Raw genomic sequence first — 72,089 nt, 5'->3', positions numbered from 1 at the left:
ATTAGTTATTTCAAAGCTGTTCAATTAGAAGTCTAAATAGATTCAAATTGCAGAAAAACTGGTTTGGATATTTTCATAAATAGATTTAATATATATCTTACATAATCTTCACAAAATTCTATGACAAAAATATTATTTCACAAGTAAGCGAACTAAAGCTCTCATGTTAAAACCTTGTCCAAGAATGTGTGTGTGTGCATGTGTATGTGTGTGCGTGTGTGTGTGTGTGTATAGGAATAGTAGTAGTAGCAGTAACGCTAAAATTTGAATATTTGTGAACCAACTACATATATTGTTCTTTCTATTACATTGTGGTATGGCCAGAATTAAATGCAAGATTTTCTCTTCATACTGGACAGCTACATAGATAGAAAAATGGGTCTGCAAGGTAGGGTGTTTGTGTGTTTGAGGGAAAGGGAATATGCATTGAATTTGACTGGAGTGATTATAGTTCTCTTGAAAATATTTTGGAGTAGGAAAATAAGGACAGCAGAAATTCAGGAAGTCAGATTAATCGATCTGGTGGGAGATCCCACTGTAAAAGGAAGCAAAGGGCACATGAGAACAGAATGATAAAGATCAAAAATTTCTCCAGTGTTCTAAATGATAACTCTAAAGTGTCTACCAATGTAACCACCCTTCATTTTAGAACCAGAACACTTCTGATAATTTAGAAAAACCCTTCATCACCAATTACTTCCTCCTCCTTTTCTTTCAGAGGTTACCATTATCCTCACTTTTTGATAATAAATCTTTTTGTTTTCTTTCATAATTTTACCAGATACAAATTCATCACTAGACCAATGTAGCTCAATTTTACTTGTTTTTACATCTTTTAGAAGCTATTTAGGAAGAGTCTGCTTTTGTAGATACCCTTTACCAGGTTAAATAAGTTCCCTTGAATCTTAGTAGTCTATTTTTTTTTTTCTCAAATCATGAATAGATGTTGAATTTTACTAATGGCTTTTTCTACATCTATAAAAATTACCCTATTACTGTTCCTCCTTTAATCTGTTAATGTTGTGGATTAACATTTAATTAACAATTAAATTAAATCAATTTTATTAATGGATTTTTGAATGTTAAATTTGAGTTCCTGGAATAATCCTGACTTGTACTTGAAGATTATTACACATAATTGAAAAAGTTTTGCTAATTTTTGTGTTAATTGCCTTATCAGTGTGATTTTCCTGTCACTTCTCTTTTGGTATCATGGTTACCTACCCTCAAGCGGAGGGAGGGGGTGGAATTTAAAATGACCTGTTCTTTGAGTATTTGGTAAAACTTGCTCAGAAATCCAGTCTGGAACTGGAATGTTTTTGTGGGAATTTATTTAATTACTGATTGAATTTCGTATATGGTTCTTGGAACAAATTGATTTATTCTTCCTTATTACATCAGTTTTGGTTAACTTATTTCTTCATTTTTTTATTTAACTTTCTTATTAAATTTATCAATGCATAACATTAATCAGCATTTTCATTTTTCTCTTGAACAATGTATTATCTTATGGCACTTTAACTCCATTTACCCCTCATGACTCACATGCTATTAGTCATTAAATATTTTATTTTTCTCTTTTATGTTTTTCAATTTCATGAGGGTTTTTCTAATGTTTTATTCAATTAATGATTAGATCTAGCCATATTAATATATATAAAACATATGTATGCATATATGCACACATATAACAAAAGAAACAATATTTTTATAAAGATTTTAAAAATATAAAAGAATACTTGGTTATTTAATAATAATAATAAAAATAATAATAGTACAAAGAAATTTAAAAGAATGCAAAGAACTGGAGGAGCAAGATGGCAGAGGAGTAGGAGACCTAAATTTCGTCTGGTCCCAGGAATTCAGCTAGATAAGGATCAAACCATTCTGAACACCTACGAACTCAACAGGAGATCGAAGAAAAGAAGAGCAACAACTCTCTCATCAGAAAAGCGACCACTTTCTGGAAGGTAGGACGTGCGGAGAAGTGAATCCGAGGCGATATTCGGGAGGATAGATGGCGGGGGAGGGGCCTCCCTCGGCCGCTTCTGGCAAGTGATAGAGCCGCGGAGCACAAAATCGGAACTTTTAGAAGTCTGCTCCGCTGAGGGACGTCACTCTGGTGGCTAAGCGGGGGGTGGAACCCTCCGGGACAGTGTGGTCTCAGGACCCTCGGGGTCACAGAAAGACCGGGGGTGCCTGAGTGTGCCAGAGCTCCCAGGTATCGGAGCAGGGAAGCCGGCTGCAGAGGCGGAGCCCAGGCGCGGGCTCTCAGCTCGGGGTTGCCATAAACCGTGATCCGCGGCACAGTCAGGCCACTGCTCCTCCAGCAGGGACCCAACAAGCGGCAGATCTGGGGAGACTCACCTTCCTCCCCCGGGAGGAGCCGCGCGGGAGGGCACCGCAGGGATCTGCTGGGTTTGGAGACTCCACCCGGGGTCGGGTGCCAGAGGTAGAAACGCGCGGTCACAGGCCGGGCGAGCACGGGGTGCGGCCGGAGACCGGGGAGACGGGAGTGACTGACGGCTTTTCCCTGGGGGCTCACTGAGGAGCGGGGCCCCGAGTTCTCAGCTCCTCTGGGGCAGAGATTGGGAGGCTGCCATTTTCACTCTCCTCCTGCAAAGCTGTAGGGAAAGCTTGCAGGGAACAAAACCTCCTGAGAGCAAACCCAAGCAGGTTACTAGCCCCACCTGGCAAGGGCAGGGCAAAGACATTTGGGAACCACGGCAACAGGCCCCTCCCCCAGAAGATCAGCAAGAACAACCAGCCAAGACCAAGTTTACCAATCAATGAGAACGGCAGAACTCCAGCACTAGGTGAATACTGCACATAGAATTCATGGCTTTTTCCCCATGATTCTTTAGTCTTTCAAAGTTAATTTTTTTAATTTTCTCTTGTTTCTTTTTCTTTTTTTTCTTTTTCTTTTTCCCATTTTCAACCAACATCTTATGAATCCCTTTTTTAAAAATATTTTTTATTTTTCATTTTTAGAGTCATATTCTATCCATTCATAGTAGTTAACCTTATTTTTGGTATATATATAAAGTGTTCTCTCTTTAAAATTTTGGGATACAGTTTCTTCTAACAGACCAAAATATACCCTAAATCTCTAGTGTATGGCTTTGTTTTAGTCTCCTGCCTGATCACATTCTCTACCCCTTTTTTTTTAAATTCCTCTTCTTTTTTTTTTAACCAACTTCTTATCTTATTAATTCCTTTTATAAAATCTTTTATAATTTTCATCTTTACAGTCATATTCCATGCCTTCATCGTATTTACCCTTATTTTTGTACATATATAAGTTTTTCTTTCTTTAAAACTTTGGGAGGCAGTGTCTTCTAACAGACCAAAATATGCCCAAAATCAAGTGTGTGTCATTGATCTATGCACCAGCCTGATCATGTTTGATCGTAGTCTTTTTTTTTCTTTTTTCTTTCTTTCCCTTTCTTTCTTTTCCCCCGGTTTCAGATCTCTTCTGATTTGCTTAGTGTATATTTTTCTGGGGTCATTGTTACCCTGTTAGCATTTTGTTCTCTCATTCATCTATTGTCCTCTGGACAAAATGACAAGATGGAAAAAATCACCTCAAAAAAAGAACAAGAGGCAGTATTGACTGCCAGGGACCTAATCAATACAGACATTAGTAAGATGTTAGAACTAGAGTTCAGAATGATGATTTTAAAGATACTAGCTGGGCTTGAGAAAAGCATGGAAGATATTAGAGACACCCTTTCTGGAGAAATAAAAGAACTAAAATCTAACCAAGTCAAAATCAAAAAGGCTATTAATAAGGTGCTATAAAAAATGGAGGCTCTAACTGCTAGGATAAATGAGGCAGAAGAGAGAATCAGTAATATAGAAGACCAAATGATGGAAAATAAAGAAGCTGAGAAAAAGAGAGATAAACAGCTACTGGATCACGAGGGCAGAATTCGAGATATAGGTGATACCATAAGAAGAAACAACATTAGAATAATTGGGATCCCAGAAGAAGAAGAAAGAGAGAGAGGGGAAAAAGATATATTGGAGCAAATTATAGCAGAGAACTTCCCTAATTTGGGGAAGGAAATGGGCATCAAAATCCAGGAGGCATAGAGAACCCCCTTCAATATTAATAAAAATTGGTCAACACCCTGACATCTAATAGTAAAACTTATGAGTCTCAGAGACAAAGAGAAAATCCTGAAAGCAGCTCGGGACAAGATATCTGTAACCTACAATGGTAGAAACATTAGATTGGCAACAGACCTATCCATGGAGACCGTGCAGGCCAGAAAGGACTGGTATCATATATTCAGAGCACTAAATGAGAAAAATATGCAGCCAAGAATACTATATCCAGCTAGGCTGTCACTGAAAATAGAAGGAGAGATAAAAAACTTCTCGGACAAACAAAAACTAAAGGAATTTGCAAACATGAAACCAGCCCCACAAGAATTATTGAAAGGGGTCCTCTAAGCAAAGAGAGAGCCTAAAAGTAACATAGACCGGAAGGAACAGAGACAATATACAGTAACAGTCACCTTACAGGCAATACAATGGCACTAAATTCATATCTTTCAATAGTTACCCAAATGTAAATGGGCTAAATGCCCCAATCAAAAGACACAGGCTATCAGACTGGATAAAAAAATAAGACCGTTGATATGCTATCTGCAAGAGACTCATTTTAGACCCAAAGTCACCTCCAGATTGAAAGTGAGGGGGTGAAAAACCATTTACCATGCTAATGGACACTAAAAGAAAGCTGGTGTGGCAATCCTCATATCAGACAAATTAGATTTTAAACCAAAGACTATAATAAGAGAGGAGGAAGGACACTATATCATACTTAAAGGGTTTATCCAACAAGAAGATCTAACAATTGTAAATATCTATACCCCTAACATGGGAGCAGCCAATTATATAAGCCAATTAATAACAAAAGCAAAGAAACACATCGACAACAGTACAATAATAGTAGGGGCCTTTAACACCCCCCTCACTGAAATGGACAGATCATCTAAGCAAAAGATCAACAAGGAAATAAAGACTTTAAATGACACACTGGACCAGATGGACTTCACAGATATATTCAGAACATTCCATCCCAAAGCAACAAAATACACATTTTTCTCTAGTGCCCATGGAGCATTCTCCAGAATAGATCACATCCTAGGTCACAAATCAGGTCTCAACTGGTACCAAAAGATTGGGATTATTCCCTGCATATTTTCAGACCACAGTGCTTTGAAACTAGAACTCAATCACAAGAGGAAAGTCGGAAAGAACTCAAATACATGGAGGCTAAAGAGCATCCTACTAAAGAATGAATGGGTCAAACAGGAAATTAAAGAAGAATTAAAAAAAGAGAGCTCGATGGCTTGGATAATGGAAAATCAAAGTGTGGATGATCATAAAAAAACCTTTGTGGGGAAAAAATGTGTGAAAAGACATTTTGGTCTGTCTGCAAGAGCCTGAGGCAGCCCTCACAGTTTTTCCCCATCCCAGCTCAGAAGGCACTGACAATCAGGAAGCTGATGCCTTAGCTCAGGTACAAGTCTTAGCTACTGGCCCTCTAGTAGATAGAGCAGATTGGGCTCATCAGAGTGCCTGAGTAGGATGGCATATTGCCAGGGAAGTCAGACTGTTCTTGAGGTACAATGACTTAGTTAATGCAGTAGAGTATGTCCTGTGTGTTCTGAACAACAGCAAAGGCGACTACCAAGTGAATCTAGACCATCCATTTTAGTTCCCATCTGGTAAGGGATTGGCAAATTCATCATAATCGCCCTCTCCCTTGGAGTGCATGTTCTAAATTTGCCTTGGTTTGCATCTGGCCTAACCCAAAATTTCCCCTGCCACCATGCAAACCAGGCTGCCACCACTAGTTATAGGAGAAACTGACTACCATATATGGATAGTGATCGGTGGTTACATTTCAAAGGTCATGATTTGCAAGGATGGGCAATAGCACATGACATTAAATGGAGGGTCCATCTCCCCTATAACCCACACTCAGCAGGGTTGATGGGAAAGGAAAATGAAATATTAAAGCAGCAAATTAAATTGATAACTGGTAAAACCACCTCAGCTGGTTTACCAGCTGGGTGGACTAAAATACTGTTCCAAGCTTTAATACCTTTGAACAATCAACCACTAGAGCCTATTGCTGTATATGCCAGACCAGGGACCCCTGCCAAAGTGCCAGATACTGTAAAGTTATGGAAATCATGGGAAACAGACACTGCCCCAACTCTCACTGTGGATCAATATGGTATGCTACTTGGAAAAGGTGTTGTCTACTGGAATTTACAGTGGAATATCCCACCAAGATGGATGTGTTACTTCCCACTCCTAGGAGAGGGGGAAATAATCTCCACTGAGATCCTATCGTCCTGCTGCAAACTGCACCTGCTAAAATGCACAATGCCTGGAATGAAACATGCACCATCAAAAGAGAGGAGAAGATGTGGGGCTTGATCTGGATTATCGACCCCCCAGTCCATTTTCTCATGCCTGACAGTGCTGTATCCCCTGCCCAACATGTATTGTATGTTCAACCAATTCAAGTTTCTAAAGCTGCCAACTTCTCTGTCTTCAGGACCAGTAGGAAACATTCTGTTTCTACTGCTATGATAATTTGACTGTTTTCTTCCCTCCATTGGCCTGGAAGACTTTTTTTTTAAAGATTTTATCTATTTATTTGTCAGAGAGAGAGAGAGAGAGAGCACACAAGCAGGGGGGTGGAAAGCAGAGGGAGAAGCAGGCTCCCCGATGAGCAAGGAGTCCAATGCGATCATGACCTAAGCCAAAGGCAGACGCTTAACCGACTGAGCCACCCAGCGTCCCGGCATTTTAACACATCATAGGACATTTTAACACACATAGAAGCCCTTACTAAATTCATGCAGTAAGCCTTAAATGATAACCAACAAAGACTATCCTTGCCGAACACTGAAATATCTGATGAGAAAAGCTGTTCTCCAAAATAAAATGAACTTAGACATTATCACTGTCTCACAAGGAAGCATCTGTGCCATTATCCAAACAGAATGTTGTTTGCTCCTACCTGATGAATGAGCCTACTAATGTATCATATTTATCAAATCACATGAGGACACAAGTGAATGCCCTGAGTGATCTGACCCACAGCTTAGGGGAACTGATAAATCAGTGGTTCAGATCATGGGCTCTTGTAGAAAAAGTTGTCACTGATTTTGGAAATTACTGTCCTAATCTGTGTTTTCTCTTACATGTGCCTATATTGTTGCTGTGATATTTCCTTCCACTGCAGCCAAATGGCTGCCAAACAAGCCACCCCATGCTAGTGAAATCCTTGGCTGCCTGTTCAGGGCCCATCGCACAAGAGGAGGGCATGTGAGGTTGTAAGATCCGGTCATGAGGGGTGGAATGCTTAGGGAAGGTCATTTTTTTTTTTTTTTCCTTTCAGCAGGGAGCCTCAGCACCATGTGGAGAAGAGGAAAAGGGAAGGGCTCAGTTTCTGAGTGCTTTTGGCTGGCCAGAGGGGGGCCGCCGTGGGCAGAGGGGCTCCCTCTGCTGGGACATGACCTACCCTTGGTAAGTGAGGGGGGGCAGCAAGAGTGCTCCCCACAGCAGTGCTGCTGCAGCCTGCCCTCCTGCAGGGAAGAGCTCAGGACTGGCCATCCTCCGTCTGGCTGAGGAAACCAGCACCCCTGCCCCTGGGGTATCTTCTCGGCCTATTCTCAGCTGACCTGTGAGCTGGACCCCGACACTCAGAGGATCCTTACCTCTCCCCTGTCTTTGGACTGTGGGTTCCACTTGCTGTTCCAAGGACGTTGCCTTGAGATAATTATGTGGTGTTGGGAAAACCTACAGGGTATATGTGATTGAACTCAGTTAAGACCTCTTTATAAACTTTTAAGATTTTGCAGGTGGGTGCAAGGATCCATTCATCTTGCTGCCACCCAAGAGAAGCTTCATGTGTAAATTCCTTTTGCTTATTAAAACTGCCACCTGCTAATCTGGAGTGAACTGCCTCTTTCTTTGGTCTCTCCCTGCCCTCTGAATACAGGGGCCAATTTCAGATTATGCCAGGGAAGCTCCTGGGAGGGTTATGAACCAACATAAAGCAGTACCTTTGAAAAAAAAATAAATACAAAGATAGAAACACCGGAATTTTTCTGAGATGTTTCTTCCATATGCAGAGCAATTCAGTTCTGCTGTAGCTCCTACTGTGTAAACTAACATAATCCCCTCTGATCATTACACAAATCAGGAAAAAAAGAAATCAATTAAAAAATTCTTTTCATAATTAGTAGTGATAATAATAATTTTATGTTGCATGGGTGTGGGAGATATTTGCCATACTTCTTAATAATAATCAATGATTATTAATTATTACCAGTCATTATTTCAGATATATCCAGACAGTTGGGGGTTGGGAGGAGGGAAGGTGAAGGGCTGCGGAGACCATAATAGCAAAGGCAATATTTAATGCAAATAGTTGCCAGAAAACCAATAGAAGGGAACACCTTTAACACAAGGTTAATCTGCTTAATAATGGAATGGAAGTGGAATACCTTAGGAGTAAACAAATCTGTACAATCTCTTCTTTATTTAAGATCATATTTCTCACCATATTATGTTTACCGAAGTAGCATCTATTTAAATTCAACTTTCAAATAGCAAATGAGTACTATTGAAGTTCTGGCTGAAAACTTCAGGTAAGAAATTTAAAAATCTTATGACAAGCAATATATAAGTAATGTATGATGTATATTTGGATTTATATTTTCTTCTAAAAGAAATATCAATCATCACAAGGTTGTGGGTTAACTTTTAGCATGGTTCATTACTTTAAAAAAGTTTCCATTTCTATTTTTAAAGATTTGGATTTTTTTTCCCCCAGGTATTATACTTCAGAATAATTTGATAGATATTGAGGGAACTGTTTTATAGAGCAGTAAAGTGAAAGTTTTATCCCAGTGTGAGCTCATTGGCCTCTTTAAAGGTTTATCTATTAGCTCTAGTTCCTACAGTGGACAGTTCATTTGGTCCTTCAGTAAGTAACACATAAAGTGAATATATAAAGGCAAAAATGATTCTCACAAGTGACTACTGCAGTCTTTAAGATAGCATGTGTATAAGAATCAAGATGTCATCCTTTGGTGGTTATTTTATTTTCTTAATGTTGTGCAATGGATTTTTTTATATGTATATATATATTTTTTTATATTTATATATTTTAAATTTATATATATCAAATAAGTTTTATGAAAAGTCAAATTTATTTATTAAAAAAGGGATATTTAAAGTTTCTGTAAAGAAAATCCTGTTGTAAAAGCTAGAACCAATTTTGGTAATGTAAATACTATATGTGCTCCCTTTTTTTTTTTTTAAGATTTTATTTATTTATTTGACAGAGAGAGACACAGCGATAGAGGGAACACAAGCAGGGGGAGTGGAAGAGGGAGAAGCAGGCCCCCCGTGGAGCAGGGAGCCCGATGCGGGGCTCGATCCCAGGACGCTGGGGCCATGACCCGGGCCGAAGGCAGACGCTTAACGACTGAGCCACCCAGGCGCCCCTATGTGCTCCCTTTTTATGCAATTAATTGAAGCACATCTTTTATTATCATGACCTATGATTTAAAAATTTGTATATAGTAACTTCTTTTTAATTACATTAGCTTTTCCTTTGAACTCATCTGATTTCGTGAATATATTAGTCATATTTTTAGCTGTAGTCTCCAAAAATTTTTCTGGAGAGAGTAGATTAGCTTTTCAGTGATCTTAAGATCAGAATAATTACAATCACATTTTTCATTTTCAAAAAAACCTTAATTTACCACCTCTTAAGTCTTTATGGCCAATGTAATTTCTTCATTTAGCTTTCTATCAAATTTAAGAACACAAATCTAAAATGAAAATTCAAAAGTTGGAGAAGCTTCTTAATACTGTTCCATTATTGAGATGCTTTTTCAAAAATTGAAGTTTGTTTGTGACATAACACTGGTTTCCTTTATGCACATTGCTCATCACTCATGTCCAGATACTTCAAACTCCAAGATGAGCATCAAATACCACATCTTTAATAAAACTTCCCTATCTTTAGCCCCCACCTCCAACTCCCAAACAACAGAAAGCAATCTCTATATAGAGCTCTGATGCATTTTATCTGTGTCATTTTATCTGAAGGCACTTGTCTCTTTCTCTAGTGAGGAGAAACAATTAAATGAGAAAGATAAGAGATTTTATATATGTCTTTTACTCCAGGCACTGTGATTATAGCTTAATCAATATTATTTTATTTATTTAAATATAACTTTTATCTCATATATTGTTCATATTACATAATTTATAGTAGTTATTGAATAGTTATACATTTATTATATATTAATAAACATTTTATTATTTCTCTTGTATTATTTAATACTCATAAAAGCCTCAAATTGTTTTTAATTTCTATTTTATAGATGAGAAAAGTGGGTCTCATCAATATGAAGCAGCATAATGTTAAACTAGAATTCTTTGTTTTTGATTCTAAGGTCTAAATTCTTATGCTATCATGCTGACTTTAATATACTATACTGATTTTTATTATAGTTATATATGCAATTGCCTCCACTGAGAGCATAAAATGGATATGAGAATTATCTCTTTGATTCATCTTTCACTTAGCAGGGAGTTCTCTGTTTAGTAGGCACCCAATAAACACAAATAAACTGAATATTTTATTTGTTGACTATATTTTATATACTGACTATATTTTAATTGTTTAAAACTGAATCTGATTCCATGATAGTGAATAAAATGAATATATTACAGGGAATTGTTACAAATTGTTCGTTCTAGTGAATCATGACAACTACTTTAAAGTAACCTGGCAAATAACTATGGATCAGGTTGACACTAGCAGGCAGAAATTTTGTACATACCATAAAATCTTAGTATATGGAGACTTGAATTGAAATACACACCACAAACTATATGATTAGTCTGCCAAACTCTGAATAGTACTTTGTAAAAGTTAGTAACTGTTTTAAAGAAGCAATCAGTGTTTCCCTATAGATTACCTTTGGTGATAGGGGAGCTCAGGAAAGACATAACTAAAAAATATAAGATTTTTAATTTCAACAGGTTTATTAAAACAAAAAAGTCATTTCTGCTTATTCATGGACATATGCATACACATGCACAATTTTCATAGAGATTATTTTACCAGATTATTTGTCCTACTTTATCCAGTTTGGGTTACACAAATTTATATTGTGCATTTTATACTGTGTCATCATGTTTGGGGCACTTTATGGTTTATATGGATAGGTTTCTTACAGCTGATAAGGGGACATGATACACTCTGATAGGACAATGTATTCTAGTGGTTAATACAGTAGGATCTGGGAGCCAAAGAGCCTGAAGGCTACTCCCACCAGTTTTTTCTTATTCTACTATATGAACTTGGCAAATTACTAAACTTCTCTGTTCCTTCTCTGATGTGAGAATGTAAGATCTACTTCATTGAATCTTTTTCTAGTGAGAAATAAATGAGATTAACGTATGTAAAACACTTTGCACAGTGTCTGACACACAGCAAGTGCTTAATTAATACTAGCAATTATGAAAGGTTTGGTTTAAATGTATAGTAGTTATTCCTCACACAGACCAGCTAGCTTTTGAGCAGCACTTTCCACAGAAGCAAAGTTGAATTAGCAATTCTCTTCAAAGAACTCCTATTGACTAGTAACATTACCCATCATCTCTTGCATGTATACTTATACACAGTTTAGTCATTTACTTATAATTTTTTCTCGGTGATTACTAACACAAAACATTTTCCTAAACATGGGGCATCTGGGTGGCTCAGTAGGTTAAGCATCTGCCTTCTGCTCAGGTCATGATCTCGGGGTCCTGGGATGGAGCCTTAAGTAGGGTTCCCTGCTCAGCGGGGAGTCTGCTTCTCCCTCTCCTTCTACCCCTCCCCCATGCTTGTCCTCTTTCTCTCCCCACCACTCAAATAAATAAAATTTTAAAAAATTTAAAAAATATTTTTCTAAACATATTATTAAAGTAGTAATAAACACTACACTTACTCTATTTGCTTGTACATCACATTCTTGTAAGTATTCTCTTTGTAATAATCTTATCTATTAAGAACCAGTAACTAGGGGTGCTTGGGTGACTCAGTTCATTAAGCACCTGTCTTGGCTCAGGTCATGATCCCAGGGTCCTGGGATTGAGCCCTGTACTGGGGTCCCTGATCAGGGGGGAGCCTGCTTCTCCCTCTCCTCCCGGCTCCCTCTCCTCCCTGCACCTACTCTCTCTACCTCTGTCTCTATCTCTGTGTGTCTCTCTCTCAAATAAATAAATAAAATCTTTAAAAAAAAAGAACCAGTTACTACTATAATAATATTTAATTGTTGCTAATGATATTTTATTAAATTTATTAAATATTGGAAAATTTATAGCCTTGGCATGTCTACATTTCTGAGTAAGTTCTGACCCAATTTGATATTTCAGTACCCAGGCCTGAGTGTAGAGTTGAGATATATAGTGGCTTCATGGAATTTAATAGTAAGAATTTCACAATTATGAGATGTAATGAAAGGTTTGAAGGATCAAGTTTAAGAAAATGATCAGAGAGTAAGAATCATAACCCAGCTAAAGGAACAGGTTGAGAAGTAAGACACATGTTACCCCAAGCCTGTAATTATCATAAAATATTGTGCTACCATGAGTAGTATCATTTGGTCAAGGGAAGACTCTTAAGGGTATCAATTGTTTTGAATCAAAACTGAAAAATAATTTGCCTTTCCTTTTTGCTCAAAAAGCAGAGAAATTCATTTATGTCACATCTCATCAAGTCTTCTACATCAAGCTACATCATGTTAAACAAGAACATTCTGCTGTTATCTCTTACGATTAGTCTTTTAGGAATCACTCTTGGTGGGAATGTTCTGATTTGGCCAATGGAAGGGAGTCATTGGCTGAACATTAAGATACTTATAGATGAGTTGATTAAAAAGGAGCATAACGTGACTGTCTTAGTTGCCTCTGGTGCACTTTTCATCTCGCCGACCTCTAACCCATCTCTAATATTTGAAATATATAAGGTGCCCTTTGGCAAAGAAAGAATAGAAGGAGTCATCAAGGACTTTGTTTTGACATGGATGGAAAATAGGCCATCTCCTTCAACCATTTGGAGATTCTATCAGGAGATAGCCAGAGTCATCAAGAACTTTCACATACTGTCTAGAGAAATCTGTGATGGTGTTCTCAAAAACCAAAAGCTGATGGACAAGCTGAAGAAAAGCAAATTTGACATCCTGATATCAGATCCAGTATTTCCTTGTGGTGATATAGTAGCTTTAAAATTGGGAATTCCATTTATGTACTCCTTGAGGTTTTCTCCAGCTTCAACAGTGGAAAAGCATTGTGGGAAGGTACCATTCCCTCCTTCCTATGTTCCTGCTATATTATCAGAACTCACCGACCAGATGTCTTTCACTGACAGAGTAAGAAATTTCATCTCCTACCATCTGCAGGACTACATGTTTGACACTCTTTGGAAATCATGGGATTCCTACTATAGTGAAGCTTTGGGTATGTAATTTTTTTTTAATATCTGAATTTGAACAGAGTTTTGTATCACCTCTTTATTTCCCTGTAGCTGTTATTTTTCAATCCTACATATTGATAACTATCTATTAGTATCATTTGAGAGCAGGAAGGAAGATTAAAAAAATATGCTTTGTAACTATAGTGTGTTGTTTTCTAATTTTATGGACTCAAAGATACCAGCTAAGTTCTTTTATGGATAACATGTAGCAAGAGTTTAAAATCAGGACTGAATTCCCATTTAGATATTGCATTGACAATAGAAATTGCCTAGAAATTTCAGTGGTGGGCGCCTGGGTGGCTCAGTTGGTTAAGCGACTGCCTTCGGCTCAGGTCATGATCCTGGAGTCCCGGGATCGAGTCCCGCATCGGGCTCCCTGCTCGGCGGGGAGTCTGCTTCTCCCTCTGACCCTCCTCCCTCTCATGCTCTATGTATCTCATTCTCTCTGTCTCAAGTAAATAAATAAAAAATCTTTAAAAAAAAAAAAAAAGAAAGAAATTTCAGTGGTAAGTAGAGAAAACTGGAAGAGATTAAGTTTCCTATAAGTCCATTACTAATATAGGCATTTGTGTGTGTGTGTGTGTGTGTTTAAAAACATACATGCGTATGGACAATCTCTGATCATTGTTCATATATTTCCTACTGTTTACTAGCCACCCCCCCCTCCCCCCAGGTAGGGAGTTTACAACAAGGACTAAGATCAAGTTCCTGGCTTCAAGAATTTCAGTCAAGCAGAGAAGTCATACAAGAAAGTGAATACTTGCAGTATGAACAACGTGGGTAATGAAAATATGTATAAAGAACAAAGATAGTATAAAGGAGATGGGCAGTATGTAACAGGAGAGAGTGACATTCTGAGAAACTAGAGTTGAGGTGATACACAGAAAAAAATTTAAACAGTTAATATGAATTTTCCTGCAAAACAAGTGTGGGAAAAGAAACTATGTCCAATGTTATGAAATCTGAAAGTAGCATATGTGTGCTGGGTATTACTGATGATTATTTATGAAGGTCACAGGGTAAGGGGGGGAGGCGTGAGAAAGAAACATGGAGATGTCAGGATTGCAAAAATGAATTAATTTAAATAAATATTTTCAAAGTCTCTTGTATGTCATGCTAAGCATTTTGGGTTTTGTCTACTAAATAACTGAGAACAGTTTAAAGGGCTGTATTATGACTAGATTGCATCTTACATAAAATATCTGGACAGATGTGGACCTAGAGTGAAAAGATGTTAGACTATAAGCTTCTGCATAACTCCAGGAAAGATGTGGTAAGAGCATGTACTAGTGAAGTAGCTTATAAATGGAAAACAATAATGCAGATGAGACTACGTCGTAAGGCAATTAGGAGTGTAGGCTCTTGATAAACAATTTCCACTTACAAGTGTGTGACCATGGTGAAGTAATTAATTCTCTTTACACCTGCACTTATTCACACAATCTCTAACAGAGCTATTGTAAGGACTAAATTAATTAACATAGAAAAGGATTTTACAATAGTGTCTAGGAGCTAGAAACCATTCAATTTGTGTTAGCTGTTTATCATGTGAAACTAATAAAAGCTAATGGCTAATTGGTTAAGTCATGTTAAGAGGCATGAGGAAGAGATTAAGATGGTTTCTTTTTTGGGGGGTATAATTGATATATAACATATTAGCTTCAGGTGTAAAACATAATGATTCTATGTATGTATATATTCAAAAAATGATCACCACAGTGAGTCTAGTTAACACTTGTGACCATACATAGTTAAATTATGTTTTCTGTGGTGAGAATCTTTATGAGCTACCCTTTTAGCAACTTTCGAATATACAATACAGTATTAACTGTAGTCACCAAGCTATATATTATATCCCCAGTATTTATTTATTTTGTAACTGGAAGTTTGTGCCTTTGACCCTCTTCACCCATTTCCTCCATACCTATCCCCCACCTTTAGCAACCACCAATCTGTTCTCTGTATCTATGAGTTGGGGTGGGTTTTTTTTATATATATATATATCCCACATATAAATGAGATTATACAGTGTTTGTCTTTCTCTGACTATTTCCCTTAGCATAATGCCCTCAGGGTCCATCCACATTAGCAGAAATAGCAGGATTCTCTTTTTATGGCTAAATGATATTCCACTGTAGATATATATGCCAGAGCTTCTTTATTTATTCATCCACCAGTGGATACCTACATGGTTTCCATGCCTCGGCTATTGTAAATAATGCTGTAATGAACATGGGGATGTAGCTATCTCTTAGAAATAGTGATTTTGTTTCCTAGAAGTAGAATTACTGGATCATATGGTAGTTCTATTTTTAATTTTTTTAGGAATCTCTATACTGTTTTCCATAGTGACTGTACCGATTTATACTCCCATCAATAGTGCACCAGCGTTCCCTTTTTTCTACATCCTTGCCAACACTTGCTATACCTTGTCTTTTTGATAATAACCATTCTAATAGGTGTGAGGTGATTAACAACACAGGAAACAATAGATGTTGGCGAGGATGCAGAGAACGGGGAACTTTCTTACACTGTTGGTGGGAATGCAAACCTACAGCCACTCTGGAAAACAGTATGGATTTCCTCAAAATGTTAAAAATAGAATTACCCTATGACCCAGCAAATGCGCTACTAGGTATTTACCCAAAGGATTCAAAAATACTGATTCAAAGGGTCACATGTACTCTGATGTTTTTAGCAGCATTACCAACAATAGCTAAATTATGGAAAGAGCCCAAATGTCCACTGACACGATATATATATATATTACTCAGCCACCAAAAAGAATGGAATCTTGCCATTTGCAGCAACGTGGATGGAGCTGGAGTGTATTACGGTAAGCGAAATAAGTCAGTCAGAGAAAGACAAATACCATATGATTTCACTCATATGTGGAATTTAAGAAACAAAACAGATGAACATAGGCAAAGGGAAAAAAAGAGAAGGAAGCAACCCATAAGAGAATCTTAACTACAGAGTACAAACTAAGGGTTGTTGGAGAGGAGGCAGGGAAAGGATGGGCTAAATGGGTGATGGGTATTAAGGAGGGCACTTGTGATGAGCACTGTGTTATATGTAAGTGATGAATCACTAAACTCTACTCCTGAAACCAATATTACATTGTATGTTAACTAACTAGAATTTAAATAAAAACTTAAAAAATCAATCAATAAATAACAGGTATGAGATGATATCTCATTGTGGTTTTGATTTGCATTTCCCTGATGATGAGTGATGTTGAGCCCCTATTCATGTACCTGTTGGCCATTTGTATGTTTTCTTTGGAAAAATATCTATTCATGTCCTCTAGCCATTTTTTTTTTTTGCTATTGAGATATATGAGTTTTTATATATTTTGGATATTAATCTCTTATAAGATGTCTGGTTTGCAAATATTTTCTCGCATTAGGTAAGTTGTTTTTTCATTTGTTGATGGTTTCCTTTGCAGTGCAGAAGCTTTTTAGTTTCATGTAGTTGCACTTGTTTAATTTTCTTTTGTTACCTTTGGTGTCAAATCAAAAAAATCATGGCCAAGACTGATGTCAAGGAGCTGACCACCTATATTTTATTCTAGGAGTCTTATGGTTTCAGGTCTTATTGATCAAGTCTTTAAATCATTTTCAGTTAGTTTTTGTGTATGGTGTAAGAAAGTGATCCAGTTTCATTCTTCTGCATGTAGCTGCCCAGTTTTCCACTTATTAAAGAGGCTGTCCTTTCCCCATTGTGTGTTCTCAGCTTCTTCGTAATGAATTAATTGACCATATAAGTGTAGGTTCTTTGGCAAGGATTGTTAAGAGAAGCGTTAATTACAATTGGTTCATCATCTCCTCTGGGTATGCTAAATAGTTGTCCCCAAATTCAAAAATAGATGTTTGTCTCCTGGGATATAAATGAAAACTGAGCTATTCTGTTATTCAGAGAAAATAAGCATATCTACTATGTTGATTATAAACTACCCTATGAAGATAGAAGTGAATGGTCAATATTGTAGGGCTAAAACTGGATCTTTAAAAATGAAGAAAAAAGGGGGCACCTGGGTGGCTCAGTCGGTTAAGCAGCTGCCTTTGGCTCAGGTCATGATCCCAGAGTCCTGGGATCGAGCCCCATGTCGGGCTCCCTGCTCAGGGGAGAGCCTGCTTCTCCCTCTCCCTCTGCCTGCCTCTCTGCCTACTTGTGCTTTCTCTCTCTCTGTGTCAAATAAATAAATAAAATCTTAAAAAAAATGAAGAAAAAGGATGAAGAAATGGCAATTTTATGAGGCAACCAAGCTGTCAGGATCTGCAAAATCTCTTTAATCTGCTCATGCATGTAGTAAACAAACACATCTGAATATGTGCAGAATCTCAGTTAATGAAATAGAGGAGTGTGTACATAGTACCTTAGTCACGATATAGGTTTACGTTTTTATCTCATTACTTATGTTTTTATCAACGACTTGTTCTCAGTCTTGGAATAACAATTATGATCACAATGCTTCTTATTCATATTGGTGAGATTATTAGCCAGATAAACTTTCCTCATGCTGGCAGTCTCGGAATCACGTATTCCATTGTATTGTGCTTGTAAGTGAATACTGGTAATAAAACCACACAATTTTCCCAGTCATAAGGCGTGAAACTAATCTTTCTTAACAATTTGTTCGTGGGAATGTAATGAAGATTTATAAAAATGTTCTTATCCTCTGATTTTGATACTATCATGTTTCTAATCAAATTACACTCTTTTGACTTAAAATGACTATTTAAGTTTGTCTTTATGAACGATATTCTTATTGATGTCCAGGGACATGAACACTCATATTCAAAAGACCAGGTAAGAAATAAAAGTACTTAAATGACAGAGTAATTCATTTTTGTGCAAGCCTTTGTACATGTAGAATGACAAATGGGAATGATAAATGGAACTGACTTATAAAAATCACTTCTTTCCAATGTGTAATTTGATTTTTTTTTTTACTTTAATTTAAGTGCTCTAAACAAAGTCATTGCAATGAGCCCATATCCACAGGTCTCAAATTATCACACCTGAGTAAATAAATGGGACATCTTTCTGTAAGATTACTTTTCTGCTCTGCAGTGGAATGCAATAACCTCAGAGTGAGTCCTTAATCTCTGCTAATTGCTAGGTCAGATATTATAATGTTTAAATAACTTCTTTTATTTCAGCATATGGGTATTTGGTTCAAACTCATGGTTCAAAATCATGATAGCAATAATAGTTAATATTTGTTGATTTCTTCCTGTGTACTAGACACTATAATAAGTCTTTCACATGTTATATCTCTTAATCTTTGCAGTGTATTTGTGAAGAAAAAACTACTATCACAGATGAGATTATTGCGGCTGAGAAATATCAGTTGCTAAAAAAAATTATATAGTGACTAGTAGGAGAAAATAGTTTTCAAATGAAAGTCTGACACCAAAACTGCTAGAAAAAATTTCTCTGTTTTTAAAACTTCAGGTGCAAATCTATCAATTATTCAGAATATTTTAAGTTTAAACTTACTCCAGTACTTTTCCTCTTCCTTTCAGTGGATTTAGCTTATGAAGTCTGCTGTTCTATTTCTTATTTATATTAAGTTTGCTAACTGGAGTTTAATTGGCTTATGTTATCACTAGGTAACTTGCTGTTTCTTTAGGCAAAGGTTTCCATATGACTGTTGCCTGCGCAAGTTGCCTGAGGATAGGTATCTGGTCCTAAGAGAACTTAAAATGCCATGTTTAACTGAAAGAAAAGGCTTCTACAGATTTCAAATGTATTTATTTAAAGTTGAGCCAGGTAAATTTTGTTTTTATGTACGTATTAACAACAAAAAACCCCACCAAAATTGGGGGAATGTTTAAGAAAAAAATAATGTAGCATTTTAATGCCAGTAAAAATATTTATAATCCATAAACATTACCTATTGCTACCAACAGTTATACCTTTCGGCCTGTATAGAAACAAATAGCTTTTTTGTGTGAATAATCTTTATATGTTAGATTTATATGAATACATAATGTATTATTATACATGAATAATTAGGTGATTAATCTCTAAGAACTAATGCCATCTATAACAGCAGACTTTCCTGTAAGTATAATAGAAAAAACAACAGATCTTCAAAAAAAATTATGACTATAATATTCAGATCTTTACATGAACTAAACACCGAGCACAGGTAATTAATGTAAAATGAAGTGTTAGAAATGTAACAAATGTGAGCGTGTATATCTCCAAAGTGCTTGATTTCCAATAGTCATTTTAAAGGAGAGAAAAATGTATCAGGGTTCTTTCCCTGAAGAGTACTACATGTTGGTTTGGAACTTTTTTTTTTCCTCTCTTTCTTCCCAGTCTTTTTCTTGCTTCCCTCTATCCTTTCTTCCTCCTTTCTTCCTCTATTTTTTAATGTAAATTAATTTTGTTTGGTTAGAATCTTTCAAATGACTTCTATTAGCATCCCCTTTTTCATAATGACCCATGAATGGAATGACAGCCATAAGCAAGACATCCAAGATGGAATTTGCTATGGGACATGCACAATTTCAAGGGCACTGTCACTCTTTGCTCCCACTCAATGAAAGGGAATGGAGATGATCATTTTTATGGATATAATCTTGAGTTTTCTATGTGTGTACTCCTTAAAATAAGTCACTTGTGAACTCTGGTACTGAATATATTGTTAGTAACATATCATTCGTGATGTGCCTCAAGACTGAGCATGACTGACACCTGTAAAGGAACTTGTGGTGTTTGGGAAGACCTGCCCCAAAGCTCAGACACTCCAGAGGACCATTATCTGGGAAGTGGAAGACGTGGGTCTAGGTGATGAGATCTGGTTAAACTGGTAGTTTTTAAAGTAAGATTCTCTCCCTACGTTATCAAATATAGCTAACATTTATTGAGCGTGGATGCTGTTCCGAATAATGTGCACGCATTTTTTTCATTCAGTCCTCACAACTATAAGAAATAAGCACCAGGATTCTCCACCATTTTGTAATGAGGAGGGTGAGTAACTCACCTGAGGTTACAATGAAGAAAGTGGTGACGCATTTGATGCGAGACCCTGAGCTAAAAGAAAAGTTCTAGAAAGATACTCAGTTTATATACAATAAAACAAAGGGGAAGAAAAAGTACATCGAATTTTAAGCTTTCAAGAATGCATTAACTAAATGAATTCAAGGAACTAAAAAAAAAGTTGAAGCTCTAATGTGAAGTTAAAACTCTAAGGTTACTAAGGAGTTGATTACTCAGTTTTTAAAAATAGTATGAAAGATGGTTTCCAAGCCATCTTTGGGACATCTTTATGGCCTTTGGGACCACCTCCAATCCAAGAAACAATGAGAAATGGATTAGCACAATTAAATTCTAGCCATTCATTGAAATGCTCACAGGAAGGGAGACCTTTAATTCAGGGTATGTAGTTGGGGGAAAAATTGTAAGAAAGAACTTGCATACAAAAATATTGTTTCAAGGATTCTCAATTCAAACTAATAGCATTATGCATATTTTAAAGAACTTTAATCTTAATTTAATTTTATACAGATGAACTACACATTCTCAAGCAAGTGTTATATACACTGTTAAACAACACAAATTCAACTGAGTGAATTTGAATATCTAATTGGCTTTATTAAATGGTTCAGAGATAGGACACATCTCATCTAGCAAGTAGAGGGGAACTCTGTAGAGCTGTAGAAAAGAAAGGTTTAAACAGTGTGGATTGAAGGGAATTACTAGCAAAGAATGCAATGTTTTAGGCAAAGTTTCCTTCCTAAGGGGAAGAGAAAAGTCAGCAGATTACCTCCTAGTGTTTGACCAGGAAATTCCAGTTGGCAGGTTAAAGGTTACATGCCTGGGGGAGAGTGGGGTGCAGTTAGATTAAGTCTTGGTTTACTGACGTGGGGCATTAACAAGACTTCATTTGGGCCTGTGCCTCTCTTTTTAACAACACAAATCTTATTAAATATGATTCTGAGAACTTTATATCTATTTTATTACCATTTGGAGTACTTCCTTTCAAAGCAAGCAGAGTAAGAATGAGAACTTGATTCATAGTATAAGGACAATATTCTAATTGGTGCAAACTTTCTCTGGCTGACTTATTTTTCACCCATGCTACTCATATATTGATGTTTCATAGACATATTTAAAAATATTATTTTCTGGGCTCTTTAATTATGTTTGAGATGTCATATTATCAAATAGTCATAATTATAAAATGTAGTGGTTTTCTAATTTTTGCTGTTATAAACTGTATCTCACATTTTAAAAAATAGAAGAAAGAAGAAAGAACATTGGGCTGGGAACTGGAATACTTAGGCATTCATCTCATCTGCCACTTACTAGTAATACAACTTTGAGATTATTTAAAACTTTCTCGATCTGTGTTCTTACATATAAAATGATGGAGTTGGCCAAACTGAACTCATGCTTTCTCCAGAATGCCAACCCCACTATGCTCTTACTCACTTCTTATTCAGAAAAGCTATTAGTGAACTCATGAAGCAAGTAAACATGTGATCATTTTAAATCACTGAACTTCATTTTTGTCATTTGGAATATTTGTCAGGAGTTATTATTTTTTCCCATTGATGGAAATTTAAATCTATGATTATACCTACATATATATATCCCCAAACATAATTTATTTTTTATCTTCTTAAAATGTTTGAATTTGCAATGATATATTGCAGGCATACAGGGAACTGGGGAATAAATATAACAGACATCTACATTGACACTGGTGAAATTAAACAACACTGTAACATCGGAGTATACTTTGAAAACAAAAAACAGATATGTTAGTTATTAATAAATTCTATTATCTGCAATTGCTCTTCAGTAAATTAGATAATTATGTTACTGTCCTGAAAAGGCCACTTAACAGTGGCAAATGGACTCCTTGAACTCTTCTTTTTTCTTTTATTCAGGGTAAGTCGTGTATTTGATTTGGGGATATATTTTGATAAGTTTTAAGTGCTAATATAACTGTTGCTAATGAACGATCCCTAATTAATTATTATATTCTACTTACATGGACCTCAGTAACTGGACAAATCTAAGTATTTTATAGATAAGCTTTTGGTTATGCTTTATATGTTGTTGTGTTTTGTCCCCTCTGTATTGGAAGGTCATGACAGCAACAGAATTATGAAGATACATCACATTCTTTTCACTAGGCCTATTTTAGGGGTCATTGGGGTTACTGATACTCTTCTCTTGCTGTTGTGCTTCAAAATCTAATTAACTTTAAAAGTACAGACATTATATTCAAATTGAGGCTGACTCTTGAAAGGACACAAATACAGTAATTCTAAAAGCGTCGCTTCTCTCTCTCTTCTTCCCCTTTCTCTGTCTTTCTGGTCTTTTTGTTACTCCAAGTCCTGTAATTAGTCAGTTTAAAGGCAACAGAGCATGAAAAGAAAACAAGCCACTTAATTTCCATTCTCAATTCCTGGTTTCTATCCTTTTAATCACATTATTTGTTCTTATTTTCTCTTTTTAATGGCAACTTCTAATGATTTTAGCTTTTAAAATAGCATCAATATATGGTTACCCTTGTAGAGTTTGGCATTTACTGAGAATCTCAACGGACAGATGTCATTATATCTACGTCTAGCTGGTCATTCTGTAGCTAGCCCAGTGGTTTACCGATCAATCTTCAGGCAAATTTATTAACAAACATTTCCAAATTTTTGCTTTGAACCAAGCAGTTTACAAAGCAACTTTGCAGATATTATTGCTAATCCACAAAGTAATATAACAAATTAACATCACTATCTCTCATTTATGCATGAGAAAACCAAGGCTGAAAGGGTCTAGGTAGTTTTCCAGGGTCACAAAGCTTGTAAAAGAACAGTTTTTGAATCTGGGGCTATTGAACTCTAGTGTCCACCCAATTTAAGCTACTATACAATTCTGAGTGAAAAAGCGTGTGACTTATTGAGGTGCTAGGCCCTATCTTCTTGATTTGTATATGAAGATGTCATATGAAAGAAAGTGAAAAATTCTGTGCAACAAGGAGATGATTATCAGTATGCTTTATCAGAGAAGAAAACTCTCCTCTGACAAATGTGTAATAATTTACTCTATAACCCAATTAATCTAAAACATGTTGAAATCTTTGAGAAAACCTTTTCTAAGTGAAGGTTGTTTTTAGTTTTTCTTCCTAAATATGAGCCATAGGGAAGTAATAATAATGCTGGTCATTGTGCATTGCCAAAGTCTCTAAAACTTACAAAGATGAGGCATAATACCGTGGAAATCCAGCAATTTCTCAAATGATGTTATGATAATAGTCCCAGTTGCCCTACTTTGTCATATGTTTTTAGGTATGCAACTCAACAGTAATTTCATTATCTATGAAATGTAGCAAGTAATTTATGCCACACGACTCTGGAAGGGACTGAATTAGACAATGTATGTAAAAATGCCTCGTAATAGATATCTAACTTGAAGTTACTGTAAGTTTTGAGAAAGTGGCTTTAGCAGTAAGAATTATTATTTTTTGTTTAACCTAATTTTAGGAAAGATAAATTAAAGACACATTTTGTAATTATTATCACAGAGTACACAGACCCAAGGCTTATAATTTGACTTCTTCTTTTACTTTCAAATAGGACTTGATTTATTTCTGTTGCTAGAATAATAATATTATTACATATAATGGTTTGAATTATATCATTTTCCTTTTAATCTATAGATCAATTGACCTATGAATGAGTATGCCTATCACATTAAACATTATTTGAGAAAATAATCTACCTAAATATACTTTGAAAATTTCTTTTTATCTTAAAAGATCTACAGTAGGATGGTTTTCAGAATGGATATCACAATGCCCAAGAAGTTTGTCCAGCTGCTGGTTTTTAATTTGACTTTGACTGAAATTGTTCTAAGTGGAAATGTGCTCATTTGGCCAACGGACGGTAGCCATTGGTTAAATATTAAGATCATTCTAGAGGAGCTGATTCAAAGAAATCACAATGTGACTGTCCTGGCTTCATCAACAGCTCTATTCATCAACTCTAATCCTGATTCTTCCGTGAATTTTGAGGTGATACCTGTCTCCTATTTGAACAGCAATATAGAATCCTTAATTGAACACATGATAAAGGTGTGGCTAGACCACAGACCAACTCTTCTCACACTCTGGACTTTCTATAAAGAACTAGGAAAACTTCTAGATACTTTTTTTCGAATCAATATACAAATCTGTGATGGAGTATTAAACAACCCCAAGTTAATGGCAAGACTTCAGAAAGGTGGTTTTGATGTGTTAGTAGCAGACCCAGTAACTATCTGTGGGGACCTCGTTGCTCTGAAATTAGGAATTCCATTTGTGTACACATTGAGGTTCTCTCCAGCCTTCACAGTTGAGAGACACTGTGGGAAAATCCCAGCACCTGCCTCCTATGTACCTGCAGCTTTGTCAGAGCTCACTGACAAGATGACCTTTGGTGAGAGGGTTAAAAATACTATCTCTTATCCTCTGCAAGACTACATATTTCAGTCCTACTGGGGAGAATGGAATTCTTACTACAGCAAAGTTCTAGGTAAGTCTCTAAAATATTATCTTATTAATGTCTTCAGATATCCCATTTATTCTTGTTGGTAAAACAGCAAATGGTTTCTGTCCCACTGCACATGCCAGGCTGAAGTAAATATACTCATTATATATAATACCCTCATACAAGATCATTCTTTTTGGATAAAGTCCTTAAAAATGTAATGGTGGTATTATTATGCATGCTAGTGCTTCAGAGCAAATAATCTTGTGCCTATTTAGGCAATGGGTTTTCAATGAGTAAATCAACCTTCAAATATAAATGAAAGTGCCTTTACTAGGATGAATTGTGGCGCTGCCAAAAAATACCTGGCAAACATTTTGAAGTGATACATGATTTCCTTTCCCTCCTTCATTCCTCATTCTTTTCTTTGTCTGCAGAAAACTTTAAAAAGCCTAGGACTGGGCACTGGAAACCTGAGTTTACACCCTCCCCATCTCTATCTCTCCATCTTAGGCTCCTCTGGGTGCTTAGACTAGCACATCTCATCTCCAGCTTAATTTCTCTGTATCCTTCGGCAATCCTCAAGTTTCCTTGCCTCACATATTCCTACGAGGATCAAATAAAACAATACAAACAGCTCTGTATGGTTGTTTATCTTTATGATCCTCATGAACCTTCCTTCATTTTTCTATTTTCTTCTCTCCTGAAGGTTTTTTTTCCTCTAGATTTATCAGTAGTAAGTACCAGGGATATTAATTAACAGCAAAAATTAACCGTTGATATTACCAGTGATACTTTCTCACAAAGATAATATGCAAAATATTGTCCTTTTACATACCTTTCAGCCTTCCTCCCTCCCACTCTTTATTTTCCTTTCTTTCTCCTTCCCCTCTTCTCTCCCTCCCTCCCTTCCTCTCTCCCCTCCTTCCTTTCTTCTACTATGCTTTCTTTGTGTAAAAAAAAAAAAGTATTTATTGAACACCAACCCGGTACCTGCCACTTTTCTAGGTACATTTTGCAAAATGGATCAAAATCTCTACTCCTCTTGGAGCTTACATTTTAGTAAGAGGATACAGACAGTAAATAAATAAAATATAAGATGTTAAACTGTGATATACGCTATGTAGTAAAATAAGAATAGGTAGTTTTGGGAGGAGGGTTATACTTTTAACTCCAGTGGTCAGGGAAGGTCTCAAAGGGTGACATTCAAATGAAGACTTGAGGGCAGTGAGTGTGAGAGCCATTGGGATCTCTGGGGGAAAAACAGTTTAGACATCCATAAGAACAAGTAGAAAGATCTGTGGCAAGCCATAGAAGCAGGAATATCCTCACTGTAATGTGACCTTAATCTTCCCTTTCACAAGCAGAATTTCTATACATTTTTTTCTTTTCTGGTTTTTGGAATATTCTTCATCCAGTTTTTCATCACTTAAACTTTTAAATTTCTTCATAGAGTTGTCTAGAGGGAAGATATTGAACTTACGATGCATATGTAAATAAAAGATATGCAAGATAATTCAAATTTGTATATGCCTTTAAAAATACAGTAATTAGAATTTTTAAAGTAAAATGTTTTGTTTTTATATTCACTATAATGTCACTTAACTATATTTTCTTTTTCCCTGGGTTCCAAATTTCATATGCTTCAATGACATATTTTTATTTTATTTTTATTTTTTTTAAAGATTTTATTTATTTATTTGACAGAGAGAGACACAGCGAGAGAGGGAACACAAGCAGGGGGAATGGGAGAGGGAGAAGGAGGCCTCCCTCCAAGCAGGGAGCCCAATGTGGGGCTCGATCCCAGGACCCTGGCTGGGATCATGACCCGAGCCGAAGGCAGCCGCTTAACGACTGAGCCACCCAGGTGCCCCAATGACATATTTTGATTTAAATTTAGATGTTATTTTACAAGACATTTGCAATGTGTCCTTTAATAATTACTTTTGCCCATAGATGCATCACATACCAACTATTGCAGGTATTGAGTGAGATAACAGTCTCTGTTCCTTAAATAAGGGGATACAAAAAGTAAGATGGTGAAGGTTCTTGGAAAGCACATGAGGTTCTGGGTTCAAGTTCCATTTGCTGTGTAATTTCAGGCAAGTGATTTAAACTCTGAGTCACAACATTTCTACCTTTTTAAAAGGGGGTAATTATTTTACTGTACTCTTTAGGATGATCATATGATATATGGATATGCTATGTCAATTATAAGGAATTGTACTTATGTTAGATGTTGTTTACAGCAAACTATGTAAGAACTCCGCAATGACAAAAGCCCGGGGTTCTGTGCTTACTAAGTAGTCAATATAGATAAGCAAAGAATAAATGCCCTCTGGGGTAAACTAACTCTTCCTTCTCAGAGGGAATCATGACAGATTATATAATGTATGCAAAAGCCTTTGTAAAACAGAATGTTCTTGTCTTCTCATTTTCACAGGATCATAATCTAGTTTCAGAAATCCTACATCCTGAGAAATCAGATATCATATTTACTTTAATCCTTTATATTCCTCATGTTACTAATCATACTTGAACAACAAATAATTGCCTTGGATATTTTATTTCAAATTGAAGTACTGGGAGTAGTATAATCTAATTTGTCTTTTGACTGAAATTACATTCTTAAAGTATTAGGGACACCTGGTAGCTATAAACTGATAGTGAAGTAGATCAGGTACCTTACATTTGATATTATTATCAAACATAGGAGAACACAGGGTATTTAATAACATCAAATTGCAGGAGAGTTTCCATCTCCATGTTTAATCTTTTGTTTTCTGGGAAAAATCAACTAGAAAAATAGCATGTTTAAGTGTGATAACAAAAAATCCAGATTTCTATATTGAAGGAAACAAGTTAGAAGGAAATATCTCACTGTACTGGTTAAAAATCCTGTTTTATTTATCAGTGAGATCTTAAATTTTATGGATGAAGCAAATAAAATTCATCAATTCAATTTTAAATATGCTTTTAACACCTAATGGAACAGGCCTATCTGGAAATATGACAATCATTGCTATTCATATACAGGAGTGAATCTCTAATTAATCTTGCTCAAGCCCAGTGTTCCGCAGGGCACCTTCAAATTGCACTGAGCTTGATCTCTCCCCAGCTTCCGAGAGATCTGCTGACTGGCAATAGCTCTAATGTGGACAGAATTTGGGACTTGCTTTTGCTACAGCTATAGGAAGGATGAGGGCCTGAATGCTGTAGTAGAACTAAACAGGTATAGCAACGGCATGTCCCCATTTGTCTGTGTCTTTTTATTTTACCAGTCTTTTTCCATCTTTCCAAGCACACTGCAGATCAAGAGAGCAGAAAGCCCAGTACTAATCTAGGCACCATTTGGCCAGTGGAGCCCACTTTTACACATCAGCACCACACTGGTTCCATGTTGGTCCCTTTCTCTCCCTATTGCAAAATTTTAAATGGATTCCCTAGAATAGTGCTACCTTTCCCAGCCCATGAAGAAACAAAACGAAACAAAATGAAACAAAACAAAACAAAACAAAACAACAAAAAGTTTCTTAAAGCTTCTTAACATTTCTTCTCTACCTTACTTGCCTGGAACGGGGCTAGATTAATCACATTTTTTTAAATATATATTTGATTTCTGGTTCCCGTTCTGGACCCAGTGTTTTATTTGTTATACATTCTAATCCCCATTGTCAACCTCCCATCCTTTTTCTGGAAAACTTGGATCTATCTCTCTGTTAATCTTCCCTCACATAAGGCTTCTAATTCCTTCTCACACGCAATTTCCCTAGGGTCAGTGCTGTAAGGTTTTTAAAATTCTGTGTAACCTATCTTTTGAAGTAATACACAAATCCTAATTTTACAGTTTACTGAAGTTTCACAGTATGAACTTACCCATGCAACCAGCACCCAAATCAAGAAACAAAACATACCCATAGCTCCTCTTTCTCCTCATACCAGTCTCTACAACTCCTAAGGGTAACCACTTGACTTCTAACACTACGGATTAACTTTGCCTGATTTTAAACTTTGTATAAATGAACCACACATTGTGTACTCTTTTGTATTTTGGTTCTTTTACTAATGTTTTTTATATTCACCCAAGTTTTTGCATAGAGGTATAATTTGTTCATTTTCAGAGTTATGTAGATTCTATTGAATTAACATACCACATTTTATTTATCCATTTTGCTGTTGATAAACATGTAGACTATCCTGGTTTTGGCTATTTATGATAAACACTGCCATGAACATTCTTTTACATGTCTTTTGGTAAATATGCGTGTGTCATACCTGAGTGGAAATGCTAGGTCATAGGATATGCATTGTTTAGCTTTAGTACATACCACTAAAATCTAGTTTCTCAAGTGCTTGTGCCAATCAATAATCCCATCAGCCATTTACTAAGATTCCAATTGTTCTTCATTCTTACTAACAATTAGTATTTTCTTTTTGCCTTTTGAAAAAATTATAACCATGCTGTTGATGTATAGGGTTATCTCATTTTTAAAAAAGATTAGAAACTAATTTATACATGGTAAAAGGAAGTGCATAAAGTATACAGTGTGATTTGTTTTGTCAAATGTATATATCTCTGTAACCAGCATATCAATCAATTTCTGGGATTCCTTTTCTAAAAATGCTGTTCTCCACACCCTTTCAGAGAGAGTAACTCTTACCACTTAGTTTTTATTCTTCATTCTGATTTCCATTTTCCTTTTGTGGGCTTTTAAAATGCATTATCTAATAATTTTAACTCTTCCATTTTTCCTTTTGTGGGCTTTTAAAATGCATTATCTAATAATTTTAACTCTAAAAGTAACATGATTACATTGTCACTCATATTCAGTTTGTGCTCCATCAAGCAGCTCTGGTCTAGCTCTACTCAGTGATTCTGCAGCTAACACCCTTGCTAATTGTACCATCTTTGCTATTAACTTATTAAATAGCTACTCTTACTAAACAACTACCAAGAGCTTTGGTAGGTACAATGCAGACATTATTAGTAATCCAATACACAAGCCAAGAATGATCATTATCTTTTACATTGGAGCCCTCAAAATTCAGAAAGATTAAGGATTTTGCTGAAATCACCAAATATGTAACCGAACCAGAGAAGACCTTATGTATATTAAATCCACTACATAAAGAAATTCACGTTCCTAGGAATAATGACCACCCCATAATTTCCAGGATTTTAATATGAAAAGTCCTAGGTAGGGAAAAGAAAGAAACAAGTCTGCCCAACTCCCACTGTTTGCTTGGTGATCTGGTGTTTCCTGTGAGCATTCTTTCACCCAACTTTCTTGAGGGCACTGCTGTGACATTATTTCAACTTGATAGATTTTGTTTGTTTTGCAAGTTAAAAATCTTTGACTATTTTGGTGCAAACTGTCTCTGTTGTCACAGAGAAGTATGTGGTCCTGAGTTTGCTAAACTTTGCTTTGTCTTCAGGGAATGGCATGCAAGTCCTGGGTACCTTTGGCCTCTCCTGCTTGCTTATGGTGTTATAGGAATTTTGAAATAATCTTAACTAGCTTTTGAGAAGGAAAAGAACTAGTGTTATTTGCATTGGCATACAGTTAAGTGCAAATGTTTGGTTTAAACTCTCATTTTAACTGTCACCATTCCAAGAATATATTATTATTTTACTTTTAAAAATCATCTATGTGGGGGCGTCTGGGTGGCTCAGTTGGTTAAGCGACTGCCTTCGGCTCAGGTCATGATCCTGGAGTCCCTGGATCGAGTCCCGCATCGGGCTCCCTGCTCGGTGGGGAGTCTGCTTCTCCCTCTGACCCTCCCCCCTCTCATGTTCTCTCTGTCTCATTCTCTCTCTCAAATAAATAAATAAAATCTTTGAAGAAAAAAAAAATCATCTATGTGTCTTTTGGAATGCTTACCAATGTTTCTTATATGGGTTTTACATATTTGTTGTTAAATTTCAGCCAACTGATTTGCTTTTTTGTTGGCCTTATAAATGGGTTCCCTCTTCCTTTTCTCTTCTATTGGTCATTGTTTGTATACATAAAACCTAATTATCATTCAATTTCAATTTCATATCCTGATATTTGTCCATATTATCCTATGCTTTACAGTAGTCATCCAAACATGTGTTCATTAAACTGATACTAGAAATAAATTACATCTCTCTTTCTAATTCTTATGTCACTGGTCACCTTCTCTTGTCTAATTTTACTTCTGATAAATTCAGACTTATTTAATAATAGTGAAGATAGTTGTCTTCATCTTTTATTTTTAAATTTAGTTGAAATAACTAAATTTATTCATTAATTAACTTGCTTGTTTATGAGCCATGTGAAGAAAATATCAATTACTTAATTACTATTACACTTAGTATTTTCTTTTGTACATCAGAACTGTGTCAAGTTTTGTCAACTTTTTTTTCCACCTATGGCAAGAATTATTTGATTTTCTAGGCAAGTTAATAGATGAATTATATGACTAGATTTCCTATTATTGAATTATTTCTGGAATGATTTTAAATCATTTTTGTAAAATATCATTAATATTTTGCTGGATATATTCTTATTGATAAATGAAGGGCTGGATAGAAATAGAATAAAAAATATTCCACTTTTGTGCAATCTCTTTAAGATTTTGGAACCATATCACAGACATTTCATGAAAATAACCTTTGTTTTCCTTCTTTTTCTATGCTTGTCACACTTCAAAAGTTTTTTTATTTTTGATATTTTAAGGTTTAGTATTTTCTATTCTTTTTCCTCCAGATTTATTGAGATATAATTGACATATAATATTGTGCAAATTTAAAGTGTACAAAGTAATGATTTGATAGATGCATATATTGTAAAATGACTACAACAATAACGTTAGTTAACACTTCTATCACCTCATATAGTTACAGCTGTGTGTGTGTGTGTGTGTGTGTGTGGTAGAACTTACTCTTTTAGCAACTTTCAAATATATTATAGAGTATTGTTAACTATAGTCACCATGTTGTACATTATATCTCCGGAACTTACTTATCTTGTAACTGGAAGTTTGTACCCTTTGATCACCTTCACCCATTTCCTCCACCTCTCAACTTCTAACCCTGGAAACCACCATTCTACTCTCTGATGAGTTTGGCTTTTTTTAGTTTCCATATACAGGTGAGATCAGACAGAATTTGTCTTTCTCTGCTTGACTTGCTTCACTTAGCATAACACTCTCAAGGTTCATCCATATTGTTGAAAATGGCAGGTTTCCCTTATTTCTCATGGTTAATTTCTATCCCATTGTGTGATGTATACATCACAACTTCTTCATTCATCTGTCAACGGACACTTCGGTTGTTTCTATATTTTGTCTGTTGTGAGAATGCTGAAATAAACATGGGAGTGCAAATATCTTTCCAAGACAGTAATTTCATTACCTTTGGATATATACCCAGAAGTGAAATTGCGGGATCATATGTACCTCTACGTTTAATTTTATGAGGAACCTCCATACTGTTTTCCACAGTGGCTGCACCAGTTTACATTCCCACCAGCAGTGCACAAGGGTTCCTTTCCTCCACAGTTTTGCCAACACTTATCACTTGTCTTTTTGATAATAACCATTTTAACAAGTGTGAGATGATAACTCATTGTGATTTTGATTTGCATTTCCTGGTGATTATTGATGTTGAGCTCCTTTTCATGTACCTGATGGCCATTTTTATGTTTTCTTTGGAAAAATATCTCTTTGGATCCTCTTCCCATTTTTAATTGGATTATTTGAGGTCTTCTGCTGTGAGTCCCTTACATATTTTGAATATTAACCTTTTATCAGATATGTGCCTTGCAAATATTTTCTCCCATTCTGTAGGTTAACTTTTCACTTTGTTTCTTTTGCTCTGCAGAAGCTTTTGAGTTTGATGTGGTACCACTTGTTTATTTTTGCCCTTATGTTTTGTGGTTGAGGTGTCACATCCATAAAATCATTGCCAAGACCAGTATCAAGCTGCTTTGATTCTATGTTTTCTTCTAGGAGTTCTATGGTTTCAGGTCTTATATTTGTCTTTACCATTTTGAGTTCATTTTTGTGAGTGGTGTAAGATAGGGATCCAATTTCATTCTTTGGCGTAAGAATATCCAGTTTTCCTAGCTTCATTTATTGAAGAGACTATCTTTTCTTTTTTGAGTATTCTTGGGTTACTTGCCAAATATTAGTTAACCATATATGCATGGGTTTATTTCTGAATTCCCAATTCTGATCTGTTGATCTATGTGTCTGTTTTTATGTCAGTATCATATTATTTTAATTACTGTACCTTATAAATGTAGTTTAAAATCAGGAAGTGTGAGGCCTCCAGCTTTGATCTTTTTTCTTGGGATTATTTTGGCTATTCAGGATCTTCTGCGGTTCCATACAAATTTTAGGGTCATTTTTCTATTTCTGTAAAAAATGCCATTGGAATCTTAATAGGGATTACACTGAAGCTATAGATTGCTTTGGGTAGTACAGACATTTTAAGAATATTAATTTGTATGATCCTGAACACAAGATGTCTTTCCCTTTATTTGTGTCTACTTCGATTTCTTTCATCAGTTAAAGTTTTCCATGTACAATTACAGGTCCAAATGTGAGACCTGAAACCATAAAAATCCTAGAAGAGAGCACAGGTAGTAATTTCTCTGACATTGGTCATAGAAACATTTTTCTAGATATGTCTCCTAAGGCAAGGGACACAAAAGCAAAAGTAAACTATTGGGACTACATCACAGTGCACAGTGAAGGAAGCAATCAACGAAACTAAGAGACAATCTACTGAATGGGAGAAGGTATTTGTAAATGATATATCCAAAGGGTTAGTATCCCAAATATAGGAAGAACTTACACAACTCAACACCCCAAAAACAAATAATCCAATTCAAAAATGGGCAGAAGACATTAATAGACATTTCTCCAAAGAAGACATACAGATGGTCAACTGACATATGAAAAGATGCTCAACATTATTCATCATCAAAGAAATACAAATCAAAAGCAGGTGAGGTTAGGTATCATTTCACACCTGTCAGAATGGCTAAAATCAAAACTACAAGAAAAGAGTGTTGACAAGGATGTGGACAAAAAGGAACACTCATGCACTGTTAATGAGAATGCAAACTGGCATAACCACTGTGGAAAACAGTATGGAAGTCTCTCAAAAAATTAAAAGTAGGGGGCGCCTGGGTGGCTCAGTTGTTAAGCATCTGCCTTCGGCTCAGGTCATGATCTCAGCGTCCTGGGATCGAGCCCCACATCGGGCTCCCTGCTCGGCGGGAAGCCTGCTTCTCCCTCTCCCACTCCCCCTGCTTGTGTTCCCTCTCTCGCTGTGCCTCTCTGTCAAATAAATAAAATCTTTAAAAAAAAAAAATTAAAAGTAGAATTACCATATGATCCAGTAATTCCACTACTGGGTATTTACTCAAAGACTATGAAAACACTAATTCAAAAAATATATATGCACACCTCTGTTTATTAAAGCATTATTTACAACAGCAAATTATGGAAGCAACCCAAGTGTCCATTAATAAATGAATAGATACACACACAATGGAATGCTGTACAGCCATGAAAAAGAATGAAATCTTGCCATTTGCAACAATCTGGATGGATCTAGAAGGTATAATGCTAAGTGAAATGATTTAGTCAGAGGACAAATACCATATGATTTCATTTACATGTAGAATTTAAAAAACAAAACAGGGGCGCCTGGGTGGCTCAGTCGTTAAGTGTCTGCCTTAGGCTCAGGTCATGATCCTAGGGTCCTGGGATCGAGCCCTGCATTGGGCTCCCCGCTCAGCGGGAGGCCTGCTTCTCCCTCTCCCACTCCCCCTGCTTGTGTTCCCTCTCTTGCTGTCTCTCTCTCTATCAAATAAATAAAAAAAAAAGATTAAAAAACAAAACAAAGAAGGAAAGAAAAAAGAGACACTTTTAACTATAGAGAACAAACTGATGGTTGCCAGAGGGGAGTTGATGGGAGGGGATGGATGTAATAGTTGAAGGGAATTAAAAGTACATTTATCGTGATGAGCACTGAGTAATGTATAGAATTGTTCAAACACTATATTGCACACCAGAAACTAATATAACACTGTATGTTAACTATACTGGAATTAAAAGTAAAAAATAATAAAGTTTTCCATGTACAGATCTTTCACTTTATTGGTTAAATTTATTCCTAAGTATTTTATTATTTTTGGTACTGTTTTGTAAATAGGATAAAAATAATTTTTAAAAATTAATTTTACTGCTATTTTGTTGTTAGTGTATAAAAACAACTTATTTTTGTATGTTGATTTTGTATCCTGCATTTTTACTAAATTCATTTATTAGTTCTAACAGATTTTTGGTGGAGTCTTTAAAATTTTCTATATATAAAATGATGTCATCTTCAAGCAGAGAAAATTTTACTACTCTTTTCTGATTCAGATGTCTTTTATTTCTTTTTCTTGTCTGACTGCTTTTACTAGGACTTCCAGTGCTATGTTGAATAGGAATGCTGAGTTGGCATCCGCGTGGTTTCCAATCTTAGAGGAAAACCTTTCAATCTTTCACCATTGTGGATGATGTTAGCTATGGGCTTGTTATAATTTTCTGTAAAATATCTTGGGCTGGGGAATTTATTGCAGGAGAGTGTTTGGCAATATATATACTTCTTAAAATTTAGAAGCTTTCTTTTTTGACTTCTGTCAATTTTGGTTAATGTTACATAGATGATAGATGATAGATAGATAGATAGATAGATGATAGAGAGATAATATAATTTATCCATCCTTAAGTCATCAAATGTATTTTCTTAGAGTCCTGGTAACTGGCTTTTTAAGTGTCTTTTTTTTTTTTTTTAGATTTATTTATTTATTTGAGAGAGAGAGAGACCACACATGAGCCAGGGGAGGGGTAGAGGGAGAAATGGTGGGAGAGGGAAAGAATCTCAAGCAGACTCCCTTCAGAGACTTATATGGGGCTCCATCTCATGACCCTGAGACCATGTCCTGAACTGAAATCAAGAGTCAGTTGCTCGACTGGCTGAGGCACCCAGCTGCCCCTTAAAGTGTCTTCTTTATATCTACTCTCTTTACATTTTTAGAGTTCCTTTTTATTATGATTTTTCTGCTTTCCCTGTACTGCATTCCCATATGTAGTCATCTTCCATGCTGACTCTGGTCTTGGCTATTTATCTTGCTTTGGCCAATGTGACTTTAGTGAATGTAATACAAGTGGCCTCTTGCAAGCAGCTTACTCTCCCTGCTCTGTAATATTTAAATATATATATATTAATGGAAATATTTATTTAGAATAAGAAACCTTTACAAAATATTGATTTTGTAAAAACTGACAAATACCATAAGCAACACAAAATCCAGAAAAAATCACATTTTTAAATTTACTTCCTGGCATTTCTTTATAACCTTTTTTTGTAATTTCTTTGGCTGAATATTCTTTAATTGTCTTATTCACATGACATTTTATAATTCTATTTTCTATAGAAAATAAGGATAATTCAACCTGCTCTCTAGCATGGTGGATCAAAATTTATTTTTTACTATTGATAATTAAAGAAAAAATTTTTTCTGCTTCACAACTTGCTTTTGGGTCATATCAGATAAACTTTCAGAATTATTGCCAAATTTGAGAAAACCTTTGTCAAGTTTCCTTTAAAATAGTTGTAAGTTTTGGGGCGCCTGGGTGGCTCAGTCGTTAAGCATCTGCCTTCGGCTCAGGTCATGATCCCAGCGTCCTGGGATCGAGCCCCACGTCGGGCTCCCTGCTCTGCGGGAAGCCTGCTTCTCCCTCGCCCACTCCCCCTGCTTGTGTTCCTGCTCTCACTATGTCTCTCTCTGTCAAATAAATAAATAAAATCTTAAAAAAAAAAAAAGTTTTAAAATAGTTGTAAGTTTTGAAAGAACATTCCATAGACCAAATTCTGGCTCCATAATTTTTAAATTTTTAAAAATTTTTATTTTTATTTATTTAATTGAGGTATAATTACATACAACATTATGTTAGTTTCAGGTGTACAATATAATGATCTAATATTTGTATATATTGCAAAATGATCACCACAGTAAGTCTAGTTAACATCTATCACTATACATAGTTACAGAATTTTTTTGAGTGATGAAAACTTTTAAGATTTACTTTCTTAGCAAGTTTCGAGTATGCAATACAATATTATTAACTATAGTCACTGTGCTGTACATTACAGCATGCATGGGGCATACAGCCCCATGAGTATTTATTTTATAACTGGAAGTTTGGAGCTTTTGACTCCCTTTACCCATTTCACTCACCCCATGCCTCCAGCAACCAGCAATTGTTCTCTGTATCCATAAGCTTGTTCTTTTCTTTGTTGTTGTTGTTAGATTCTACATATAAGTGAGATCATACAGTATTTTTCCTTCTCTAACCTGTTTCACTTAGCATGATGTCCTCAAGGTCCAAGAATGTTGCTGTGAACTTTTCGTTTTGTGATTTAACCTCCTAGCTTGCTGAATGACGAGGGACACACAGCTCAGGGTATTTACCCACAAAGATATGAGCCAAACAACTGCAAAACATGCGTGTGATGACCTCTAGTATCAGCTAGCCTTTTGATGACTTAGATTCATGTGATCATAAAAAAGGTCAGCACAGAATAGCTCTGCTTAGACTAGATCAGAATTGTGCGCAAAGTCAGAGGTAAATAGAAAGTTGTTGTTTTAAGACTTATAAGGCTTTGGATAGTTTGTCCTTTAATAATAGAAAATGAATAAAAAGGCTTCTAGGTTTGAGGTACTCCATTTGTTAAATCCTGGACCTTTATTTTGCTTCTACCTCTACATATGCACTCCCTTTTTTGCACTTTGGTATCCAGTGATGTGCTATAAATGTTTAACAATTGGCTTTCTGTGGTGTAAAAAGAAAAAAAAAAACACATTTGTATAACATTTATTAATATCTGTAGTGTAACTCCTCCCACCTTGACTAATTTCAAGCTAGTGGTGATGTAACAACCAGCTTGGAAAAACACGTAGAAATTAACAATTAACTTTCATGAGCCTGTGATAGTCAGATAACCTCTAGCAGATCCCTTTATGACACTAGCTTTGATTCATTAATATGAATTTATATTAATATAAAGTTCATGCGGGCGCCTGGGTGGCTCAGTTGGTTAAGCGACTGCCTTCGGCTCAGGTCATGATCCTGGAGTCCCTGGATCGAGTCCCGCATCGGGCTCCCTGCTCGGCAGGGAGTCTGCTTCTCCCTCTGACCCTCCCCCCTCTCATGTGCTCTCTGTCTCTCTCATTCTCTCTGTCTCAGATAAATAAATAAAATCTTTAAAAAAAAAAAAAAAAAAAAAAATATAAAGTTCATGGAAACAAGTTTTGTTATGCTGAAAAATGTTGTACTCTCCAACACATGCTGCAGACCTAGTATCTGGGCCTATAAATATTATACCCAGATACAAATGCAAGCATATACAAATTCTTTTCTTAGTAAAGCAGAAGCTTCTCTCTCTTGGAGAAATCTATTCCCCAAGAGAAATCTTGGGCAATAAATAAATGCCCTCCTCTGTAGTTCATTTTTATAGCTACAACACTCCCATCTCCACTTATGTATATTATCAATATATGCATTTCCAACATACATCATTTTTTACTCTTCAGGAAAATTGTTACTTTTTAAATACTTCTGAAAAGTCAAATGGATAGAATGGCTCTCCTTTCCCAACATCTTCCAAGATACTATGATAAAGTTTACCTTCTAGGAAAGATCATTTTCTAGGAAATACTATGCCATCTAATAATCTTAAACACTGCAACAGGATGCTTGAAATTTCAATAAAATGTCTCTTATGCACTGGATACCTATATAAAAGAGAAGGAAAAAGAAAAGAAAATGAAAAGTAACAATTGAGTATCTCATATAGTATTCATAAATTTCTTTTATTAAAAATTAGTAATTGCTTTTAGAATTTAGTATTTTTAGATCAGGCCAACTGTTCTGTATGTCTCATGACTTTTACTGCTTATATATTTCACAGATAATGTAAATGTGTACTAAATCTGAAATTTAAGACCATTTGGACACTATTAAAAATGGAAAACACAAAGGCCATCATGTTTTGTTTTTGTTTTTGTTTTTTTAGGACAGAGAGGTGAGGGGGGAGGGGCACAAGGGGAGGGACAGAATATTAAGCAGGCTCCATGCCCAGCACAGAGCCCAATCTCAAAACCTTAAGATCATGGCCTGAACTGAAAAGAGTCAGATGCTTAACTGACTGAGCCACCCAGGTACCCTGTCGGCATGTTTTTTATTAACATTTGAGAATGGGGCATACTGGGCATACCAAGGAAATACTGGATCCCTGATGTATCACACTTTTCTAGCCTTTAGTAAAGATAATAGAAATTAGATACCTCACCATGCTATATATTTTATGAAGGCAACATTTCAAACAGAAATTTGAAAAGAAATATTTTGATCCACATGTCAGTTTAATGGTGCAATATTAGAATTATGCTACTTATAGATTAGGAAGGAATTACCTCTAGTTATGGAAAAAAAATTACTACATTTTAAATACAGGTGCCTCATTAACCTGACAAACTTAATTCTTTTTAACTTTGTAATATTATGCTATGTCTTCACTTCTGGACACAATCCATGAAAGAAGTAATTTTTAAGCTGTACTTCATTAAAATTAAAAACGTCGGCTCTGTGAAAGACAATGTCAAGAGAATAAGAAAACAATCTCTAGACTGGGAGAAAATATTTGTAAAGGACATGTTTGATAAAGAACAGTTACAAGTGTAAAAAGAACTCTTAAAACTCCACAGTAAGAAAACATATAACCCAATTAAAATATGGGCCAAAGTCATTAACAGACACCTTACCAAAGAAGATAGACAGATTGCAAATAAGCATATAAAACGATGCTCCACATCATTTGTCATTAGAGAAATGTAATTTAAAACAATAACAAGATACCACTACACACTTATTAGAATGGCCAAAATGTGGAACACAGACTACAGCAAATGCTAATGAGAATGTGGAGTAACAGGAACTCTCATTCACTGCTAGTGGAAGTGCAATATGGAGCAGCCATTTTTGAAGACATTTGGCATTTTCTTACCAAACTAAACATAATCTTACTATATGATCCAGGAATTATGCCCCTTGGTATTTCCCCAGTGGAGTTTAAAATTTATGTTCACAGGAAACCTTGCACATTGATGTGTTAACAGATTTATGCATAATTGCCCAAATTGGAAGCAACCAACATGCCCTTCAGTAGGTGAGTGGATAGATATACTGTGGTAGATCCAGACAGTGGAATATTATTCAGCACTAAAAAGAAATGAGCTATCAAGTTGTGAAAAGACATGGAGGAACTGTAAATGTATATTAGTAAGTGAAAGAAGCCAGCCTGGAAAGGCTACATGTGGTATGGTTCCAACTATATGATAGTCAGGAAAAGACAAAGAATGAAGACAGTAAAAAGTTCAGTGGCTATCAACGATTAGGGGAGGAAAAGATGAATAGACAGAGCACAGGGGATTTTTAAAGCAGTGAAACTATTCTGTATGATACAATGGTAGATCAGAACAGTATGGCACTGGCACAAAAATAGACACACATAGATCAATGGAACAGAATAGAAAACCCATAAATGAACCCACAACTATATGGTCAATTAATCTTTGACAAAGCAGGAAAGAATATCCAATGGGAAAAAGAGTCTCTTTAACAACTGGTGTTGGGAAAACTGGACAGCAACATGCAAAAGAATGAAATTGGACCACTTTCTTACACCAAACACAAAAATAAGTTCAGAGTGAATTAAAGACCTAAATGTGAGACAGGAAACCATAAAAATCCTAAAGGAGAATGCAGGCAGTAACCTCTTTGACATTGGCCATAGCAACTTCTTACTAGATATCTCTTGAGGCAAGGGAAACAAAAGCAAAAATAAACTGTTAGCATTCATCAAAATAAAAAGCTTCTGCACAGTGAAGGAAATGAATAAAACTAAAAGACAACCTATGGAATGGGAGGAGATATTTACAAATGATGTATCTGATAAAAGGTTAGTACCCAAAATACATGAAGAACTTCAAAACTCAACACCCAAAAAATGAATAATCCAACTAAAAAATGGGCAGAAGACATGAATAGACATTTTCCCAAAGACATCCAGATGGCCAACAGACACATGAAAAGATGCTCAACATCACTGATCATCAGGGAAATATAAATCAAAACTACAATGAGATACCACCTCACACCTGTCACAATGGTTAACATCAACAACCCAAGAAACAACAGGAGTTGGCAAGGATATGGAGAAGGGAACGCTCTTACACTGTTGGTGGGAATGCAAACTAGTACAGCCACTCTGGAAAATAGTATGGATATTCCTCAAAAAGTTAAAAATAGAACTACCCTACAATCCAGCAATTATACTAAGTATTTACCCAAAGAATACAAAAACCTAATTCAAAGGAATACATGCACCCCGATGTTTATAGCAGCATTATCTGTAATAGCCAAATTATGGAAAGAGCCCAAGTGTCCATCAACTGATGAATAGATAAAGAAGATGTGGTATATCTATACATTGGAATATTACTCAGCCATAAAAAGGAGTGAATCTTGCCATTTGCAAAGACATGAATGTTGCTAGAGAGTATTATGTTAAGCAAAATAAGTTAGTGAGAGAAAAACAAATGCCGTATGATTTCACTCATATGTGGAATTTAAGAAACAAAACAAATGAGCAAAGAGGAAAAAAAAGAGAGAGAGGCAAACCAAGAAATAGACTCTTGACTATAGAGAACAAACTGAGGGTTACTGGAGGGGAGGTTGGTGGGGGGAATGGGTGAAATAGGTGATGGAAATTAAGGAGAGCACTTGTGATGAGCACTGTGTGTTGTATGGAAGTGTTGAATCATTATATGGTACATGTGAAACTAATATTGCACTGTATGTTAACTAACTAGAATTGAATAAAAACTTTAAAATTTTAAAAATCATCTTATATTTGCTGCACCCTTTAAATTCTAAGTTGTATATTCTTCTAGATATTTTCTCCACATCTTTCCAAACCCAGCCAGCTAAATAAAAATCAACAGGTGGGACGTCTGCGTGACTCAGTCATTAAGCATCTGCTTTTGGCTTAGGCCATGATCCAGGGTCCTGGGATTGAGCCCCGCTTCAGGCTCCCTGCTCAGCGGGAAGCCTGCTTCTCCCTCTCCCATTCCCTCTGTTTGTGTTCCCTCTCTCGCTGTGTCTCTTTCTGTCAAATAAATAAATAAAATCTTTAAAAAAATAAAAAATAATAAAAAAATGAAAATCAACATGAAACTTTCATTCTTAATTTCTATTTTCCATACTAAGCATATTTTTCTTGTCTGTCAATTTTATGATTATGTTAATAATACTATTGTTCAAAATAATATGAATTCTGTTATACTTTGGAATGTGCAAATGTCACTAACCTATTTCTCAATATCAATGTCTAAGTGGTTAATCTGTGGATGGCTTACTTTCTTGTGGCACAATCTTCAGTTTAGATTTTATTATTTGTGGAACATAAGGAATAGCATGGAGGACATTAGAAGAAGGAAGGGAAAAATGAAGGGGGGGGAATCAGAGGGAGAGACGAACCATGAGAGACTATGGACTCTGAGAAACAAACTGAGGGTTCTGGAGGGGAGGGGGGTGGGGGGATGGGTTAGCCTGGTGATGGATATTAAGGAGGGCATGTACTGCATTGAACACTGGGTGTTACACGAAAACAATAAAGCGTGGATCACTACATCAGAAACTAATGTTGTATTGTATGGTGACTAACATAACATAATAAAATAAAATTTTAAAAAAAGAAAAGAAAAAATTTTTTAAATAACTAAATAAATAAAATCTATGTGATTTAACCCTCCACTGAAGCACCTTTCTAAACATTTGTTATTATTATGATCTTCATAGTACACTAACAAATTATTATCCTTAATTCCATTTTTATGGATAATGAAATAAAAGTTGAAAAAAATTAAGTCTCTCATTCATAAACATCATTTTGCCCAATACATAAACTACATCTATTTACTCCCAAAGTCCACGCAACTAATATCACTAAATATCTCATAGAAATCCTTGTGGTTCTAGGATTAACTCAAGCCTTAGTTCCCTGCTTTTAGACAAAGAAGTCAATGGGAAGACAAAAAAAAAAAAAAATCATTTGATATTGAATCAGGTAACACTGATTTTCTTTTCCAGAGTAGGAAGATGACAAAAAATTCCTTCAAAAGTGAACAGTAAAGAAAGTTACATTAATGTTTTCTATAACTAGGGAGTGGGGGATCCCATACAGAAAACACATGCCAGTTATTAAGAGTGTTTAAGTACTATTCTGTCACTTAGTCATGGATTCTTTGGTAAACACCACAATGTAATCATTTTTCATGTCGATATGTGTATAACTGATATATAGTGCAATTGTGTGTGCATGGTGTGTGCACTGCAGTACCAGTTCTTGAGTGATTTCTCCAAGCCATAGGATTGCATTCATGGTTTTGTCCTAAGTAATACCAAGCTACTAACGAAATGAAATATTTGAGGTGTAGAATTTTAGTATGTCCTTGACAACTCAGCTATGATCAGTGGTTTTAATTTTTTAATCAGCTTTACCATTGAAAATCCACATCATTTTATTTGCATTTCTCTTGGAGTTTTTTTTTTTAGATGCTTATTTCATAATTCCCTGTTTATAAACTTCTTCTACTTAGTGTGAGGGAGATCAATATTTGAATTGATCTGTAGGGATTCCAAATGGAAAATGCAAATATCATAAAATCTGCAGAACTCTAATGAAGATTGTAAAAAGTAGGAGATGGCATAGTAGTGGTGCAAGAAAATGATGGCTTATGATCCCGGGGAAATGACAAAGATAGCTTTGGCATTGTCAGCATGACTGTAATGGGATGGAGGTGGGAGTGGAAAATCATGGGGTATAAAGATGACCCAAAGCACATCTGGGGAAAAGGAAACTTTGTAAGGGTCTGGATGCATGTGGTTTCTTCCATTCCAGCTGCCTCAGAAATATGGGAGAAAAAATGCTGGAGGAATGTCCATGTTTAGATTGAGCTGTTATTATTGGTAAATCCTCTTTAAAACAAAGAGAAAGGTAAGCCTCTACCAGAATAAATTCTCATAAAAGTTCCAACACACTAGGTAGGACTTGAGCTCATTTATTTTTATATAATCCTCAATATCTACTCAAAATTCATTTAAATCTGGGAAATAAATTAAGATAAAATACTTCCATGCTATATTTGGAATATTTGCTATATTTACATATTTAAGATTACGGGGTATGGAGAAAACATTTTACAAAGAAATTGACATTGCAGTCGTGAATTGCATTGTTTTACTAAATTATTCATAATGGTTTACTTGTTATTCTTATGACTTTCTGATTCCAAAATCATCAATATCATATATGTGTGTGTGTATCTATGTTCATAGTGATGTTGTTGATAGTTTTTTAATTTTTATTGTATTTTTTTTTTTAGAGAGTGGGGAAGGGAAGAGGGAGAGAGAGAATCTTAAGCAGGCTCTGCACTCAGCAGGGAACCTGACATGGGGCTCCATCTCATGACCCTGAGATCATGACCTGAACAGAAATCAGGAGTAAGAACATTTATGGGGCACCTGGGTGGCTCAGTCAGTGAAGTGGTTAAGCGTCTGCCTTTGGCTCAGGTCATGATCCCAGGGTCCTGGGATTGAGCTCCATGTCAGAGCTTTCTCCTCAGTGGGAAGCCTGCTTCTCCCTCTCCCTCTGCCTGCTGCTTCCCCTGCTTGTGTGCATGCTCTCTCTCTCTCTCTCTGTCAAATGAATTGATAAAATCTTAAAAAAAAAAAAAAAGAGTAGGATGTTTAACTCACTCACTGAGCCACCAAGGTGCCCCAATAGTGTTTTTTAAAGTGGAACATATCAATCTATATAAAGTAGTATTATGTATTATATAGTTAAATACACATATGTTCAACTTAAAAAACAGCACATACGTATAACATCTTATATCATAATATATGTAACATTATATATATTGACCATGGTATTATAATATTATAGCATTAGATGTTTAACATATCTATATATATTGTATATAATATTTATAATTCATAATAATTTATATATATATAAATTGAAAGCTTGTCTCTCTCTATGCAGAATTTTAACAGGTAGTGGCTGTAGGTTTCCTTGAATTTCAATATAGACAATTAGAGCATTTGAAAGTTATGGCAGTTATATTCTTTTTAGTTCTTAGTATTTAATATATTATTCTTGTGATGACTGAGACTTTCCACTTAATATTACATAGAAGTGGTCATTCTAGGGCAATCTCATATTAGATTTTAAAGGGAATGCTTTTAATTTTTTCCTTTCATTAAAACAAAGTTAAATATACAACTATTCATATTAGTTCAAAGAAGTTTCCTTCTCTAATTTATAAGAAATGTGGATCACTACATCAAAAACTAATGATGTATTGTATGGTGACTAACATAACATAATAAAATAAAATTTAAAAAAAAGAAATGTTTTTCATTGAAAATTTAAGGTTTTACCAAATGCTTTTTTTTATCCATTAATGAAATAGTAATAAGGTTTTCTCTTTTTCTTTTAATCTGCAGTGTATATAACATTGAAGAGTTTTCTTCTATCATTGAACTAATCATAATGCAATACTGATATTTTATATTTCTTGTTCATCGTTGAGTCCATTTTGCTCATGTTTTGATAGAAATAGAAATACTCACTTTTGTTTTCATGAGTGATTATAGATCCTTGGGTTTGGCCAGCAAACCCTGAGATGGTGAATGGAAAGATTACTCCAGACACATTAGAAAGAGAAAGGAGAGGCCTGGGGACCAGACGCTCTAGTGGTGAAAGGTCCCGAGCCACACTCTGCCTCCGCCTTTATTGTGAATGTTATCAATACAACAAGGGAATACAAAAAACAAGAAGGAATATGAAACTATAATAATTCGGCACAGTGGCATAAGGGAGTATTGTGTGAATAGAAAAAGCTGGCTCCTGATGGGCGTGCAGACAGGGAGTGCATGGAGAGCGTGACCTCCAAAGATAAATGTTTCTCCTAAGTCAAGCATTTACTCCCTGGATGAGTGCATTGAGCACCAACAAGAATCTGCCTGTTTTCAGCCCAGAAACCTTAAAGAGGCCCATTTTTCCAGACACTCCTTCTTTGCTTTTCAACTAGTCTTATCCAAAGAGGCATGTGTTTATTAAATCTTCTCTAGCCAGGCACTGTGAATTCCTGCAGATCCTGAATGTTTCTCCTTCATTCCTTTTCTAATAAGACTGTATTACCTTTTTGGAATGAATGAAGTGAATATTTCTACCCCCCCCCAGCCTATGGAATAAGATTTATTACTTGTAATTTGCTAGAGTATACCTGTAAAATCATATGGGTGTACTATTTACTTTGTGCAAGGGAAGACTGCTGTCTCAATTCTATTAAGAGATAAATATAGGGGTGCCTGGGTGGCTCTAAGCAGCCCACTCTTCATTTCAGCTCAGGTTATGATCTTGGGGTCATGGGATCGAGCCCTGCATCCGGTTCCATGCTCAATGTGGAGTCCGCTTGTCCTTCTTCCTCTGCTCCTCCCTATACTCTCTCTCCTTCTCTCAAATAAATAAATAAATAAAATCTAAAAAAAAGATAACTTTATAAGGCAAATATTGTCTGGTTGCAAAAAAATTTTTTACAGGTCTATGGGCTAACAATCCTAAAACTATTTTATGTGTTTACTAAAACTGAGCAGATAAGTAAGTACAGAGTGGTGCTGGGAGACAGGTTTCTCACTGTTGAAAGGACTTGGGAATAAACAGAAAAGGCTAGATATAGAAGTAACTATAGATAGGCATATATGACAGTATTAGGATGTGCAATTATATTTACTAGTTTCATCTGCTGAATAAAACTAACATTTCAGTAGCAATGAACACACTTAGCATACTCATCCTGATTTTTTGAAAAATTTTTCTTAACTTTATTTTTTTAAGATTTTATTTAAATTCTAGTTAGTTAACATAGATGATAAAATTGGTTTTGGGTGTAGAATTTAGTGGGTCATCACTTACCTATAACACCCAGTGTTCTTCACAAGTGCCCTCCTTAAACCAGAAGTATCTTGTGGTAACAGAAAGTAAAAAAATGCTTTAAAAGAATGTGGTCTGGGGTGCCTAAGTGGCTCAGTCAGTTAAGCATCTGATTTCTGCTTAAGTCATGATCTCAGGGTCCTGGGATGGAGGCCCATGTCAGGCCCCGCCTCTCAGCAGGGAGTATGCTTGTCCCTCTGCCCCTCCCCCTACTCGTGTTCTCTCTCTCTCAAATAAATAAATAAAATCTCTAAAAAACTAAAAATAAAAGAATGGGGTCATATCAAAAGGACATAGAAATTAATATATAAAACAGTTTCCAAAATCTGGGACACTTTGAGCAATAAAATAATAATGATAATAACTGAATAAAATATATAAACTAAAATAAATTTATGAGTTATACTGATACAAGTAAATAAATAATTGTAATAAACAGCCAATTTCTTAAATTCCAATTAATAAAAATAGAATGAAAGATTTTTAATTGACTAAGTTTTTAATATTAACCTTTTACATTACCATAATAAAATGATCAAAACTAGGAATCCTTATTAAAACATTGTCAATTATCCTAATGTTATTTCTTTCTGATATATAATCCAGACTCCCCTTTCGAATTTATTTGTCCAGTGTCCTTATTTTTTCCAACTTGTGACAGTTGTCACAGTATTTCTTTGCCTCTTGTTTATGGAGAGTACTGGCTAGTTATTTTTTTTTAGAATATCCTTTAATTTGGGTTTTTCTGATATTTTTTCATGATTAGAGAGAGATTATGCATTTTTGGTAAGAATGTTACAGAAGCAGTCTTGTGTCCTTTACAGTGTGGCATATCAGGAGGCACATAATATAGACAGATTAGTCCTAGTGACAATAATTGTGATCACTTAGTTAAAATGGTGTCTTTCAAGATCCTCCCTATGTAATTAATAAATATCTTGTAGGGAGTTACTGTGAGTCTATGCAAATCATACTAACCATATATTTACACATACTTTCACAATCCTTTACAGTAAAATTCCAATTAACAACTACAGAAGAAATCATGAAAACAGTAAATCACCATTAGGCAAATAGCATAGTAATAATTACTGCAGGGTATATGGAAGTCTCTATACTTCATTTGTAACTTTCTTATGCCTAAAATGATGATAAAAAAATTAAAAGAAACTGGGAGATTTGGTTGAAAGAACTTAAACATGGGGCTTAGTTGTGCAGGCTAGTTGCATGAAAAGGACTAGATTTACTACTCCATAGAGTAGAAAGGGAGTTGAGAGAGGAAATACCAAGTAGGTCAAACCAACAACTAGATTTGGATATCTTAGTCTATTCTCCATGTCTCTTAACTGTTCTATCATGTTTTCTATTCCATGTTTTTTATTCAGAACTTAATTCTAAGTAATATCTTTAGATTCTTCTTCTGGGTCACTGTTTATTTCTACAGCTGTGTCTAATTTACTCTTTAAATTTCATTTGTTGAATTTATAATTTCTAGAAATTCTCTTTGGCTCTTTAGCAAATTTTCACAATTATTCTTTTTAATCTCTTGTCCCTTGCTTATGTTTTCAGGTTTTGCTCAAATATATTAAACAAAATAATTTTATATCTCATTTCAAATAATAATAATATTTCAAATCACTGTGTTAATATTTGTGTTTTCTGTTGGTTTTGCTGGTTCGCAGTCATGAACCCTTGTTTCCTTATAAACAAATTCTAATTGAGCAGGGTTGATTGGAGATTTGACCCTAGATTTATCTTTGCATCTTCTAAACAGTTCTACTTTTGATCATCTCTTTAGGACAACAGAAAAACTCTCAAGGGATTTAAAATTTCAATATATCATTGTCAAATATTTTGATAGAATTTTGTAACTGAATATAGCATTGATATAACTATGTCATACTTCTTAGAACACAGATATATTAGTATTCTCTTTTACTTCCAAGTGATGCTTTTCAGCTTGCTAAATACCACTCTTAAAGACTTGGCTAAAGCATTATTTCATCATTCTCTTCCTCCACTAAGCAACTTCCTTTATGGGCTTGCCCTCCTCAATTCATCCTGACCATCTAAGATCCATCCCCCTCATGTCTGTAAAATAAGTATTGGTTTAACTGACATTTTCTACAGTAATCTGTGAAGTCATTTTGAACTGGAAATGATCTTTCTTGTTTATGCCCTGTGCATAGTACAGAATCTGGCATACACTGTGTGGTAAAAATTGCTTTTTTTGTTTGTTTGTTTTTGGTTTTTGTTTGTTTTTTAAATTAACATTCAATGTATTATTTGTTTCAGGGGTACAGGTCTGTGATTCATCAGTCTTACAGAACACCCACCACAACACATACCCTCCTCAATGTCCATCACCCAGCCACCCCATCCCTCCACCTCCCCACCCCTCCAGCAACCCTCAGTTTGTTTCCTAAGATTAAGAGTCTCTTGTGGTTTGTCTCCCTCTCTGGTTTTGTCTTGTTTCATTTTTTCCTCTCTTCCCCTATGATCCTCTGCCTTGTTTCTTAAATTCCACATATCAGTGAGATCATTTTATAAAAATTGTTTTTGAAAGTATGAAATATTAAAGGATCTGTAGAGGAATTGAAATTGGGTTGAAATATAGACGGACGATTGGACACAAAATCTAAATTTCTAAATTTACCCCTCCCTTGAGATTTTAGTGTTCAGAGCCAAATCAATATTTCCACAGACATGTCCAATTATTAACTCACACACTGCAGGTCAAAAAACCATTCCACAGCCACTACTCTTTTTGTATATCATGGTTTTTCTTAGTCATTATCATACTCTGGTTGCTCAAACTATAAACTGAGCACTTCATTGTTTTTTAATTACCAGTCATCTCTCACTTCTCATCAATCATACGGCCATCATTCTATGCTTTCCATTCACAAACCAATATTATATTCTCCCTGATACTCTCATCAGATCTTGCTTTCCTAATATTTACTTTTAGCCCGTTACACATTGTTTTATCTCTACCACTCAAATCCTATTTAGAAGCTAGAATAGTTTCATTATAGGACACATATAATCATTTTCCAAACCTGACTTGAAAATCTCAGTAGACCTCTTTGTGGAGATTAAAATTGAACCCAGAGTATAGCATTCAAGACTCTCCAAAGTGTCCTGTTTTAACTAGTATATTCCTTGTCTGCACTGTTCTGTGTTGGCCTTCACTCTAAACATACTGAAATGATAACTATATATATAAATGGCCATGATTTCTATATCAGCATTCTTTTTCTCCTGTTCTTTCATTCTCTTTCAGAACCCTCCTTCCATCACCTTTGCTTCTGGGCTCAGGTGAAATGCACCCTACATCCTGAAGCTTTTTGTGATTTTTTTCACATTGGGGTGACAGCATCTTCTGGGGCACTGAAATGCTGTATCTTAATATAATATTTAGCATATTCCTCCTGTTATTATGTGATGTATGCATCTTATCCATATATTAGCATGTAACCAACTTTATGTCAAGATCTACATTTTTGTTTTCCCAAATTATCAATCATCATGTTCTATGAGATAAACCATATTATCTACTAGACTTAATTAAATGGGTTCTTTTATTATATTTAAAAATTGTCGGGCGCCTGGGTGGCTCAGATGGTTAAGTGTCTGCCTTCGGCTCAGGTCATGATCCCAGCATCCTGGGATCGAGTCCCGCATCGGGCTCCCTGCTCCTTGGGAGCCTGCTTCTCCCTCTGCCTCTCATGAATAAATAAATAAAATCTTTAAAAAAATTGTCAATTAAAATATATCATTTTTATTTTAATATATTTGAAACTAACTCCTAAAATGCTGCAGCTATTTCCTCCAAAATATTTAAATATTTCATATCTCCTCCTGAACAAATATTCTATGGTACTGTGTCCCATCAACAATGACAAAGTTCTCTACACATAGACATTTCCTAACTCTAGAAATTAATTTTTAACTTGATCTGTATCTAAACTGCCTCTTCGCTTCTGTGCCCAGCAAACATTTAACCTCTGTAAAGCAGTGTGTGAGGGAATTGCTGTCATGGTATCTAAGAAATGGATTTCAGCAATTGTGCTGCTACAGCTCTGCTACACTGGCCGTGGATTCTGTGGGAAGGTGCTGGTGTGGCCCTGTGACATGAGCCATTGGCTCAATATGAGGATTCTTCTGGAGAAACTCACTGAAAGGGGCCATGAGGTGACTGTGTTGGTTTCTCCGGAGAGTTTCATCATGGACTACAACAAGTCTTCCACACTGAAATATGAGGTGATCCCTATGCCACATAACAGAGAGACTGCTGAAAAAATATTCAGTGGTTTTTTAGACATGGCTACTAATGTTATGCCAACATTGCCACGATGGCAGTCAGCCATAAAACTGCAAGAATTCCTTTTTAATATAAGTGGATATTTAAAACTCCTATGTGAGAGTGTAATCCACAACCAGTCATTCATGAAGAAACTCCAGGCAACCAACTACAATGTAATGGTCATAGACCCTGTGGTACACTGTGGAGAGCTGATTGCTGAGTTACTGACAGTCCCTTTTGTGTACACGATAAGGTTTTCTATAGGTGACAATGTGGAGAAATACTGTGGGAAACTGCCAGCTCCACTTTCCTATGTGCCCGTTACCATGGCGGTACTGACAGACAGAATGACCTTTCTACAAAGGGTAAAAAATGTAATGTTTTCCATTCTCTTTAACTTCTGGATCCACCAACCAGACACTCAGTTTTGGGACCAGTTTTACAGTGAAGCATTAGGTAAGAGACTGCTTTTCATTCTAAAGTAGTTATGTAAAGAAACTTAGGAGGTTTAAGAAAAGTCTAGAAAATGAAAAGTTTTAAAAATTTCCCTTCCACATAAAACTTTATAGGTGATAGCAATGAACTGTTATCAATAACTAATTGGGAGGGAAAGGCAAGAATATATTGTCATGGTTACCCTTTTTTTACAGTCATCTAACCATTTCTATAAGATACCTTGATACGTAATAGACTGTTATCAAAACAAAAAATATATAAAACACACTAATAAATGTCACTCTAATGGAAGATGTATTTTTTATCAGATATAGGATATCACAAGTAAGTCTTGTATGCTGAGTTTTCATAGTGGAGGAGATTTGACTTTTTATTGATCAAAAAAGTGTAATGTTTGTTGTAAGAGTAAGATAATCTCCTTGCCTGATTCCAGTAATAAACTGAAATCTGAACTATATTAATGATGGGATTAACTTTGGCATATGATTTACTTTGTCTGAATTTTGACCCACAAATTTTGAGACTCATCGATTATTTTATTCAAAATGTATATTATTCCCCTGTTGGACCATTCTCTGCCATTCTTATCTCTTTCATAAATGTGGGGTGAAACTTATATTAAGTCTTATGTGAACTGTTTCATCATAGGTGGTCATACTGAAAAGTTTTCTAGATGTTTTATACCTCTTAAGGGAGTACTACACAGAAAACTGAAAAATTAAATAGAAAACTAAAAAAGTTTAGAGCTTGAGTTGTTGAAAGATAGCATTTTTTTATGTCACTAATTACACATACTCTATTTTTTAATTGCTTGCTTTTTCTAATAAGGAATGGTTTTGCTTTGCAAGTTTTATATATATAGCTCTTATTTGATTTCATCAACTGAAGCTGGCTTCTACTCCAACTGTTTTTGAGAATCATGAAAAACATGAACTGACAAACAAAAGATCATTTGGAGTATTAGAAATATTGACTAATTTAACTCCCTGATTGTATTAGTTTGCTAGGTCTGCCACACTAAATACCATGAACTAAGTGGCATGAACAACAGAAATTTGTTTTCTCACAGTTCTGGATGCTAGAAGTCCAAGACAAAGGAAGGTGTTGCCAGAGCTGGTTTCTCTAGAGGCCAGTCCTCCTAGCTTGTATGTGGCTTTTTTTTTTTTTTTTCCTGCTATATCCTCTCATGGTCTTCTCTCTGTACGTGCATAAACCCAGTGTCTCTTCCTCTTCTTATAAGGAGACCAGTCATATTGGATTAAGACCCACTCTTAGGACCTCATTTCAATTTAAGAATTTTTCTGACTTTAAAGAACTTATCTCAAAATATAATCAGATTTCAACATGAATGTTAGAGGAACACAAGTCAGTCCATAACACTGACTTTCTAACAGATCCTTTGTTTCACAAACTAATATTCAAAGGAATCCACTTTAAAAACCTTAGCTTTATACATGATTTAAATTTATACTATTCTGATTTCACCATAAATAATTTTGGAACCAGGAAGCACTACCTGAGTGTAGGCAGTGTGTAGGGCTCTATGGATTTAAAGTAAAGAAGACAGGATTTTGGCCTCAACCCTATTCTCAGAAATAAATGCAAGACATAGAAAAATAAACATATTCTGATAATTAGAGATGCTTTTCCAGTTCTAATCAATAATTTTTAGGACATTTGTCATACTATGATAAATAGGGGAAAGTTATAGGATTCTGCGTGTATAAATATTATGGAATATATGTAGTCCTTAGGATCTATGGCAAATTTTAACTCTATCATCTTTAACGGGTTTGTTTGATTGTTTGTTTGTTTGCTATATGTATTTTTGTTGATTTTCATTCCTTCATTCCTTCATGTTCTTTATCAGGGAATTCTGAATGCACCATGAGTATAACTTCATTCTCAATCTCATAATAAAAATAACTAATACAAAAGGCTAAAAAACTTAAACAGAACAAAAATATATATAATGAATGATAATTGGCTTCATATTTCTCTTAAATATGTACTATTAACTATTCTTGTCTTTACATCAAGACATTATCTATGCATTACTAAACATAAGTATTTATATACTTTTTTTCTTTTTCAATAGGAGGAATTACTAAATATTCATTTTTGCCTTTCTTCTCACCAAATCTAGATTTGACATCTTTCTACAAAATATTTTGAAATTTACATTATTCTTTACATTCACATAATAGTATTCATTTTAATGGATGTAACAAATCATTGAACTAGTCTAGTTGTGAGAGCTACTTGGTTTGTTCCAAATCTGGTATTACAAAAAATATTGTCCTAAATTTATTGCACTTACATCCTTGCCCCAATGTTCTCTAAAATTGCTGGATCATTTAGCCTTTATCCTCAGACCTTTTCTGAGGTGCATAGTAGTTCATTTTCTTCTGATCTATTTATCTTACTGACCTGTAACTAACATATTAGGGAATTTAAGCCTTTTTTCTATAATATGTAATACAAATATATTTTAAACCCATCAATTGACTTAGGAACTTTCAACTAATTTACACAGACATAAAAATATTTTATATCCATTTTAAAATATTATGCATCTACTTTCAGATTTTAGAAAATATCATACCAACAAAAAAGGTATATAAAATGTAAGTGTACAGTTGAAAGAAATAATAAAATTAACTTCTGTATACTCTATAACCAAGTTCAGAAATAGATTGTTGCCAGTACCTTAGAAACACATTTCTTCCAGTGGAAACTATAAGCCTGACTTTGGTGAACATTTTGAAAATTTTGCATCTGCCATCTATATGCAATTCTCTCAAAACTATTGTTTAGTTTTTTGAATAATATACAAATACAAACAGATTCACTACTTATGCTCAATATTCTTTTGGTGATGAAATCATGTATTTTCTTTTTTTTTTTAAGCTCTATAGATAGAGTTTTATCTATAGATAGTGTTTTACTGTGAAACTACACCATGCTATTCTGTGGATGGACTTCTGGCTGTATACAGCTTTTATGTAATGCTACTGTTATGAACATTTGTATATGTCTCCTGTTATATAAGAGCAATAGTATAAATAAAGTATAAACTATATATTTTCCCCTACCATGTAATCTGAGACTTTGCTTAAAAATTTATACTTCAACAATGATTATATAAATTTATACTTCAACAGTTTTTTTTAATTTTATTTTATTATGTTATGTTAGTCACCATTCATTATGTCATTAGTTTTTGATGTAGTGTTCCATGATTCATTGTTTGTGTATAATACCAGTGCTCCATTCAATATGTGCCCTCTTTAATACCCATCCCCAGGCTAACCCTTCCCCCCACCCCCCTCCCCTCTAAAACCCTCAGTTTGTTTCTCAGAGGCCATAGTCTCTCATGGTTCGTCTCCCCCTCCGATTCCCCCCTTTCATTTTTCCCTTCCTACTATCTTCTTTTTTTTTTTTTAAACATATAGTGTATTATTTGTTTCAGAGGTACAGGTCTGTGATTCATCAGTCTTACACAATTCACAGTGCTCACCATAACACATACCCTCCCCAATGTCTATCACCCAGCCACCCCATCCCTCCCTCCCCCTACCATTCCAGCAACACTTAGCATAATACCCTCTAGTTCCATCCACATTGTTGCAAATGGCAAGATTTCATTCTTTTCTGATGGCTGCATAATATTCCACGGTGTATATATATATATATATATATATATACCACATCTTCTTGATCCATTCCTCTGTTGATAGACATCCAGGCTCTTTCCATAGTTTGGCTATTGTGGACATTGCTGCTATAAACATTGGGGTGCACCTATCACTTTGGATCACTACATTTGTATCTTTGGGGTAAATACCCAGCAGTGCAATTGCTGGGTCATAGGGTAGCTCTATTTTCAACTTCTTGAGGAGCCTCCATATTGTTTTCCAGAGTGGCTGCCCCAGCTTGCATTCCCACCAATAGTGTAGGATGGTTCCTTTTTCTCTGCATCCTCACCATCTGTCATTTCCTGACTTGTTAATTTTAGCCATTCTGACTGGTGTGAGGTGGTATCTCACTGAGGTTTTGATTTAGATTTCCCTGATGCCAAGTGATGTTGAGCACTTTTTCATGTGTCTGTTGGCCATTTGGATGTCTTCTTTACAGAAATATCTGTTCATGTCTTCTGCCCATTTCTTGATTGGATTATTTGTTCTTTGGGTGTTGAGTTTGATAAGTTCTTTATAGATTTAGGATACTAACCCTTACTCTGATATGTCATTTGCAAATATCTTCTCCCATTCTGTCGGTTGTCTTTTGGGCTTGTTGACTGTTTCCTTTATCGTGCAAAAGCTTTTTATCTTGATGAAATCCCAATAGTTCATTTTTGCCCTTGCTTCCCTTGCCTTTGGTGATGTTTCTAGGAAGAAGTTGCTGCGGCTGAGGTTGAAGAGGTTGCTGCCTGTGTTCTCCTTTAGGATTTTGATACATTCCTGTCTCACATTTAGGTCTTTCATCCATTTTGAGTCTATTTTTGTGTGTGGTGTAAGGAAATGGCCCAGTTCCATTCTTCTGCATGTGGCTGTCCAATTTTCCCAACACTATTTGTTGAAGAGACTTTTTTCCAATGGACATTCTTTCCTGCTTTGTCAAAGATTAGTTGACCATAGAATTGAGGGTCCATATCTGGGCTCTCTACTCTGTTCCATTGATCTATGTGTCTGTTTTTGTGCCAGTACCATACTATCTTTATTATTACAGCTTTGTAATAGAGCTCAAAGTCCAGAATTGTGATGCCACCAGCTTTGCTTTTCTTTTTCAACATTCCTCTGATCATTCAGGGTCTTTTCTGAAAGAAGAGCGATCACAACCAATACCATAGAAATACAATTATAAGAACATATTATGAGCAACTATATGCCAGCAAATTTGATAATCTGGAAGACATGGATGCATTCCTAGAGATGTATAAACTACCAAAACTGAACCAGGAAGAAATAGAAAACCTGAACAGACCCATAACCACTAAAGAAATTAAAGCAGTAATCAAAAATCTCCCAACAAACGAGAGCCCTGGACTAGATGGCTTCCCAGGGGAATTCTACTAAACATTTAAAGAAGAAATAATACTAATTTTTCTGAAACTGTTTCAAAGAATAGAAATGGAAGGACAACTTCCAAACTCATTTTATGAGGCCAACATTACCTTGATCCCAAAACCAGACAAAGACCCCATCATAAAAGAGAACTACAGCCCAATATCCCTGATGAACATGGAAGCAGAAATTCTCACCAAATACTAGCCAGTAGGATCCAACAGTACATTAAAAGGATTATTCACCACAACCTATGGGATTTATTCCTGGGCTGCAAGGTTGATTCAACACCAGCAAATCAATCGATGTGATACAATACATTAATAAAGGAAAGAACAAGAACCATATGATCCTCTCAATAGATGCAGAAAAAGCATTTGACAAAGTACAGCATCCTTTCTTGATCAAAACTCTTTACAATGTAGGTATAGACAGTATATACCTCAATATAAAAGCCATCTATGAAAAACCCACAGGGAATATCATTCTCAATGGGGGAAAAACTGAGAGCTTTTCCCCTAAGGTCAGGAACAGGGCAGGGATGTCCACTATCACCACTGCTATTCAACACAGTACTAGAAGTCTTAGCCACAGCAATCAGACAACAGAAAGAAATAAAAGGCATCTGAATCAGTAAAGAAGAAGTCAAACTCTCACTCTTTGCAGATGATATGATGCCTTATGTGGAAAACCCAAAAGACTCCACCCCAAAACTGCTAGAACTCATACAGGAATTCAGTAAAGTGGCAGGATATAAAATCAATGCACAGAAATCAGTTGCATTTCTATACACCAACAACAAGACAGAAGAAAGAGAAATTAAGGAGTCGATCCCATTTACAATTGCACCCAAAACCATAAGATGCCTAGGAATAAATCTAAACAAAGAGGCAAAGAATCTGTACTCAGAAAACTGTAGAATACTCATGAAAGAAATTGAGGAAGACACAGAGAAATGGGAAAACATTCCATGCTCATGGATTGGAAGAACAAATATTGCGAAAATGTCAATGCTACTTAGAGCAATCTACACATTTAATGCAATCCTTATCAAAATAGCATCAACTTTTTTCAAAGAAATGGAATGACTAATCCTAAAATTTGTAATTTCCCCTTCCTTTTAACATCTAGATGTGATACATAATCTAGGAGACATAGATTTATTTTTTCCTTAATAGCTTGTTAGTAAATTAGTGTAAATTGTATCCCAACAAAAATATATATAAATAACCTTCACACAACTTTTTTCATTTTCTCCAGGAAGACCCACTACATTATGTGAGATTATGGGGAAAGCAGAAATTTGGTTAATTCGGACGTATTGGGATTTTGAATTTCCTCGTCCATACTTACCTAATTTTGAGTTTGTAGGAGGGTTGCATTGTAAACCTGCCAAACCATTACCTAAGGTAGGTCTATTACAGTGGAGGATTTCTTTTGTACCTTATGAGATAATGCTGATATTTCTTTAAGGTGTACTGTCTCAATAACAGAGATATGCTGTTTGCTACTCCTAATCTATTTTACAAATCATAGAGGTCTCTTATTACTGGTATTACCTTTTTTAGACTTCACTTTGACATTATGGCTAAAGAAAGAAGTGAATCAAGTGGCATGTTAAAATTTCAGTGTGTCTACAGTTTGGGTACTGGATTGAAGCAACAGGAAGGTAGGGCCTTGGAAATTACTCAGATTACTATAGTCTTCCTAACAAGCATGATGGAGTTATGAATTGGGACAGTTAACTCTGATTGTTTGAGTGATAAAGATACTTTCATGAGAACTCTCAGGTAGATTCCAGAGTTTTGTCAGTAAGAAGAAGTAAGTATTGACAGAAGACATGGAATCAGGTAGCACTTCTTGGATAATAGTGATCTTCCTGAGATAAAAAATAATTCATGGAAGAACTCTTTTGAGATGACAATGATGAATTCACTTTTGGACCTATTCACTTTAAGGAGCCAAATAAAGTTTCAGGTGAATATTTCTAGTAATCATTTGGGTAATGCAAGGTCTAGGTTTTAGCAAAGAGCATTAGAAACAGATTAGGAGTCATCAAAATAAAGACGTCATAGAACTAAAAGACCCAAACCCTGAATTCCTTCTTTAAGATCATGATGTCTGTTTTTTTCTGAAATGAAAAGGATACCACATTCCAAAGTCACCAACAAATAAATGTGGACAGCCAAAAGTGTTGGAAGAAGACAATATTGAAACATAAAAGAGACTAATAGATAAACATGATAAAAATATTGTATTTAACTATCTTTAGCAACAACTATCATCAAGGGATTGAGGAGGCAGACACTCATTTGCTTGGGTTGTAGGTAAAATAGCATAATCTCTGTAGAAGATTGCAGGTTAAATAGTGTTCTCAGGAGAGTTCTTGATTTCTATTTAGGGTAAGATGCACATTTAAGTTTAAATTTTATTTTAGGATTCTGAATATGCTTTTCTTACCAGTCAAGTTATAGCTGCAGCTCTATTGAATGTTATTATAGCAAATAATAAACCAATATCTAAACAAAGGTACAGAAAGAGACAGGACATATCCTTGGCTCAGTAGATAATATCCTGTGCCACACTATTATATTCATCCTCCCATCCTCATTTTTCATATATACAATTTCACAAAACAACTCAGACATGTTTTACAAGAGGGAGAAATTATTCCATTCCAAACCCAATTACTAATACAAACATTTGGGCAATATGAACACAAATCAAAGCTTGTATCTCTGATGAAAAAGTTATGCCAGTCACTGCATACACAGAAAAAAAGCAATGAAAGACAGCCAAATCAGGAATCTAAACCCAACTGCTAGATTTGTAAATTTTCATATATGTGTGTTTGTGCATGTGTGTGTTTATTCCATCACTGTCTCATAGGGGATGAATCAAAATGGCAAAATACCAATTCCTGGGACTTCAGAGATATTCTCCTAACATTATCTAAGCTAAAAGATAGCTTTCATTTATGACATCATCCTTTCCTAGTAATTTTACTAGCCTTAAATTGAGAAATACATTGATAAATAAATAAATATAACTGAGAAATATAATAAATATATTGAGAAATATTGCAGGGAAGCCACAAATAAATGCACAGGGAATGCATGACACATCTCTAGAAGTTGACATTCACATAGATTATAATGCAAAAGACCCCAGTCCCAGATTTTGCAGTGCCTAACTTGCACAATTGTTAAGTGGTGACCCAGAGGATTTTATTTGTAGAGAAGTTTATATTTACCACTGTGCTAAGGTTCAAATTAAGGCATGTCAGCTACTTGTGGGAAGGTAGAGAAACACTGTGTCATAAATGTTATCATGATAAAAAAAAATAGCAGAAGTTTACCTTTTAAAATGTGTTACTATATATCTCAATTCCAAAAAAAAAAAAAATCATTTTTAGCCCCATTAATCAGAAAAAGAATAAACATGAGAAAAATACCCCGAATGCCTAACAGGGAGTTAGATTGATTTATTAATAATTTATTAGATGTAAACTGACATGGTACACATTTTAAAAGTCTAGTTAGGACCCTTTTTTGGGTTTCCTTACAAGGAATATTTCTGTTTGCAAACATCTCTGCTGGTTCATAAAATTAAGCCTTGAGGGTAAGAATTCCATGAACCATGGGAAGAGCTGTCTCTTATTGCCCATTCTCTTTCTATAATGGTTTGGTTCTATGCCTTTATCTGTAATCACTCATTATATATTTAAGCCATAGTTTTCAGAAACACACTTCCTCTTAAAGATACTAGATGGTTCTCTTTGGCAGAAGATAGAATGAGTCTAACGTCTCTGACACATCTCTTGACTCTGCCTATTTAGAAGAATAGATGAAATTCCCCCCACCCCATGATCCTGCATGTTTGTAATAAAGAGAATTTTATCACTGTAGGAAATGGAAGAATTTGTCCAAAGTTCAGGTGAAGATGGTATTGTGGTGTTTTCTCTGGGATCAATGGTCAAAAACCTCAAAGATGAAAAAGCCAATCTCATTGCCTCAGCCTTTGCCCAGATTCCACAGAAGGTCAGTACAACATTGGGTCCTGGTGAAGAGTTACTTTGCCAATTGGAGAGAAAGTGTGACTAACAGTACTTTTTCTAGATCAAAGCTGAGACACTGAGCATAACTGGTACCTCCTTCAAGTAAAAATTTCTTAAAACATTAAAATGATGTATTGAGGCACATTTAATCATTTGCTTAGTAAGCCTTTGTATTACTATGGAAATACATCTTTTTATACAATCATTTATTTTCATTGAAGTAGAGATGAAAATGTTAAGATCCTAATAACTTTTTACTATTTGAAATCTTATGACCCGCATTGACTACTCCCCAAATTCTCCAGTGTGTTAGCTCCAAGGTCCAGGAAAAGAGAGATGTTATACATAGAGTAGATAGGAATTATGTTCAAGGATATACTTTATATTTTTAGGTTTAATTGATGCTGTATCAGGATCTAGTTGGTTTAAAAGTAGAAGCCTAATCTTTCTAAACTGAAATTTCTACAGTTAAAAACAGTTAAAAATCCCAATATTATTATCAAACAATTTATATTTTCTGATTTATGATATTCAATTAACTTTAATTTTGTTGTCATTATAGTTCTAGATTTCTACTCTTTATATATTCCTATTTATGAAATACCCTAGAACTCTTCATATTGGTATATTAGTTAAAATATATAAAACTCCATAAAGGTGAGCATACTAATTAGGCTTGTTAAATCTTTGAATTTTTATTTCTTAACTTTTTTGTTAAAAAGTTTGCCACCCATGGATGTGGAGAAAAAGGAACTCTCTTGCACTGTTGAGAATGCAAACTGATGTGCATCCACTGTGGAAAACAGTATAGAGGTTCCTCCAAGAGTTAAAAATAGAACTACCCTCTGATCCGGTAATCGTGTTCCTGGGCATTTACCCAAAGAATACAAAAACACTAGTGCAAAGGGATACATGCACCCCGATGTTCATAGCAGCTTTACAATAGCCAAATTATGAAAGCAGGCCAAGTGTCCATGGACGGATGAATGGATAAAGAAGATATGGTATTATGTAAGTGATGAATCACTAAATTCTACTCCTGAAACCAATATTACACTATATGTTAACTAAAATGTAAATAAAAATTTGGGGAAAAAAAGATGTGGTATACATACACAATAGAATATTTTTTCAGCCATAAAAAATAATGAAATCTTGCCATTTGCAAAGACATGAGTGGAGCTAGAGAGTATAATGCTAAGCAAAATAAATCAAAGAAAGACAAATATTATATGATTTCACTCATATGTGGAATTTAAGAAACAAAACAAATGAGCATGGGGAAAAAGAGAGAGAGAGAAACCAAGAAACAGACTCTTAATTATAGAGAACAAACTGATGGTTATCAGAGGGGAGGTGGGTGGGGGCATGGGTTAAATAGGTGATGGGGATTAAGGAGTGCACTTGTCATGATGATCAGTGGGTGAGGTATGGAATTGTTGAATAAAATAAACACTTTAAAAAATAAGTTTGCCACCTATTAATATTTAATCTGAACTTTGTCTTACAGAGCTCCCCCCACCTGCAAAAAGTATGTAACAAAAGGTTAACATCCTAACAAGATACTTCATTAAAAAATGAAATAAAACAAACCTCCAGCTCTTCCTCCCTCAAAACTATAGAGAGAAAAAGAAAGAGAAAGAAAGAAAGAAAGAAAGAGAGAGAGAGAGAGAGAGAGAGAGAGAGAGAGAGAAAGAAAGAAAGAAAGAAAGAAAGAAAGAAAGAAAGAAAGAAAGAAAGAAAGAAAAAGAAAGAAAGGAAGGAAGGAAGGAAGGAAGGAAGAAAGGAAGAAAGAAAGAAAGAAAGAAAAAGAAAAGAAGAAAGAAGGAGGAAGGAAGGAAGGAAGGAAGGAAGGAAGGAAGGAAGGAAGGAAGGAAGGAAAGAGAGGGGTGGAGGGAAGGAGAGAGGGAAGAAGGAAAGAAGGAAAGACAATCATTCAGCAACTAGACAACAAAAATTTAAAGCTAATTATATTTTTGGAAAACATTACATTTGAAACATGAGAGGATGGCCTTATGACATTAGTAAATTTACACAGTATTCATGTTTATTTTAATGCTTTTTATTTTTATTTTTATTTTTATTTTTTTAAGATTTTATTTATTTGAGAGAGAGAATGAGAGAGAGCACATGAGAGGGGTTAGGGTCAGAGGGAGAAGCAGACTCCCTGCCAGCAGGGAGCCCGATGCGGGACTCGATCCAGGGACTCCAGGATCATGACCTGAGCCAAAGGCAGTCGCCCAACCAACTGAGCCACCCAGGCGCCCATATTTTAATGCTTTTTAAACCCCCATGCTCTGATTGATTAAACTAGTCTTTTCATTTTATATATCTTTACTTATAATCTCATACCTCAAAACTTTTAAGTGATAAATATAAAAATGATAAAACTATACTTAATAGAGTATTAGTTCAAGCCCTTTTTGACAGGGTTGATGTAAACAGTCCTACTATATCACCATGTTTGCAAACTACCCCTTATGTCCACTTCTCTCACTATCACATAAAGTAGTGGTGGGCCACATGATTTATAAATAATTCTACAGCATTAAGATGCCTTCACTGTGTGTTTTTACTTGCAACATTAAAGCACTGTCTTCGACAGGTTTTATGGAAATACAAAGGAAAGAAACCAGACACATTAGGAGCCAATACTCGACTCTATGATTGGATACCCCAGAATGATCTTCTTGGTAAGACTGGGGGAAAGAAAAGCTGTACAGTTGGATAATGGGCAAGTAAAGTAACTGTTTAACAGCAAATAATTCAGTAAGTATTTAATAGCTAAAAATGTCACATTTTAGGCTAAAATCAAAAACCCAAAAAACAACAAATGTTGGAGAGGATGTGGAGAAAAAGGAACTCTCTTACACTGTTGGTAGGAATGAAAACTGGTGCAGCCACTGTGGAAAACAGTATGGAGGTTCCTCAAAAAGCAAAAAATAGAACTACCCCACGATCCAGTAATCACACCACTGGGTATTTACCCAAAGAATACAAAAACACTAATTCAAAGGTATACATGTACCCCTATATTTATAGCAGCATTATTTACAATAGCCAAGATATGGAAGCAGCTCAAATGTCCATCAATTGATGAATGGATGAAGAAGAAGTGGTATATATATATAATGGAATATTATTCAGCCATCAAAAAGAATAAAATTGTGCCATATGCAAGAACATGGATGGACCTAGAGAGGATAATGCTAAGAGAAATAAGTCAGAGAAAGATAAATACCATATGATTTCACTAATATGAGGAATTTAAGGAAAAACAACAACAAAAGAAAAGAGCAAAGGAAAAATAAGAGAGAGAGAGAGACAAATCAAGAAACAGACCCTTAACTATAGAGAACAAACTGATGGTCACCAGAGGGAATGTGCATGGGGGGATGGATAAAATAGGCAATGGAGATTAAGGAGAGCACTTGTGATGAGCACTGGGTGATGTATGGAAGTGTTGAATCACTATAGTGTACACCTGAAACTAATACAACACTGTATGTTAACTATACTGGAATTAAAAATAAAATTTAAAAAATAAATAAATAAAGCTAGAAAAAATAAAATGTCACATTTTACTTGCAGTTTTAAAGCAGAAATAATTCGAGAATTGGCAGTTAATTTTATAGATTCAATGCTTTCTTTGATTCACAAAATAGCATTTCAGTTAAGACTCTATCACTCTTCAAGTTTCAGTCCCAGTTCGGATATTTCCTCCTCAGTAAAGTCCTTCCAGACAATGCAGAGGGAACTAATTCCTCCTTTCCTGGGATCATAGTTTTCTGAAATAGCAATAGCCCATGTGCTCTCAGCTTTTCTAGAAAATGCTTTCTTCATTGAGCCACTCTGTGGGTTTTTCCCCATCTCCCTCTAAAATTCTGTTACCTTATTATAATGAAATCCTCACCCAATTCCCAAACTAGGTCATCCCAAAACAAAAGCTTTTATCACTCATGGTGGAACCAATGGGATCTATGAAGCTATTTATCATGGGGTTCCTATGGTGGGAGTTCCTATGTTTGCTGATCAACCTGATAACATCGCTCACATGAAGGCCAAAGGAGCAGCTGTGGAGGTGAACATAAACACAATGACCAGTGAAGATCTGCTCAATGCCTTGAGAACAGTCATTAATGAACCTTCGTAAGTACTACTGTTTTAAAAGGCTTACCATTGATTATGCTACCCATCATACTTGGAAATGTTCAATGTCTCCTGACTTTGTTAATGAGTTTATTTTCAAATAACAACTATAACATGACCAATATGAAAATGCCTTTATTATTTCATTTCCCTAACATTGAAGTAATTTGCTGAAATTGGGAAAAAATACTATTACTTCAAATATTTTATCAATGCTTTTTTCAAAATCAATCATTTTAATGATCACATAAGTTCTCTGACATTTTTTGAATAATCTGCTTGTTCGTATAGACACACATATATATGCCTATTTAAGTATTATAAGTAAGTACAAAATTGGAAGTGATAATTCACTTTATCATTCAAAAAGAGCCATCATTAACACTGACTATATATATCATTCATCAGTATATGCATATACACAGAGAGGAGAGATACTAAGTAGGTAATAATTTTACAAATACTGGTTATTACTATGTGTGAACAAAATTTTGAATTTTATCTGATTTAGCTAAAGATTAATTGAAATGAATCTATAAGCTATATTTAACTTTAAGTATATATCATTGTATCTTATTTTTTTCTCTGAAAAATCTCATCAAGGTTAAGAATTAATATATGAATACAGTTTTAAGTTTTCATTTTTATGTATTTTTGATTTTGGCAACAGTTGAACTCCTGCTATAGAAATAATCTCATCTAAAAAAATAGAAGTAATCTCATCTCTAATATGTATTACTTAAGATTTTAATTTGTCAATATTTATGCCACTTATTTTCCTCAAATTTAGTCTTTTTGCTGCATCTTAAAGGAATCAATATTTGCCATTAATTCTGAGATTCTTTATTCCAAAATATTTTGGATTCACTCTTAACTGAATATACTATATGAAATTTTACTGAATATACTATATGAAATTTTCTTTCAATAAAGATTCATGGATATTAAATTTCCTGAGATCGTTTAGCAATATTTGCTGATTACCTTGATATAAGAATGATCTCTCACCTCTCTGAATATAAGATATTTAGCTCTCTCTTTTCTTCAGAATTGTGTAAATATGACTCATGGTCTCCTGGCTTTAAATCCTTCTATAGGAATTTGAGGCCTGTCTGATCATTTTTGTTTGTTTCTTTTTCAGTTTGGAAAAAAATCATTTTTTAAAAAAATTCAGAAACCTAATTAACGATGTATCTTGATAAATTATTTTCTACATTTTCCCTGGGTTATAATATGTCCTTTCAATACTGTTAATCTAGATTAAAAATTCTTTTTCTTCTCAGAAATTATCTTTTTGTTATTTATTAGAATGTTAGTTCCACTTTTATCTGTATTTCAGGGACATCAAACTTCAGCATTCTCTATGTTAAAATATTTTGGTTTTCCTTCTCTATCATTTTCTAAGTGCCCTAATCATCTTCTCCTTTTCTTAATTCACTGGGATTCCCTCAATCCATAAATTGGTAAGTTTACTTTTTTGCCATTAGAAAATTACAGTTTCTAGGTTATACCCTCCTTTCTATTTTCACATTTCTGACAGCTGTTACTTTCCTCTCTTTTCTTTTCTTTTTTTTTATTATGATACATTAATCACCACACATTACATCATTAGTTTAAATGGAGGAGAAAAAAAAATAAGGTAAAAATTCTAGTTCTCAGCTGACATATGACACAGATCTGAGTATTTTATAGAGAAGTCATAAAAATGTACAGAATTACTAAGCATGCAACTCTGTGAAATGTAATCTAATAAATGTCTTATCAAAGCACAAAGAAAAAAAGAAAATTACAGTTTCTAATTTCATTATTAATCCTTTAAGAGGTATTTTTGCCAATTTATTTCAACAGCTCACCTATACCCTTTATCACCACTTTTTGTTTTATAACTTAATTTTTTGTCTTTTATTCATAACCCTTGCATTCTTCTTTTACTTCAACTCTCCTCTTTTTTGAACTATGTATTATGCTTACTTACATTCTAAGTCGATCATTTTTATGGCTCCCCCCCATATTGTATAAGTTGTTATCAAGGCATATTTTTCATCTAGCTGTCTCAGTATTTACTCGGAATTTGTATAAGTGCCTTATATTTAAATTTGTTTCCAGGTTATCTCAGACTCAATTATTTTTATTCAGAGGCAAAACTCAAAGGATGGTTAAAACATTCCATTTGTCTTACTGAAACCTGAAATTGAGGAGGTAGATGAGAAGGTCAACTCAAATGCAATTTTGTGCAGCTTTTTTTTGGTGGATCTAGTCTATGTAAAACCATCTATTCTAAGCCCTAGTTGCAGGTTTTTTTACACAAAGGGGTCAATGTATTGCTCCCCAGAAGGGAATGTTTGCCTTGAATCCAACCTAAAAAGCCAGTGCTAGTGGTCCATTTCCCCCTCTCACACACATTCCCATCAAATGACTCTTATTATGATGCATGTTTAAGTCATAATTTTCAAAATATAGATATCATCAATTCAGGAGCTGGAGCTGGTGTTAAGAGCTTCAGGAAGGCTGACTATGATCTTCTGTTTCTCATAAATGATGATCTTGAGGTCTAATGCATTAAACTATTACTGAGTTGTTATTGCTGATAACTTGGTTCATTTTACTAAATAAGAGTAAGTTCTGTAATTTTTTAGAACTCTAGCTTATTTCATGGAATACCATTAAATTTTATTATTGATTTGAAAACTACTGATGCAAAAGACAGAAACATAAGTACTCAGGATTTTCCAATAAAATACCTAAAATGATTTATTTTAAAATATCTTAATATTAACTGTAAACCTAATTCTAACTCAGAAATCATCTGGGAACAATAGAGTTTAGTATAGAGTGCATATATGGATGTATTTGTGTTCCATTTATTACTTCTTAAAGGAATTAAGGAACACAAAATATTACACTTAAATACATAAAGCATAGTAATTTTAATTACTTATAATATTTTAAGATAACAGTCATGTAACATTAGTGTACAATAAGATGTTAAATAATCATTTTAAATATGAGCATAGACCTTTCTTGTCTCATTTATAGGAAAGCGTACTTTATTTTTATTTGGATTCACAAGTACAAGTTTATCTAGTATATATGTATTTAAGATTTTAAATCTCTATCTATAAATGGAGAAAACCTTGGACAAAAAAGCTTATTTGGAAAGATAAGCTTTTATTGTCACTGTAGTTTGCTTGAAATATTTTAGGACAAACCACGTGAAATTACTGCTTTAACCCTACCTATATTTCAATCCAATTGAAAGAGTAGGACTATTCTTTCACATTGCACACAAAAAAGAACACAAGTAAATTATCCCCTCCTACTGGATCTAGCATACCATGTTCACTGGTGAATGATGATCACATTTCTTCTTCTCCAATCCCAGAAATGTCTAACTCACACCAGGGCATCTCTTCACAAATCACTTACCTTCCAATATCTTCATGTTTCTAAGTTGCAACTATTATTTGTAACACAAAACCAAAAGGAAATATACTAATTCTGGCTCATCAACTAAGAAATGTCAAGTGAAGATAAAACCTGCCTTTCAAATACATACCTATACCCATTACTGTTTGAGACATTAGAGTTAACTCCATATAACCATTGCTACTTTGATGCTTATTGATTGGGAGCTCTAGTTCTAGCAAGATATTTCTATTTATCTTAAAAATTCAAAGTCTATATCCTTGCCATTTCCAAAATTACCCTAGTATCTTCACCAATATTGATATTGCCAATATAGACACTGTCCCTTGCATCACAAAGACACAGTGTGTGCAATGGAGAAGTTATCCCAGTGCCAAGATCTTAGACACTGCAGAAATGGTTTAGTAATGTCAATTATCAGCTTCTTGTCTGTAATCATGAAGTAGCCAGAGATTAAAGACCATGCTTGGGTTATTTGCTGTCTTGGTTTTTGAACAATCGTGGAAAATATACACAATATCAAAATTCCTCCTTGGAAAAATTAGGTCATACATCTGCAACAAACGTTCTATTTTTTTTTATGTCTGCATTTCACCACATTCTGTTAAGAATATATTTCTTCTACATCCTCCCTTCACAATTCTTAAGATGCTATGCAACCAACAAAGTTCACATCTCAGCAAGACTCAATGTACCTATGGCCTTTGGCTTACATAACATATAGCATGTATCACATCTTACCAGTAATGAAAACAAAAATTCTCTAATTTCTAAATTTTTCCCTAACAGTTATAAAGAGAATGCTATGAGGTTATCAAAGATTCACCATGATCAACCTGTGAAGCCCCTGGATCGAGCAGTCTTCTGGATCGAGTTTGTCATGCGCCACAAAGGAGCCAAGCACCTGAGGCCAGCTGCCCACAACCTCACCTGGTTCCAGTACCACTCTTTGGATGTGATTGGGTTCCTGCTGGCCTGTGTGGCAACTGCTATATTCTTGGTCACAAAATGTTGTTTGTTCTCTTGTCGAAAATTTGGTAAAACAGGAAAGAAGAAAAAGAGGGAATAGATCTAAGTTTGGCAAAGGCCTATTAATGGGCAATCCTGTTCATTCTAACCACAGTGACCTTAATGAAAACAGATTATCTCCATCCTGTTTTCAAAATTCCCATTCCTCTACCTTAGCCTAGAGATAAAGCCTAGAATTCAACATGATCATTAATTAGTGAACATGTCCCAGTCTTCCTTTGTCTTTTCCCAGGTGCCTTTACCCTCTTCTTCTCATTTTCCTGTGACAGGGACACTAATAATTTTATGTATCTTCTATTCAAAATATCATTATTTTCATTACGCTTAACCTTAAGAATATGCTGACTAACAATATGCTGAATCCTGAGGAGCACACAACATGTGAGTTGAATGTGATGGATGTAGGGAATATAGAAGAATAAAATTCACAAGTTCCCCTAGAATATACAAATCAAGGAATCACCATACATTAGTATGCTATAGGAAGCATAATGATTTCTTTTTTCATGAAAAATAAGCCCTTCTGCTTGTCCAAAGTTATTGGGGTCAGAGCCTAAATTGATAACAATGGTTATAGTGTATCATACTAGGGAAGGTCTACAAATTCCCATTCAATCCATAGGTAATTATGGCCTGTGTTCCTGCCTGCAATCAACTAGCCCTCTTGTGTGCCTTTTAATGCAAGGGTCTGGGGACTGCCCTCAAACAAAAGAGATTAATTGAGTCATTATTTTTTCTCAGGGACAGAGAATGTCAGCAATATGTTAAAGGTGGCCAGATCATTTATAGAGAAAATAATTAATAAATATAGAAAAAATTTTATGAAATTTTTAATTAACAGTATATTGGTAACATTAAAGTTAAATGTCAATTTTTTATATTGAAAAATCAGTAATGCCCATAATCTATAATCATTCTTTATAATCAAAGGTTTAGTTTTCTAGCAAAAACAAATATTTACTTGGAATGTAAGATCATTGTATTATTTTTCGGTCTGTATCTTTTACAAATTTAAATTTATCAATTAAGTATTATGCCAAGGATATAAGCAAGATATTAATAGATCTGCTTGACTAAGGGTATGTTTTAGTAAATATTTATCATGGAAAGCACTAATTAAAATTCATAATGAATTAGCTCTGCATTAATTTAACAAGACTGCACTTTCTTTACCCCTTATAAACTTAATGATATATTCTAATTAAAGTTTTAATTTCAGTATTTCATATATAATTGAGTTGATGAATGACATTCGTTGGCTTACTGAAAATTTTGAAATTCATATTCATTTTAACATGGCATATTGAAAATTACCTCCAATTTAAAAATAACTGCATGATATATAAGAATATGTATTTCTTTTTTAATATGTATATTACCAAAAATGCAAATAAATTCTTAAATTTTTTTGTGAAGGCTAAAAATTTATTTGTTAAATGTTAACATTTTTAAAAGGTGATTCATGTTGATATATTTTGACTTTTACAATTTGGTCATGGCCTGAGAAAAGCTGTTTATGTTTGCTCTGTGCCTACTTTATTTTCTGCTTTTGGAATACAGCAAATGGCTTAAGATCCAATGAGAGGTGGGCTAGCGATTCATGGTGTTGAGCACTACCAAGTTCAGGCACCCATTTGGTTTCTGAGACTGGCTGCCCACAACACAGAGATTTGTTTCTGCACAGAGATAGTCCCTGCTCACCAGTTTTCTCCCCTCCTGCTGATTATCTGCAGGTTTCTTCCTTTGCCTGAATAACACCAGAAGGCAGCTGGCAAAAATTCCTCGGTGATACCAACTGCATTAGTCAGTCTAACTGCAGCATATATTTGGATAATAAACAAACAAATAAACAAATAAAAATAACACACACATACATATATACACGGAGAGAATGGACTTTCCTTAGCTGTCTTTTGCAAAACTGTTCAGATGAAGAAACTCTCATCCTTAGTAAGCAGAAACCAAGTCCCATTAACCAGAGCACTGTTACATAGCTCTTACATTCTCAGACCCTGGAGCTATTCGGGAGGCTGCACTTAATACTTTTATTTATTTTGTTCATAAACATTACATGTTCCCCTCATCTTCTGGCAGCAACTCCCCTGGTTAGGATTCTTTACCTGATAGAATGATCCAAAACTTCATGCACTCCAAATAAATGTCACCAGCCAAGTTTATCTTTGGCATTGTGAATCCTTATACAGCCAAGAGAGTAATGCCTTCTCTGACTGAATTCTGAAGCAGAGGAGCTCAAAATAATCAAGCTCAAAATAATTCACAGTTAATAATCTAAGTAAATCATGGCTATATCCCTGGGTGGAATCATTCCTCCCTTGAGAAAGGCAACCTCCAAACCTTACCAGACTCCAAGTTGTA

The 72,089-nt window shown here is 35.0% G+C and overlaps 1 protein-coding gene across 5 annotated transcripts; it reads left to right on the top strand.

Annotated features, from left to right (window-relative positions):
- Nucleotides 1-12,845: 12,845 nt before the first annotated feature.
- Nucleotides 12,846-70,870, top strand: LOC123847624 (UDP-glucuronosyltransferase 2A1). 5 transcript variants are annotated; one of them, XM_045879442.2, is made up of 7 exons: nucleotides 12,846-13,565; nucleotides 24,489-25,116; nucleotides 58,313-58,461; nucleotides 60,961-61,092; nucleotides 63,715-63,802; nucleotides 65,039-65,258; nucleotides 69,474-70,870. In XM_045879442.2, exons 1-7 carry the CDS (start codon nucleotides 12,846-12,848, stop codon nucleotides 69,751-69,753), a joined length of 2,217 nt encoding a protein of 738 aa, XP_045735398.1. In that variant the 3' UTR covers nucleotides 69,754-70,870. The 5 variants fall into 5 exon arrangements, with proteins under 5 accessions (XP_045735398.1, XP_045735402.1, XP_045735399.1 ...); XM_045879446.2 differs by lacking the exon at nucleotides 24,489-25,116 and having other exon boundaries at nucleotides 12,846-13,563; XM_045879443.2 differs by lacking the exon at nucleotides 60,961-61,092.
- Nucleotides 70,871-72,089: the final 1,219 nt, after the last annotated feature.

The sequence above is a fragment of the Mirounga angustirostris genome, unplaced genomic scaffold (assembly GCF_029215605.1).
Source record: "Mirounga angustirostris isolate CCGP_5_RB_7025 unplaced genomic scaffold, mMirAng1.0.hap1 SCAF_2, whole genome shotgun sequence".
Lineage (NCBI taxonomy): Eukaryota > Metazoa > Chordata > Mammalia > Carnivora > Phocidae > Mirounga > Mirounga angustirostris.
Note: the sequence above shows the minus strand (reverse complement) of the source record. Positions and strands in the feature narration are given on the sequence as shown.

Excerpts from the sequence above, each read along its gene's own strand:
- LOC123847624 (XM_045879442.2), top strand. The coding sequence starts at position 12,846 with ATGTTAAACAAGAACATTCTGCTGTTATCTCTTACGATTAGTCTTTTA. Across the intron at positions 13,566-24,488 it reads ACTATAGTGAAGCTTTGGGT|GGTAGCCATTGGTTAAATAT; the intron begins ATGTAATTTTTT and ends TGGCCAACGGAC. Across the intron at positions 25,117-58,312 it reads TTACTACAGCAAAGTTCTAG|GAAGACCCACTACATTATGT; the intron begins GTAAGTCTCTAA and ends CATTTTCTCCAG.